Genomic DNA, 71,886 nt, shown 5'->3' on the forward strand with positions numbered 1-71,886 from the left:
TTGGGTCCAATTATCTACAGAAGGAGCATCCACACATACAGATATTATTTTGCTGTTCCTCTAGTTCGCTTCCATAGTAGATAAGTTGGTGGCCATTTAGGTGTCTATAAGTCTTTTTATTTCTGCACTTATTGTAGGAAATTTTAATATATTTCATTTTAGTAAGCTATTGGTAAAATAGTTTTTGACCTTGAAAATTTAAAAGTTTATTTAGCTTATTGTAGTATACTTCCACCAAACAACCAAAATACAGATTATTTTTATTGTATTATGTATATATATATGTAAAGACAGAAAAAAGCTAAAAATATCTAATTCTTTAGTTGCCACTTTTCCAATTGATGTATTATTGTGCATGTAATATTTTCAAAGATCAACACAAGCTTAAAACAAAAACAAAAAGATTTATAGATTTTTATATTTTTGTACAGGTATTTTCAAACTAGCTTCTTCAAACTTAACATGTGACTTATTCTTCTTCTATAGTTTCTAGAACTGAGAAATATTAACACATTTAGTTTTTAGGTGCTCTTTTTTGTTCACATAAAACAGCTTCATTAGTCAGTGTTTTAACTATGTTAAAGCTTTACCTCTTGATGAGAAATTTCTTACGTCAAGGCAACATTATAAACCTTCCCTACAGATCTTTCCGTCCTGTCTCTCTTACTGTTTTATTTTCCAATCTTGTGTTTTGAACTCTGAAAACTGGTAGCTTAAAAATTATACCTTAAAAAAAAACCCTACTTAGCCAGAGAAAAAAAATACCAAAAATTTCCGACCTAGCTGCTGGGAAAGTATCTATTTCTCCAACTATTTCTCCATTACCCCTTGGAGAATTTATTTTGAATTGTATTTTGTCTATACAGTGTGTTTCCTTTTCTGTTACTTTCTCCCTCCCCACCACGCTTTCCCATTTGTAAGTGATAGCACATGAAGCTATAGCTTATAAAGGTTTGTTTGATTCTAAAACACACAGTAACAAGTGAGCAATGTTGCTTTCATGCTTCTTTGACATTATGAAAAAGAAACTCTAAGAAGGATTGTCTTAACACCTTAGCTGAACTGTGATGCACAAGATTACCCTGTGTGCTTGGTGGAAATGTACCTGGTTAGTGCATTCACACTAAACAGATAAGCTTAGATCTAATGGTTTAATAGAATGTAAGTTAATTGTTTAAAGTTTTTCATTTTTAGGTGGGAGAAGGCAAAGCACAGGTTTGTAACTTGGAGGTATTGAAGTTTTGACAGAATGTGTCTGGGAAATTGAAACATGTTCCAAAATATGGCAGTTTTGCAATCAGGTGAAAATCACTTCATGATAGAGATTCAGCTGATGAGGTTTATAAAATTGCCCCTTTCTAGCTGCTCTGTTAGGAATTCTGGTTTTTTATACCTTTTTCCTGTCTGCAAACCAGAATTTGATTTTTTGGTCTTGCATTTCAAAAAAAGACTTTGAATCTGTTTAGTAGATTCCATATCCTTGCATTTCAGTGTTTTATATGTACTACTTAAGTTAAATAGGTAAAAGCTTTTAAATAGTTGAGCTTTTTAATGTTGACACTTTATTTTGTACCTATTTATATATGTATGTATATCTTAGAAAAGCACTTTGTTAAAAAAATTGCATTTTATATGATTCCTGCCATTTGCTGCTAAATCTGGGCTGGTCAGAATGCTGCAGCGATACTTGATCTAAATAAAAACCTGGCAGTAAAATGTAGAGTGAAAGTTAAATCCTCTTGCTGTTTTAACTTTATCATAAAGATGACATAGGCAAGCTGTGCAGCTTTACATTTTAACCAGGGGACTCTGTGGCATTTAAAACCGTCTAGAAATGGTTGTACTTTAATGCCAGTAATAATCTGCTTCCTCTATTGTCATAAAAATATATACGTTTAGTGTATCACACAAACAAATCTTATAAGGGTAACATAAAAACCCCAACAATTGTACGTGTTCTGTTTTTGAAAATTGTGGCATGTATTTTTGGGTGAAGATCATTAGAGAAGAGCTCTCTAAAGGTTTTCTGTGTTCATACATGGTATACAGATAGCTCATAATGAAGTCCAGAATTTTACTTTAAGTGAAGGCATTGTGAATTCACCTCAAATAAACCCATTGTTCCCAAAGCAATTATAAACTTTGACTCTAGTACTACTATGATTTTAAAAAACAAAAAACGTTCTTCCTCTTTTCAGATACACTGGATTCTTTATAGAGTTTGTCTCCATATGAAAGCATGCTGTCCAGTTGTTCTTGTTAAGATCTTGTCTGAGTTTTGAATTGGGTGCCACACTTTTTCAGCCAATATGATTGCTTGTTCTACTGTACCATGTACGATTCTTGTCCTCTCCTATATCCTTCATGACAGATTATGATGTGGCTTTATATTGTGCCTTACTTGTACATTTAAAACAAAACATCTCCATTCCCTTTCACTTCCTAAATCTTTCACTTTGACCTTTTTGGTAAGAGAATCAGAGCTATTATAAAAACATCATGAAGAATTTCAGATGGGTATGGTTTCAAATTCCCTCTCCTTATTGTTATTTTATATTTGTATGAAAGACCAGTTTTGAATGGTCTTTGAATATGAGGGGGAGAGATTAGCAGTAATTTCACTACATCCCTTTTTCCTAACTTTCATGAATTTGTCATACATCTTCTTTCTGATGCTTGACTTCATTTGCTCCTTAGCAATAGTCTGCATTTAAAGAAAAGTATGTTCAGTTCATCAGCTTGAAATTGACTATTTTCATTTTTCCAGACTTTTTTAGGAGAAGAGTACTCATTTTGTTTGTTTTGTAAAACAGATGACAAGTCTCTTTAAAAGAAACAGAAGTACAGTACTTTTGAAATACAATGCTGTTAGTTTGGATTTCTTTTTTTATATATAATATTCATACAATTATCTGATGTTTGCCTTCATTAATAAAGCTGTTAGTTTATTCACCAAAATGTCAAGAATGGATGTGCTTTTCTTTATTCCATACATTTCAAAATATTTTAGCTGCTAAGAGTTAGTTAACTTTCTAAGAAACGAAATCAAGTTGCCTTCAGCAGGAATTAACAAAAACTTACGTTCCCTTTCTTTATATAGTCTTCCTAAAATTTTCTTCAAGTATTTTCTAGTTAATTATGTAACAGAATGTTAGCATCTCTCCAAATCTTGAAACTTGAATTTTGAGAATGCATTGAATTATGCTTTCAGTGTTAAAGTTTCAAATTATCCTTCTAGTGAAGTCTATTGTGGAATACCATTTCCCATGGAACTAAGGCCATTTCCACAACTTTGCACAGAACTGCAGTCTTGTTCTTCCCTCGGATCATGACAAATAAGCCTCACACAGTGCCGTAATACTTGTGGATTCTTTTGTAATCTTTGTAATCTTAATAAGGGCATTATGAGAAGATGACTCCATGTTTTTTTAATATTTCAAACACATTGGGATGTAACCATGAATGTCAACTGTAGGAATGGTTGTTTCGTTTTAAGGAATTAGCATGTTGGGGGAAGATGATGAAAATGTACTACTGACAGTTTTACACTTCCATAGACAAGTGGGATTATGTGTTGAAGCATAATCCTCGTGCTTAGTAAACTGACTGAAATTGTAGAAATTACACCTAGGAACTGAATTATGCCAAATTGCCATTTTCCTTTAGAAAAGAGAGATTTGGGGGTAGTGGTGAGGGAATAGAACCTTAAAACTACTTCCAAATAGTATTTTGGAACTGATGACTTGGTGACTAGTGAGGAACATCAAAGTTGGGTATTTCAATGTGCCAAGTTCGGGTGAACTAAGTTTGCCTCTTTCATAACAATGTAAACACAGTGGTGTAGTTAATTAAGTTATGGGTGGATGTGAGCGGGACTGATTACTGTGTCTTGCCCTTCGCCCTTTGTTTTTTTCAGAACCAAATAACAGAAATGTATATGTGTGTACTGTATCTGCCTTTTCACCACATTTTTATGACACTGTATTCCACTGCCTGCTTTTTTTTTTTTTTAACCTTCTTTCCCTAGGATTTGTCCTATAACTTAGCATTTGTGGTTAACAGTGATACTAGGGCTGACTGCACATAAGACGTCACAAGAGAAGAGCGGAAGGGCAAGAATTCAAAGTGTTTGTTCATACAATGTGGCGACCTCTTTTGCATAGTTACGTAGGATCCTGTTTGTAATGCTATCATAAATATTCTGTAGTTTTGTTCCCCACTCCCCTAACTGGAGCTATGAAACTTTTTATTGGATTCAGTCTTGTCTATTGTCTAGAAAGAATTTTATCTCGTTGACGCATGAGCTGTTTAAAAATTATTCTATTAAATGTTGGTTAATAGTTGTGCAGTTTTTCTTTTCAGAAGAAAAGGCAATTCAAACATTGCCTTTGTTTTCTGTCACCTTCCAACCCCTCAGCACTTCTAGTCAGATACAGATTCATCAGTGTATGCAACATCCTTTGTAATTTAAAATAAAAAAAGATGAAAAGAAAAGGTTTTGAATTGTTTGCCTCATGCTTTCGTCCTTCCTTTTTCTGTTGCTTTTCTGTTGCTTTCCAAGGTGATCATCCACCCTTCAGAATAACCCACTGCAACAAAATTCCAAACTAGAGACAGCAGTGAACTCTTGATCGCGCTGCCCCTCTCTTGGTGTAGTGTGCGAACAGCTAACGTTTTTTTTTTTAACACTTTGGGCTGCTTTTTCAATACTTTAGTTAAATTTAGCTATTACGTAGAATTATTCATTGACAAAAACATTTACATTCTTTATAGTTTAGAGCATAGTTTAGTTTATCCTTATTTCTCCTCCTTGATTCTTTGGCCAAGCGATTTCTCTGAGGGAAGGAAGGTATTTTGAGTCTCTCCTGATGTAAGCCTTTGTATGTGTTTGTGTGTTTCATAATTCTAAGTAGGTCCCCAAGCTAGGCTGGGCGTATACATAGAACTATTAAATCAGGGGACCCGAGTAAACACCACTGTAGCAGTGTGTTCCTTCGGCCAACAAACATTTGTTTAGCACTTTCTCTGCCAAGACTTGTGCTACGTACTGGCCAGAAGGAGACTAAAGAGACCGCCCCTAACGTTTAGTCTGCTGAGAGAGGCCACGTGTGAACAGGGCCACAAAACACCACAAGAGCTGTTAAACACGCAAAGGGTTCTAGGTACGTTACCGCAGAGGTATTTGCAAGGACACTGGTACCACATCAAGTGGGGTATGTTAAGAGAATTGACAGGCTGTGTGCATTACATCCCTGGTCCCTTGAAGAAGCCCTTTTTGCTTCATTTGAGTGACACTGAGGCTGTCAGGAAGCAAAGTGGGCCTAGTCTCTCATGGACTGGTTCTGCAGGACTTGACCTCACAGGAGCCTCTGTCAAAGTCTGGACACTTTCAGGAGCTGGGTGAGCCAGCCCTTCCAGTACAGCTCTTAAGAAACCAACCCTTCTGTTAGGTAGCGCCCAGTGAGATGGGCTGTTCAATTGTCCCTCGTTGCCCACATTGATTTTATAACCAGGAGAGCACCTTAGAAAAACATTAGTTGGGAAATACTTTAATATCCCAGCTGAAAGGTTCAGAATAGGAAGAAGGCATTAGAAAGTCCTAGAAGGCTAGGGTGGCATTCATTAAGCCCCTGCTAGGTGCTTTCCTATCAGGGAACTCAACCTGCTGCTCTCTGTGGCCCAGTGAGGTGGGTGATCATGTCCATTTTACAAAAGAGACTAGACCCAGATGCAGGGACTCACCCCAGACCCAGCTTAGATGATACAGAACTCCAATTTAAATGGCAGTCTGCTTGCAGCACTCAGAGACAATCCATACTCCTCTGTAAGGGACCTGGCCAAGTCACTGGCAATATTTGGATGGATGTGTAGAAGGGAGATAATGGGCCTAGGGTCTGAAAACAAGAAAGAACTAAAGCCAGAACCTAGTAGATGCAGTAAACAAAAGCTAGTCTCAGGATCAGTAGGTAAAGGTGACGGAAGCAAAACAGCATTGGCAGTAGTCAGTGATGGGGGGTGCGGGTCACCAAATTGTATATCTATCCCTCAAAGATGGCCTCTAGCTGAAGGCCTTAGAATTGAGTCTTTTTTGTTGGAATGGAGTATGTTGGAGGGTGGAGAAAAGAGGAACTATGTTTTCTCTAATTGCCTCGTGGAGATGCAATTGGCGACTGTTGGTTGCAGAGGAATTTCCAGCAAGTAGCATGATGGGAAAGGGGCTCAAGGTCACGTGGGCCGATCTACCGCGTGCAGAGTTTGGGTTTCTTCAGTGTCCTGAACAGGGAGCTTCTACTTGAGGATCCAAAACGTTTGACCTGAAAAATGTCAACCTCAGTTTCTTTAAAAGGTTTTAATCTTAAAATGTCTCCAGGAATGAGCTTAACAGAAAATGCACAAGCTCTGAAGAAAACATTAAAATACTATGAAGGATACAGAAGACGACTTGAACAAGTGGAAAGATAGACCAAGTTCTTGAATAGGAAAAGTCAACGGCATAAAACCTGTCAGTCCTCCTAACTTAAATGAACAATTCAGTGCCATCCTGATAAGACATACCAATACGATTTCAAAAAACTAAAGTTCACATGGGGAAAAAAATGGGGTGTTTGATCCTAACAGATACTAAAACACATAAAACTAATATTAAAACAGTGTCATTTTGGTGAAGTGAATGAATAGGCCAACAGAATAGAATGGAAAGTATAGAAATAGATTCAGATGTATTTATATTTAATTTATATATTATAAATTATATTAATTTATATATTATTTATATTTAATTTATATGGTAAGTGTGGCATCTGAAACCAGTGAGAAAAAGATGGATTGTTCAGAAAATAGTGTTGGAACAACTGGGTAACCCTCTGGAGAAAGTAAACTTGGCTCTGTATCTCCCACTGTAAGCCAACATATATATCAAAATGGGTAAAGATCTAAATGTAAAAATAAAATTTCAAATAAAACTTTTTTAAGGCCCCAAACACCATAAAAGCCAAGTCAAAATTCTGTAGACTAAGAGACAAAGCTCATTTCTAAGGGCAGAGCCTCTTAATATCTAAGAACTCTGGGAGCTGATACGAAAAAGACTGACAACCTAATAGAAAAATGAGCAGATAGTAAAATAAATACAAGTAGTTCTCAACTTCATTCATGATAAGAGAAATGAAAATTGAAAGATGGCATTTTTCACTTAATCAGATTGGCAAAAATCCCAGTGTTTGTTAACACACCGTGTGTATGAGGCCATGAGAAAGCAGGCATTTGTACCACATTGCTGGTGGGAGTGTAAATTGATATAACTTCTATGAAGAGCAATTCGGTAGCATGTATCAGAATTTTAAAATGCATATATCCTTTGACCTAGCAATTCCATTTGCTCTGGGCAAGTCATTATCTCTCTGTGCCTGTTTCCTCATCTGTAAAAAATGGATAATTCTACCTCACAGGGTTGTTGTGAGAGTTAAGTTAGAATGATACACATAAAGCACTTAGTACAAAGTACCTGGCACAAGGGAAGTGCTCCACAAATGTCAGTAATATAATAATAGCAGTCATGTGCATTGCATTCTTACCATGTACCACATTACTACATTGTGCTTCGTGCTTTTTATGTGTTACCTCTTTTAATCTTTCAGTCAATGCTGTGGTCACCAGCATTTAGCCTCTGAAGCACAGAGATGTGAAGTGGGTTGTCAAGCAGGATTCAAGCCAGGGCAGATGCCCAAGCCTGCAATATACAGCCTGTTTATTAGGTGCAGTGGGGTGATGAACACCTTAAGGGAGGGTGTTCCCTCCAAGGCTACAGATCCAAAAAGAGCTTGAAGAATCCAGGAAGGAGACAGGGCTGTGTGGGGTACCTGATGCCCTTGAGGTCCAGCTAAGAAACTTGGACTAGTTAATAAGAAAAATACAATGAAAGAGCCTCCATCTGTTGAGGGTCTGTTCTTAATTATTTCCATCAAAACTACTCCAGCGAGGTAAATTTATTAAATCCAATTGTACACAAAAGGCAACCACCAGGAGCCAGTGAAGGGGTGTAAGCTGGAATGTGACTTGATCAGTTGTGCGTTTTAGAAAGATCCCTTGGACCATGGGCTGGACTGACAGGAAGTACCCTAGCAAACTGCCTTGAATTCCATACATTTAAAAAAGTAATGATAACAACATTTGTCATTTTTTTCTTTCACTCCACAATTTATATTCACTGTAGAAAATATGAAAAATACAAGAAAGTTTAAAGAAATATAAAAAACTGTTTTAATTCCACCTTCCAGAGACATCCCAATTGATACTTTTCCTCCAGTTTTTTTCCCCCTCTATGCAAAAAATATGCAGTCATTAGAATGACTGATGGGCGGAAGATGGGGAGAGGCCCCTGTTAAAGCGTTGCTGATGATTCCCTCCTCTCTTTCTCTCCGTCTTACTAGGTCCACACCAAGAGGCCGACTGATTTTTCCCACGAGTCAGGGAAAGTCCACACGACTCGGCGCTACCACCCTCGCTCGCCGCAGGCCGGTCTCTAGGGGGCGCTGCCGCAAGACCCGACGGGGAAGAAGGAAGCCGGTGCGAAAACGCGTTGGAACTTGGGCACCGCGGCAGCCCGTAGCCGGCTTTCCCAACATGGCGGTTCCCCAAGACGTCCACGTCAGGATCTGTAACCAAGAGATTGTCAAATTCGACCTGGAGGTGAAGGCGCTTATCCAGGTACTAATGCCCGGGACCCCCGCCGGGGTCCAGAAGCCCTAAACCCAAGCTCCTTCTGTGAGCTCGGCGGTCTCACTCCCGAGCTTTTCCCCCTTGGTCCCGTCCCTTTCGTCCCCTTGACCATTGGCCTTGATACTCCATCCGGCTGCCGTTGGCTCGCCCTCTTCCGGGACACCCCCTCCACCTCAGCCCCGACCAGCCTTCCCCTATGTGGCCCCTCCCCTACACACCTCTGGCCGTCGCCTCGCCCCCCCGACAGCCTCAAAGCTTACCTGTCATCCTGCTTGGCCCCGCCTTCTGACACCGTCCTCTCCATCCTTTGGTAGCGTCCTGGAAGCCATTAGCCTCGCCCCCTGCTGGCCAGCTCCCAGGGTCCGATGCCCCGTGGCACCAAAGGCCACCTGGCATGGGAGGCACCGTTCGTTACGTGAAACGAACGTCACCTGGACCGTAGTTGAGATTGTTGTAAATGAGGAAATTAGTCTGCCTTGGATCAGAAAGCAGATACTGGCAAAACTGGGACCCGGACAGGGAAAGTCAGTCTGTAGAAAAGACAAGAGTCTACTCTTTCGTTTAACAGATGGGGTAATTGAGGTCCTTTGTCTTAAGCCAATTTTAAGGGTAGAAGGTAGTATTGCAGTAAACCAATTGACATAGGCAAGAGTTAGGAATGTAGAAATGGTTCCTTGAGTTTAGCAAAAAGAAACCAAAAGTTTAAAGCCTTCCTTTTAGGCAGATCGTTTCCATTTCCAACAAATGTTACTAAACATTCGATGTAGACTCAGAGTTTGCAACTAGCTGTCGTAAAAGGTGAAGGAAAGTAAGGCTACCCACGGAAATCAGATGCAAAATAAACCAAATTGATAGCTTATTATATGTTGCAAGGACTGTGATTTAACGAGTAATCCAGAGAACAAGTGAGGCAACTTGATGCAAACATTTAAACTTCTTGAATTTCACATTTCCCATGTGTAAACTACAAAACATCTGGGCCAATTCTAGAAAAATAAATTTAAGATTCAGAACAAATGAAATTGCCTTTTCACATAATCTAAATTGCTTAAGCGCCCTTTTGCGCTTTCCAACATTTGCATTCTCATGATGAGAACTATTGATTATAGCTAGATTTAGCATACTCTTACTGTGTTCCAGCTCCTCTGCTAAGCCCTTTACGTAGGTACCTGGTCTGTGAAGTGGGTATGTTGTGATGAAGAAACTGAGGCACAGAGGACTCTAACTTTCAAGGTTGCACAGCTAATAAACTGCTACAACCAGAATTTGAATCCACATAATCTGGCTCTAGGGCCTGCTTTAAAACCTGGCCCTGGGATGAGGTCTCCATAGACCTCTACGAGCTGGAGAAGGAATATTACTCGTCTAGCTCAAGTCTTTGCGAAGCTAATGGTCTGCCTCTGTGTGAAGCTTACTGGAGGCTGGACCTCAACACAGACTCCACTGACGGCCTCTCAGCCCCTCTGCCAGCGTCCCCAGAGCCCAGTGCTGGCCTCCTGCAGGCTGCAGCCCCTGCCCACTCCCACGCCGGTGGCCCCGGCCCCACGGAGCACGCCTGAGCCTCCCAGGGCTCCCCTCCCCAGGCCTCTAGGGTCTTAGGAATGAAATCCAGTGCTCCCCTCTGGGCCCACCACAGCCTCAACTCCCTTCAGCCTTGGGGAGCCGCCATGGCCTCTTTGGGAACTCTTTCAGCTTAGGGACAGCCCACCTAGGAGCGTTGGGGGAAAGCAGTGCCCCCAACCATGCTGGGGTGGCCCATCCTTCCTCGAGTCGTCACCCCTTATTTGCTACCTTCCTGGCTGGTTGGATGGAAGGAAGTTACCAGGATAGTTTGTCCTGTTGAGGACCTAGCAGCGGGGCAGGGTTGATGCCCAGCATTGGGAGACCTGACCTGAGCATGGTGTTTACAATGGCGGGGAGGATGGAAGTGCTCAGAGTGGACAGTACTAGCCAAGGCCAGGCCCCCATGCAGAGCTCTGCCCACTACCTTACCCTGAGGCTCTCTGCGCTAGCTGACTGCCCCTGCAGGGCTGTGGGGAAAAGGGGGCTGCCCACTCTTGCAGAAGTCAGGCAGGGTCCTTCCTAATTCTGCTGCTGCACACATTTTGATTATTTTTGTAATGAGACTGTTGAATAAAACCAGCTCCGCCCTTTTGCAAAAAAACCAAAAAACCAAAAACAAAAAGCCTGGCCCCGGTAATTTTGAATGTCCAGAAACAAATTCTACATCTACCTTCAAACATGTCTATAAACAGTGTGATTTATAATAGATGGTTTGTAAAATTAGATCGAGAAGTTAATCTTGTCATATGATGCCAGGAATTTAGCATCCTGATTTTCAAGTTGGAAAGATCTAAAGTTATAGTATCTCTTTCGGATGTTTATTCTTGTCAGCTGTATAAGCTGCTTTAAGTCTTTCATAGTGGCTGGGTGACGTTTTGTTAAGCTTCAGGAACTAATAAGTCAAGACAATTTTGTTTCTATCTATGCTTTTATGTTGCTTGCTCAGAATTAACCTAAAGAGGGATGAGAAAATGTAAATTATAATGTTTTTGCTTGTGTTGCAGAGGTAAACAGCAAAGATCAGGATGAATTACAGTCAGTAGGCCAAACTTAGTTGTGCTGTAAGCCAACTCTGTCACTGTACAGCTGGTGTCATTTCATTGCATTGTCTTGAGAAAGACCTCTTCATCTCTTCAATGTCTCCTAGGATATTGGAGATTGTTCAGGGCCATTAAGTGCACTTACCGAACTGAATACTAAAGTGAAAGAGAAGTTTCAACAGTTGCGGCACAGAATACAGGTGAGTGTCTGCAAAGCTGGGATGCTGAAACTGGGTAACGATGAACGGGGCTCGGAACTGGGACTAACCTCTGCTCGAGAGCTGTCCAGCTCCTTCAGTAAATGTTCAGACGGGAGTAGTATACGTTTAGACAGTGGAGGTAACTGTACTAACCTGCTATCCAGGTAAAGATGAGGGACTTCTGAATGCACAGCACTGTCAGCTATGTTACAGGTAGATAGTAGGGACACCATTGTCCTGGGAATTTTTCAACTTGAAAACTCTGAGGTCACTTGCATTACTTTCTTTTCTCTACCACTCTCTCCAACCCATCCACCTCAATCCATTACCAGTGTCCCCTGTTTTTTTTTTTTTTGTGCTGTCACTTTGCCCAGCCTCTTCCTCTCTGTTTCTGTAGTCTCCAATCACATCATATGCATATGTAACAATCCTGAATTCGACTAGGGTATATGTGCTGTCTCCCAAAACAATAGAATGAGAAAAGTAGCAGTCTGAATAGCATAGGTGTTTCCTTGCTGTGCCCTGAGTGAGAGTGAGATGGGTGGCGTGGGTCTGGCCATTCCTATCTGGGTCTTGGGGCACCTGGTCTCGCTGCATATGGTTCTTGGATTTAAAGACTTGTGCTTTTTGTATGACATGGCCCCAAATGCCAGCCAATAACCCTGTTTTTGTTTACCAGAAGAAGACAGTCCGTTCCAAAGATGATAGAAAAACTGGCAGTTTGGACCCTGAGAAACAGGATGTCTGTGTCCTGTGCGTTGCTTCCTAAGGGATTTTCAAGGGCAATTTTGGCAATGTGCAGTTTTTGTCGAAGGAGTTCACTTTAAGATTTCAGCAATGTCACTGAACCTGGCTGATCTCTTTCCACCTCCATCTCTAGTGCTGATTTAATCATTTTAATTTTTTAATTTAGAAAGGCTGTTACTTTCACGTGTTTTTTATTTATGCGTATATATGTGTAAATATTGGCAGGCAGGAAAAAGTACAGTGAAAATCTTAGGTGTGCCTCCTTATTTGTTCTCTGTTCCCCTTCTCCAAATAGGTAACCACTCTCATATGTTACTTATGTATCTTTCCATAGTTTCTCTACTCAGATACTAAAAAAGACAACTGTTTTCTTATTTCTTTCCCATTTCTCATCTAAAAGGTAGCAGACTAAAATACCATTTTTAAACTAAATATGTATTGGAAATCTTTCCATGTCAGTATTGGGAAGCTTCCTCATTCTTTTTTTTTTTTTTTTTTTTTTTTTTTTTTTTTTTTTTTGTGGTATGTGGGCCTCTCACTGTTGTGGCCTCTCCCGCTGCGGAGCACAGGCTCCGGACGCGCCCTCTCAGCAGCCATGGCTCACGGGCCCAGCCGCTCCGCGGCACGTGGGATCCTCCCAGAGCGGGGGCACGAACCCGTGTCCCCTGCATCGGCAGGCGGACTCTCAACCACTGCGCCACCAGGGAAGCCCCTCATTCTTTTTTTATAGCCATAATTTATTTTTGGCCTGTTCTCTGTCAAAGGGCATTTATTTGGACTGTTTTTTTGCTTTTTAAAGCAAATTTATTCCATAAAAGACCTTTTTTCAACTCATATGACTTCAGCTCTCCAACCACACTCTCCACCTTAAGTATAAGTATTTCCTTGTTCTTCCTGTTTAAGTTTCTGTGTGCTCAGCCGGTGTTTATGTCCTTCACTAAGTAAGATACCCTCAATACATTTACACATTTGTTATGTCCCTCCCTCCCAATCATCAGCTCTTCAAGCACCAGTGCACCCCTGGCACCTAGTAAGGCCCTAATAATTTTGCACATGGTCAATGAATATTGACTCCATCCCAGTTTTAATCTGCATCTCCAAACATTTATTAGTGTATAAACAAGCATATAAATAAATAAATTAGTATATAAATGAGCTAATAGTTTATGTTTTTGCATCAGTAGCTTGATTAAAACTGGAACTTGTTTTAATTTGAAAGCCAAAAGTATGACATGACCAGACAGGGAAGGACAAATATCATATGATATCACTTACACGTGGAATCTAAAGAATAATACAAATGAACTTATTTACAAAAACAGAAATAGACTCACAGACATAGAAAACAAACTTATGGTTAACAAAGGGGAAAGGGTGGTGGAGGGATAAATTAGGAGTTTGGGATTAACAGATACACACCACTATATAGAAAATAGATAAACAACAAGGATTTACTGTATAGCACAGGGAACTATATTCAAATCTTATAATAACCTATAATGGAAAAGAATTGGAATGTATATATATATATATATATATATATATATATATATGTATATATGTATATATGTATATATATATATATATAACTGAATCACTTTGCTATATACCTGAAACTAACACAATATTGTAAATCAACTATACTTCAATTAAAAAAATATGACATGGGGCTTCCCTGGTGGCACAGTGGTTGAGAGTCCGCCTGCTGATGCAGGGGACATGGGTTCGTGCCCCGGTCCGGGAAGATCCCACATGCCGCGGAGCGGCTGGGCCCGTGAGCCATGGCCGCTGAGCCTGTGTGTCCGGAGCCTGTGCTCCGCAAGGGGAGAGGCCACAGCAGTGACAGGCCCGCATACCACAAAAAATATATATATATATGACATGAGACTCAAGGTATATTGACATCTTCAGTTATAGTCTGTCTGATAGTTCCATCATCTGAAGTTCTTGGGGGTCTCAGACAGCTGGTTGTTAGGTCTGTTGTCCCTCACTGTGGTGGACGGTTGGGTCCTGGTGTTTGGTTATTTTGGGCTCTGAGTACTCCTCTTCAGAAGCCCTTCCTGGTGGGACTTTTGTGTGGCCTGAGTTGAAGGCAAGTCTCTTCAAAGGTTTTTGCATTTGCTTTTGCCAGGTCTCCTGGGACTATCACAAGTCTGGGAGCACTTTTATGTTCATTTCTCCTCGTGGAGTTTCTGAAACCACTCAGAGAGTATGAATATGAATCCTAGATCAGTGTGAGGGTAGCTCCATGGTTATGTATTCTCAGGGAAGATATTTTGTATCCCTCTAGCCAGACCCCACAGCAAAAAAGGACAAGCTTCCACATTTTCTCTGTGCTGGTTGACAGACATTTTCCTAGTTCACCTTTTCACTGAGGATGTATCCCTTTGTGGTCCTGGCTTTATGGTGTTCTCCGTTCCAACTCCCGGCCTCAAATGGCCAAGGCTTCATTTTCTGTCCCCACATAGACTTTATTTTATTTTATTTTTTTTAAAATATTTATTTATTTGGTTGCACTGGGTCTTCATTGCAGCAGGCAGGCTCCTTAGTTGTGGCAGGTGGGTTCCTTAGTTGCTGCTCGCCGGCTCCTTAGTTGTGGCATGTGAACTCTTAGTTGCGGCACGCGTGTAGGGTCTAGTTCCTTGGCCAGAGATTGAACCTGGGCCCCCTGCATTGGGAGCGTGGAGTCTTAACCACTGCGCCACCAGGGAAGTCCCCCCACATGGACTTTAAAACCCTCTTTGCCGCCAGTCTAAAATGAAATATGTACAGAGATTGAGAGTAAGCATGTAGCAACAGCAGTGGTATTTCCATCATATTTCAGAGTGGAATCAGTAGGCTCCTGCATAGTTGTATTGTTTTCCTTTTCTTTTCAGGCATGCCCTAGATTAGAGAAGCGCATCTCCTGCTCCAGGGCAGCCTCACATCCCTCACAGGAAGACTGCTCTGGCTCTTAGTTCCCTTCTCGTTTTGTGGTCCTGGGGATCCTCCTTACTTTCCTGCAGACTGAGCTATCTATGTAAAAGGATGTTTGTTGTATGTGAACTGGCATTCCTAAGTCTTCCGTTCTAGGAGGGTTTTCTTTTTTCTCATATTTATTTATTTGGCTGCATCAGGTCTTAGTTGTGGCATGTGGGATCTCTCATTGCAGCACGCGGGCCCTTCATTGCAGTCCGCAGGCTCCAGAGTTTGCGGGCTTAGTAGTTGAGGCATGGGGGCTTCTCTCTAGTTGTGGGGCATGGGCTCAGTAGTTGCAGCACATGGGCTCTCTAGTTGTGTCGCGTGGGCTCTAGAGCATGCGGGCTTAGTTGCCCTGTGGCATGTGGGATCTTAGTTCCCCGACCAGGGATCAAACCCGCGTCCCCTGCGTTGGAAGGCAGATTTTTAACCATTGGACCACCAGGGAAGTCCCTAGGAGGGTTTTCAAGTGCTGTTGCATAACTGGTAGAAATCGAAGTGCTCTCCAGTTTTGTATTAGCTTTTAAAGTCATTTTAATTTAGAGCTGTTTTCCCCCCACAGGAGCTTGAGCAGTCGGCTAAAGAGCAAGACAAAGAGTCGGAGAAGCAAGTTCTGCTCCAGGAAGTTGAGAATCACAAAAAGCAGATGCTCAGGTAGGTAGGGCCTGGCCTCCTGCTAGTGGCCTTGGCTGGGTTGCTTGCTCCCTGTGAGGCTTGTGCCAGGGTTTGCCTAATAAACCTAGCTTAATGACTCAACTGTGCCATTTATACACAGACCGGATGTAATTCTCAAAGCTGGGGGGCAAGCAGGAGCTGTTGGGTAAGTGAGACTGTGCATAGTTTACAAAAGCGTATTTAACATTATACTGTATTTTATATTTTTTAAAAAGCCAGAAAATGGTTGCTTTTGTAATACAAGGTCCTTTTTTTTTTTTTTTTTTTTAATATTTATTTATTTGGCTTCACCGGGTCTTAGTTGCAGCACGCGGAATCTTCGTTGGTGCATGCAGGATCTTTAGTTGCGGCATGTGAGCTCTAGTTCCCTGACCAGGGGATTGAGCCCAGGTCCCCTGCATTGGGAGCAGGGAGTCTTAACCACTGGACCACCAGGGAAGTCCCAGTAATACAAGGTCCTTTTTAATCTAAAGAGAATTGATATCTTAAAAAGTCCATTGAAAGTGAACCTACTTAAGACGGACCAAAATGTAGAAAGTTTTGAATGGGACTTTATCTTAAAAAATGAAACAAAAAAATGTAAATAAGCTTATGGTAAATAAAATTGAGGTTTTCATTGCAGCTATATACTAATCCTTGATTATATAACTGAAGGTATGTGCTATTTCTTGGTATTGAAATTGGGGGACTTATCCAACAAAATTGTCTGATAGCATGAAACTGTACCTGACCCTTCACATTTGATGTTTGCACCACAATCAAAAAGGGGGTTGTTATTGCAAAAATATTTGAGGGCCCCATCAACTTTTCCAAGCCCCTGGTAGCCAGATCCTTTTCTTTTGAAGTCCCTATCAATGTCTCCATCCTTGTAGGTTTTCTCTTCATCCTTGTTAATTGGACTAACTCTGTCACATCTGTATTTGTCTGTGGCTTTGCTTCTGATTTGAGTAATTCTCCAGCATCATCCTTGCTGACAGCAGCTCTGTTTATAACTCCCAGCCGTCAGGAGGATAGGGACTGACAAAGACATGGGTGTGGTAGAGGCTCCTGTGCGGAGGGAGGGATGTGTGAGTGGGGACCAGTGAGACTTTGTGTCATGATGGCTTTCCTTTCCCTAGGCCACCATGGGGACTCAGATTATAAACATTGAGTAAAGAGGACCCTTGTGTAAAATTTAGCAAGTTACACCAGCAAAATCACCTCAGCATGGGTTTAAAGTTGAGAGTGGCCATTCAGGATGTAGAATTCCAGGGTAGAGGAGAGAAAGCAGTAAATTAATACTTTGGCGATTTTGTGTTGAAACAGTACTTGTGCTTACCTGGGTTATCGTGCTTGTCACACTATACAGTAAATATTTTTGCTTGTCTTTCTCCCCAGTAAATGTGAGTCCCTGAGGGCAAGCACTCTTGTTCATTTATCTCTGCATTGCAGGGCCCAGCAGAACTCCCTTGTAAACAGTTGAAAATGTAATTGATTCTTTTAAAGTATCAGGTGTGAGACGGCGTAGCAGATGCTGGTCAGGCACCAGAGAGCTCATTTGAACACTTTCAACATAGAGGTGCTATTCAAAACCACCCTATCAGTTCGTGTACTCTCATTTGCCTCTTTAAATATTCCAGGGGTTAGCACAATTGATTTGAGCCAACTGCGTAAGAGTTCTAGTGCATGAGTTTGATTCTCTGAGGAGCCCAGTTAACTTTTTTATAGTCCATCAAACAAAGGCCTCACTCTAATGTAAATTGGTGCAGCCATTATGGAAAACAGCATGGAGGTTCCTCAGAAAACTAAAAATAGACTTAACCATATGATCCAGCAATCCCACTTCTGGGCATATACCCAGAGAAAACTATAATTCGAAAAGATACATGCACCCCTATGTTGATGTAAATAGCAGCACTATTCACAATAGCCAAGACATGGAAACAGCCTAAATGTCCATCGATAGATGAATGGATAAAGAAGATGTGGTACATATATACAATGGAATATTACTCAGCCATATAAATGAATGAAATAATGCCATTTGCAACAAATCTAGAGATTATCGTACTAAGCAAAGTAAGTCAGAAAGAGAAGGACAAATACCATATGATATCACTTATAAGTGGAATCTAAAATATGACACAAATGGACGTATCTATGAAACAGATAGACAGAGAGAACAGACTTGTGGTTGCCAAGGGGGAGTGGGGGAGGGAAGGACTGGGAGTTTGGGATTAGTAGATGCAAACTAGTATGTATAAGATGGATAAACAACAAGGTCCTACTGTATAGCACAGGGGACTATATTCAATATCCTGTGATAAACCATAATGGAAAATAATATGAAAAAAATATATATATGTATAACTGAGTCACTTTGCTATTCAGCAGAAATTAACACATTATATATCAACTATACCAACATTATATATCAACTTCAATAAAATATTTTTTTAAAAAAGACCCCACTCGAACTCCAGGGAACTGTTCACCAAATTTGAGTTGTTTCTCACAAGGAGATCAGGTAAAAAATGTAAATTAATCATGTCAGACTGGACTCTTCTAATACAGTGTGTTTGTGTTGTCCATGATTGGTCTGTGGTATGTAAAGAACAACAAATCTTGAAGAAATACTGAAGAAGACTGTCTTATAATGATTTTTCTACTTTCTATTACACATATTGATTGAGCAGCTAATGGGCCAATAACTGTTGTTCTGGGTACTGGTGATACAAAGATGAGTGAGGCATGGTTCTTGAGGAACAGAACCAAGCCGCACACAAGGCAAGGCAGTAATGTGTAAGAGATAACTTTGAACGGGGCCTCGTGTGCCCCGCTGGGAAGTTTGGATGTTACCCTGAAATCTGGAGCCATTGTGGGCTGTAAACAGAGGCATGCTATGGCCAGGTTGCTCCCTGTGGCTGTCCTGTGGGGAGAGGGACAGTTAATGGGCAGTAGGAAAACAACTCAGAGACGGCCTTCAGGATCCAGACAAGAGGTGTTGGGGCCTGAGCTGGAGCAGCTGCGGGGACAGCCAAGAGGAGGAAGTGGTGGGAGGTGGGGATGGACCCTGGGCCAAATTCGGGTGGCCTTCCCATCACTCCCTGGCTGGAAGGAAGACCTGCTGTGACTTGAACTGACAGCCTGGTGGCATCAACAGAAACTCACACATGACCCTTCTAATTCCAGCAATCAGACCTCATGGAGGAAGGCAAATCTCACTTGCAAAATTGCTATTGACAACCTAGAGAAAGCAGAACTTCTCCAGGGAGGAGACCTCTTCAGGCAAAGGTACCTGTCTTTTTGTCTTTCTGGGCTCTGGTGACAGAATAAAGAGCAATCGGCAAGGTGCAAAACCCACTGTGGGGAACCCCTTCTTGTTTTCAGCATAAAATTAGTATTTAATTTTATAAGTAATATCTTTTTCAAGTATGAAAGAAATATATTCTTATTTGTAGTAAATTAGTAAAATAAAAATATGAATAACAAACTGAAAGTAAGTCATAATTGTACTACTCACAAACGTTTTGATATATTGCCTCCTCTCATTATTTTTTCTTCCATATTTTTTATAAAGTCAATATCATACCATACATAAAATTTAGTCTCCTACTCTCCTCACTTAGTATCATTGCACAAAGACTTACATGTTTTTTTAAAAAGCTCTTTAAACAAAATGTTAATAGTACGTAATATTCCCTTATATTAACTAATCCCCTGTTTGTGTGTGTTTATATTTCTAGTTTGTCAGTATTATAAATAACACACCAGGGCACACGTCAGTACATAAGGCTTTGTCCACATTCTGGATGTTTCCTTTGGAGAGATTCCCAGATGAGATTATTGGTTCAAAGGCGTGAACATTTCTAAGGCTCCTAATACATATCGCCAGATGGCTTTCAGAAGGTAGCACCAGTTTACGTTCCTATCAGCAGTCTTCAAGAGCATGCTCTCTGCACGCCTTTGTCACCACTGACTATGATCTTTTAAAAATATGTACTAATTCGATAGATTAAAAAATGGGATCTCATTTGAATCTGGGGCTTTCCTGAAGCCGGGCTTTTGTTGACATTCCTCCTCCCACTCTGGACTTCTAGGAAAACCGCCAAAGAGAGCCTGGCCCAGACATCCAGTGCCATCACAGAGAGCCTCATGGGGATCAGCAGGATGATGTCCCAGCAGGTCCAGCAGAGCGAGGAAGCCATGCAGACGCTGGGTAAAGCCGGGCCTGCAATGGGAAGCTGCTCCCAGAGATACGGGCTCCAGAGCCCTTGCCCCCGGGCTCCTCCACCTCTGCCCCCATCCGCCCCCAAGCTTACTGATCTGTGTGGCTTCTCACTTCTTTGACAGCTGGTCTTACCCAGAGTGGGATACGCTGCTCTCATTTCCCTTTTCGGTTTTTATAGTTGTACTACAAGATCCACACACCCCCATCAAAATGTGCAGAAGCACTCCCAGGGGCTCTCTCCTGGAGAGTGGGTGCCAGCAAGGCTGGAGGAGGGGCCTGGGAGTCTATTTTTCATCTAGGGCTCTGGGGACCCCCCTGGCCAGGCAGAGGGATGATCAGTTATTGGCTGGCAGCTAGTCTGCTAGGATTTCATCAGCTTACAGTTGTACTCCCCAATGTTATTTTTACTGTGAGCTCCTTTTATTTCTTTATTTTTGGTCTGCACCATGCAACTTGCGGGATCCTAATTCCCCGACCAGGGATCGAACCCGTGCCCCCTGCAGTGGAAGCACGGAGTCCTAATCACCGGACCGCCAGGGAAGTCCTGTGAGCTCCTTTTAAAAGATGCAGTCAGAGGCCACAGAAGAAGCTTCCGGAGACCATCTGGGTCTCCCCAAAAGCTTTTCCATGATGTCTCCCTTATAACACAGAAGAGAATCTGCCCTGCCCAGGATCCTCCGTGTAGGAAAACAGGAAGAGAGTTTACTCTTTGAAAGACTTTTGGAAGATTTTACACAGAGACAAAAGTAGAGAGCCTGGTACATGAGTCCCAGGAACCCATCACCCAGCTCCAGCAGTTGTCAACTCCTGGCCAGTCTTGTTTCAACTCTGTCCTCACTATGCTCCCATCTGGATTACTTTGAAGCAAATCTCAGACGTCATCCATATAAATATTTCAGTATGTTTCTCTAAAAGATAAGAGACTCTTGAAACAAAAAACAACAAAACAAAACCACAATACCATTACCACCCCTAAAAATTATCTGTAATTTTGAACCACTCTTTTTTTTTCCAGTGTACTATCAAAACAGGCAGAAGCAAAAGGAAAGCAAGCAGCTTGTCCCCAAGGTCACTCCCCGTGTTTGAAAATTTTCTGGGCATTTAGGCTCGGAACCAGCTGGTCACCTCCTCTGAGTGTGCACCGGGGTCATGGCCTGAGCCTGGGGAGAGGCCTTGGAGAACGTAAGAGGGAGGAGCCGGCCTGGCCTTGGAATCGAGGGCTTTTCTGCCTCTGGTGCGAGCGACAGGACACCCACACCCAGCATGTATATCAGAAACAGACCATATATTTAAGTGGTGAGAAGGCTGCACAGACCCTGATGGTTTCTGGGGTGTTGAGGGTCGTTCTTGGGGTACATTTTATAGGAGAGATAGCCATTGAAAAAAGAAGAATGCAGTTCTTTTTTTTTTTTTTTTTTCCTGTACGTGGGCCTCTCACTGTTGTGGCCTCTCCCGATGTGGAGCACAGGCTCCAGATGCACAGGCCCAGTGGCCATGGCTCACGGGCCCAGCCGCTCCGCGGCATGTGGGATCCTCCCGGACCGGGGCACGAACCCGCGTCCCCTGAACCGGCAGGCGGACTCTCAACCACTGCGCCACCAGGGAAGCCCTCTTTTTTTTTTTTTTAATTATTTATTTTTGGCTGTGTTGGGTCTTCGTTGATGCACCAGGCTTTCTCTAGTTGCAGCGAGCGGGGGCTACTCTTCGTTGCAGTGTGTGGGCTTCTCGTCACGGTGGCTTCTCTTTGTTGTGGAACACAGGCTCTAGGCGCACGGGCTTCAGTAGTTGTGGCTCTCGGGCTCAGTAGTTGTGGCCCACGGGCTCTAGAGCGCAGGCTCAGTAGCTGTGGCGCGTGGGCTTAGTTGCTGCACGGCATGTGGGATCTTCCTGGACCAGGGCTCGAACCCGTGTCCCCTGCATTGGCAGGAAGATTCCTAACCACTACGCCACCAGGGAAGTCAAAGAATGCAGTTCTTAATCCTTTCTTTATGACTCACAAATTCACAAGTCTTTTAGGGGCTTCCCTGGTGGCGCAGTGGTTGGGAATCTGCCTCCTAATGCAGGGGACAGGGGTTCGAGCCCTGGTCTGGGAGGATCCCACATGCCGCGGAGCAACTAGGCCCGTGAGCCACAACTACTGAGCCTGCACGTCTGGAGCCTGTGCAGCGCAACAAGAGGCCACGATAGTGAGAGGCCCGCTCACGGCGATGAAGAGTGGCTCCCGCTTGCCACAACTAGAGAAAGCCCTTGCACAGAAACCAAGACCCAACACAGCCATAAATTAATTAATTAATTAACAAACCCCTACCCCCAACATCTTCTTAAAAAAAGTCTTTTAGGACCACAGTTATTTTTAAAAAGCCCATTAAGGATATGATGTCTGGTATTTGCTGTAAAATTGTAGGTGGGGGGAATTGAATGGGGGTCGTGAGGGGACAGGACTGCCAGGGAGTTGGTGGTTCATGTGTATGGGTGATGACACATGGCACTTCATGATATTATTCGATCTACTTTTGTGATGGTTAAAATTCTCTGTAAAGGAAGTTTAAAAAAGAAAGGCCTATTAGGTTTTTACTTAACAAATTCTTACTTAGGTTTTCCAAATGGCAGCAGGCGTGGAGAAAGAGGGCTGAGAGGGATTTTTTGTTACATGACTGTTTGTTTTTACCCCTTCTCTGTGTTTTTTTTTTTTTTTTTTGCGGTATGTGGGCCTCTCACTGTTGTGGCCTCTCCCATTGCGGAGCACAGGCTCCGGACGCACAGGCTCAACGGCCATGGCTCACGGGCCCAGCTGCCCCACAGCATGTGGGATCTTCCCAGACTGGGGCACGAACCTGTGTCCCCTGCATTGGCAGGCGGACTCTCAACCACTGCGCCACCAGGGAAGCCCCTCTGTGTTTTTTTTTAATAGATCTTTATTGGAGTATAATTGCTTCACAATACTATGTTAGTTTCTGTTGCACAACAAAGCAAATCAGCCATATGCATACACATGTCCCCATATCCTCTCTCTCTTGAGCCTCTCTCCCATCCTCCTTTTCCCACCCCTGTAGGTGATCACAAAGCACCGAGCTGACCTCCCTGTGCTATGCGGCTGCTTCCCACCAGCCAACTATTTTACATTCGGTAGTGTATGTATGTCGATGCTACTCTCACTTCACCCCAGCTTCCCTCTCCAACCCCGTGTCCTCAAGTCCATTCTCTATGTCTACCTCTTTATTCCTGCCCTTCAACTAGGTTCATCAGTACCAGTTTTTTTCTTTTTGATTCCATATATATGCATTAGCATACGGTATTTGTTTTTCTCTTTCTGACTTCATTCTGTATGACAGACTCTAGCTCCATCCACCTCACTACAAATAACTCAATTTCGTTTCTTTTTATGGCTGAGTAATATTCCATTGTATACATGTGCCACATCTTCTTTATCCAGTCATTTGTCAATGGACATTTAGGTTGGTTCCATGTCCCGGCTCTTGTAAATAGTGCTGCGATGAACACTGTGGTACATTCTCTTTTTGAATTATGGTTTTCTCAGGGTATATGCCCAGTAGTGGGATTGCTGCATCATAAGGTAGTTCTATTTTTAGTTTTTTAAGGAACCTCCATACTGTTCTCCATAGTGGTTGTATCAATTTACATTCCCACCAACAGTGCAAGAGGGTTCCCTTTTCACAACCCCCTTTCCAGCATTTATTGTTTCTAGATTTTTTGATAATGGCCATTCTGACCAACGTGAGGTGATACCCCATTGTAGTTTTGTGCTGCATTTCTCTAATAATTAGTGATGTTGAGCATCTTTTCATGTGCCTCTTGGCCATCTGTATGTTTTCCTTGATGAAATCTCTATTTAGGTCTTCCGCCCATTTTTTAACTGGATTGTTTGTTTTTTTGATATTGAGCCCATGAGCTGTTTGTATATTTTGGCGATAAATCCTTTGTCTGTTGTTTCATTTGCAAATATTTTCTCCCTTTCTGAATGTTGTCTTTTTGTCTTGTTTATGGTTTCCTTTGCTGTGCAAAAGCTTTGAAGTTTAATTAAGTCCCATTTGTTTGTCTTTGTTTTTATTTCTTTTACTCTAAGAGGTGGGTCAAAAAAGATCTTGCTGTGGTTTATGTCAAAGAGTGTTTTTCCTGTGTTTTTCTCTAAGAGCTTTATAGTGTCTGGTCTTACATTTAAGTCTTTAATCCATTTGGAGTTTATTTTTGTGTATGGTGTTAGGTAGTGTTCTAATTTCATTCTTTTACATGTAGCTGTCCAGTTTCCCCAGCACCACTTAATTGAAGAGGCTGTCTTTTCTCCATTGTACGTTCTTGCCTCCTTTGTCATAAATTAGGTGACCATATGTGTGTGGGTTTATCTCTGGGCATTCTATCCTGTACCATTGATCTATATTTCTGTTTTTGTACCAGTACCATACTGTCTTGATTACTGTAGCTTTGTGGTATAGTTTGAAGTCAGGGAGCCTGATTCCTCCAACTCTGTTTTTCTTTCTCAAGATTGCTTTGGCTATTCGAGGTCTTTTGTGTTTCCATACAAATTGTAAAATTTTTTGTTCTAATTCTGTGAAGAATGTCATTGGTAGTTTGATAGGGATTGCATTGAATCTGTAGATTGCTTTGGTCAGTATAGTCATTTTCACAATATTGATTCTTCCAATCCAAGAACATGGTATATTTCTCCATCTGTTTATGTCATCTTTGATTTCTTTCATCAGTGTTTTATAGTTTTCTGAGTACAAGTCTTTCGCCTCCTTAGGCAGGTTTATTCCTAGGTATTCTGTTCTTTTTGTTGCAATGGTAAATGCGAGTGTTTCCTTAATTTCTCTTTCTGTTTTTTCGTTGTTGGTGTATAGGAATGCCAGAGACTTCTGTGCATTAATTTTGTATCCTGCAACCTTACCAAAGTCATTGATTAGCTCTAGTAGTTTTCTGGGGGCATCTTTAGGATTTTCTATGTATAGTATCATGTCATCCTCAAACAGTGACAGTTTTACTTCTTCTTTTCTGATTTGGATTCCTTTTATTTCTTTTTCTTCTCTGATTGCTGTGGCTAGGACTTCCAAAACTATGTTGAATAAGAGTGGTGAGAGTGGACATCCTTGTCTTGTTCCTGATCTTAGAGGAAATGCTTTCAGTTTTTCACCACTGAGTATGATGCTTGCTGTGAATTTGTCATATATGGCCTTTATTATGTTGAGGTAGATTCCCTCTGTGCCCATTTTCTGGAGAGTTTTTATCATAAATGGGTGTTGAATTTTGTCAAAAGCTTTTTCTGTGTCTCTTGAGATGATCATATGGTTTTTATTCCTTAATTTGTTAGTGAGGTGTATCACATTGATTGATTTGCATATATTGAAGAATCCTTGCATCCCTGGGATAAATCCCACTTGATCATGGTGTATGATCCTTTTAATGTGCTGTTGGATTCTGTTTGCTAGTATTTTGTTCAGCAGTTTTTTAATCTATGTTTATCAGTGATATTGGTCTATAATTTTCTTTTTTTGTGATATCTTTTTCTGGTTTTGGTATCAGGGTGATGGTGGCTTCGTAGAATGAATTTGGGAGTGTTTCTCCCTCTGCAATTTTTTGGAAGAGTTTGAGAAGGATCGGTTTTAGCTCTTCTCTAATCTGTGTTTTTCAAAACGCTACTCTGTTTCCTCTGGTAATTTCTTTTATTTGTTAATTAACTTGTAATTTTGTGAAAAGGTAATATAAATTACATGGTTAAGGAAAAAACCTCCAGGCCAGCACTGTCCCATGGAAACATAATGGGAGCCATATACATTCACTTAAAATTTTTCATTAGATACATTAAAAAAAGTAAAAACAAACATGAAATTAATTGTAATCGTATATTTAACCATTTCAATATGCAATTCATAGTTAAAATTATTGAGATATTTGACATTCCTTTTTTTTTTCCACACTAGAGCTCTGAAATCGTGTAGGTATTTTACCCACAGAGACATGGCAATTTGGATTGGACACATTTTACACACTCAGCTGTCACATGTGTCTAGTGGCCGTGATTCCAGGCTGCACAGCCCTGGACAGTACAGGAGGGAAACAGAAGGACTGCTCTCCCTTCTGACCTCCCCCTGCCCCTGACCTCCAGGTCTGCTGCCAGAGGGGCGCACTGTTACCAATTTCTTTCACAGCCTTCTGAGACCCTCCAGCACGCAGAGCACAAGCAGATTAAATGCTACCTGTCGCCTTGTTTCTTACAGAAATGGAAGCATTTCACATGTTGTCCTTCATGCCTCACCCTCTCACCTGACAACACGTTTCATTCTGTGGATGTTCTGACGATGCCCTGTTATGCTTTGTAGAGGAATCTTGCCAGGGAAACCTTCCTCGAGTGTCAGGTCCAGAAACCCACACTCCAGTTAGTTTGACATGTGGGCACAACGAGCCTTAAGGGACACGTGCCTCCTTGTAGGTTTCACACAGGGGCTGGAGCACAGGTGTCACATGTTTAAAGCTACAGCCAGTGTCCCAGGACTGCAGGACTGGCGTGTGTGAGGGCATGTGGCAGGGCCCAGGACATCCCTGCCCCTTCACGATCCCACAAAGAGCAGATCTGACCACCAGGCGTCCCGGCGGGTGCACCTCACCGGCGGCAAGTCCTGCCCCCAGCCCTGCCCCCACAGAGACCTCACAGTGCCTGTCCACGGTCACCCGCGTTAGTTTTGCGGCCGGGGGTTCTTCTCAGCAGCGCCTGCCTCCTCCAGAAAGCGGAGATTGGTGGTGAGGAAAGGAACCGTCCTCTGCCCTTTTCCCTGGTGATGTCCATGTTGGGAGGACTCCTAGTTATGGCCCTGTGACTGTATGTAAACAAACCTCATCCTTCCCTGAGCTGGATGGGACCCAGGGAAGTGCCTCTCCTTGCCCTGTCCTTGTTCTGTGCTCCTCTGCGTTGCCTCTGTTCACATCCTTTGCCCCGGCTCAGAGGAACTTGCTTCCGAGCACAGTGTTAATTACTGGGAACCCAGCTGGCAGAGCAGTCTCTGGATTCGGTGTTGTACAGTTTCTTAGTCAGGCTCCCTCCCTCTTTTGTTTCAGTTAATTCTTCACGGACTATCCTGGACGCAAATGAAGAATTCAAGTCCATGTCGGGGACCATCCAGCTGGGACGGAAGCTCATCACCAAATACAATCGCCGAGAGCTGACTGACAAGCTTCTCATTTTCCTTGCGCTCGCCCTCTTTCTTGCTACGGTTCTCTATATTGTGAAAAAGCGGCTCTTTCCGTTTTTGTAAGATCTGAGAGCTGCCAGCTTTTGCCCTTTGAGTTCCAGTGTCAGGATCCAGCCACGCTCCTGAGCTCTGGCCCCAGCCGCCAGAATGATCCACGCCCCCCCAGTCTGCTCCAGTCACTCAGCAGGTCCGGTGGAGACACAGCCCCGCCTCCCAGAGCTTCTGCAGGTGGCTGGCTTGTAAGGGGCGAACAGAGCAAAGGGAGGGAGGCCTGTCATCGAGACACCTGCAGAGACGCAGGGACTCCAAGAGCTGCCCCACGCTGTGGGTGGCTGCCACTTGCGGCGCTCGGCCGGCCTCCAGGATTTGATGTCCCTCTTGGGTCCTCCCCCCACTGCAGCCTTAATGCCAGACCTGGAGGAGGGAAGAGAAAAGGGGGAGAAAGAGGAGGATGGAAACTCATGTCCATCCCTTGAATAAAGTTGACTAAACTTTTTTTTATTTAAAAAAATTTATGGATTTATTTATTTTTGGCTGTGTTGGGTCTTCGTTGCTGCATGCGGGCTTTCTCTAGTTGTGGCGAGCGGGGGCTACTCTTCATTGCGGTGGCTTCCCTTGTTGTGGAGCACGGGGTCTAGGCATGCGGCTTCAGTAGTTGTGGCTTGCAGGCTCTAGAGCGCAGGCTCAGTAGTTGTGGCGCACGAGCTTAGTTGCTCCACGGCGTGTGGAATCTTCCCGGACCAGGGCTCGAACCCCTGTCCCCTACGTTGGCAGGCAGATTCTTAACCACTGCACCACCAGGGAGGTCCCAAGTTGACTATTTAACAGCATGAAATGCATTCGGTTTTCTAAGGTATCCCTCTGGGAATTCGTGTGCCTGTCTTGATGTCCAGATTTCTAGAACATGAATTTGGATCACTGATTCGTTCACTCAACAAAGAGTGATTAATCAACAGCCACATGCAGGGTGTTACAGACACTGCCATGGTCCCTCCCTCAAGGAGCAAGACGAACAAGGTCCCGCAGACTCTCAGGAAGGAGGGTGCACCAGGCACCCCCTAGAGGAGGCTCACACCAGTGTCTGAAGAGGATGAGGCAGACACCCTCTTTCTACGCACAGTGGCCCTGGCCTGGCCTGGGGGTGTGCACTGTCTCAGGGGCTGGCCCACACCTTTCTCTTTGAGGTCCAGAGCTAAATATAACCAAGAGTGAAGCTGGTGATAAGCTGGGGCCTGTCTGGGCCTGAGTTCTGTTGAGGCCTGGGGGATAGCAGGGCCCAGGCTAGGCCAGGCTGGGAGATGTTAGTGTCTCCTTGTGCTAAAGGCCTGGCTGACCTCACACACAAAATCCCAGCCTCCCCCACTATTTATAGCCCCAGAAGCCCTGGGAGGGTAATGTGGGGGCAGAAGGGAAAGTGGAGAGAACATGTGGATTTGAACCTTGCTTCAAAGACTTGGTTTTGAGTCTTGGCTCTACCACTAAGGAACCACATGACCCTGGGCAAGTCACCTTATGTCACTAAGCCTCAACTTCCCCCCCTGTAAAGTGGGGGTGAGAGTCCATATAGATGCTTGTAGAGTCCATTTGAGAATCACACAAAAATGTAAAGTAGCAAGTGCAGCTTCTGTCTGACTGAGCCATGGGCTTCCCAAATCCAGCCACCTTCAGGCCTCTGGGCCCCAAGGTTTCCTGAAGCAAACAGCCGGGTTCTCCAGGGGAAGCTGGCCTGGGCATCAGAAGTTCTGTTTGGATCTGTTTGAGCAGAGGATGTCAACAGTTAAGGCCTCAGTTATGAAGTGTCACATCGTCCTGGGACCAAGTTAGAAGAGACTGGCTGCACACCTCAGACTGACTAGTTTAATGAGTAGGTTCTGAGTTAAAGTATACACAGTTTATATATATATATATATATATATATATATATATATATATATATATATATATATATATATCATCCTTAAACAACTTCTGGCCCCAAAAGGCGCTCAGTGCAAGTTGTGCATGTGTGTGTCTTATTTATAGTCAAATTAAAGCTGAGACTAAAGCACAGATGGGAAATTCCCACTCAGATTCCAGCTGTAAGTGCAGCAGATGGATGTGATCATGTTAGGATTTTCTTGCTTAACATTTTTCTTTACTACTTCCCACTAATTGTCAACATCCTCCTCACAATATGGAAATGTGTGGGCTCGGTACTCCCTAGAAAGTCTCCTTTTGACACTTTATTCCTCTTTTCCTTGCCTCCGTCTGAAAATAGGGTTGAATGTGACCCATTTTGAAATGTCATCGATAGCATATCTCGCAACCCCACCAGGTTCGTAAGTCGTCCCCAGTGGGGCTGGTGGTGCAGAAAGCCACACCTCCATGTTCAACCAGGAGGGGGCAGTACTCACATTTGCTCTGTGGTCTTGCTACATCCGTCCGCATGAAATGCTCTCATGGATTTTTTCTTTTTTCAAAGATACCAGATATTTTTTAAATGTGCAAATGTACAAAGTTTACCTGTATAGTTTTTGGAAGACATTTCATGAATCATCTTAATTTTCACTGTTAAGCAGTAAGGCAAGCTTATATTCTCCATTTTGCTTAGCTGACAGTCAAGGAATTAAAAGTATTAGAACAGTCTTCAAGGGGTCATTCATTCAAGTATTTACTGAACACCTTTGTGCCAGGCACTTTGTTAGGGATACTCAGTGAACAAAACAAAGATTCCCTGCCATCTTGGAACTTGTAGTACGTGGCGGGAGGGTGGGCAGATGATAATTAACGGACTAGAAAACAAACTTGTGGTTGCCAAAGTGGAGTGGGAAGAGAGGAGGGACAAATTAGGGGTATGGGATTAACCGATACTACTATGTGTAAAACAGATAAACAACAGGATATATTGTATAGCACAGAAAATTATAGCCATTAGCTTGTAATAACTTAAAATGGAGTATAATCTGCAAAAATACTGAATCACTATGCTGTATACCTGAAACTACTATTATTAATCAATAATACTTGAATATACTTCAATTAAAAAATTAACATACTACGTAAGTCATTCATTATGTTAGAAAATACGTGTTTTGGGAAATGTGGCCCCAGCTAATGAAGATTTGGAATAGGGGGAGGGCAGGTTTGCAGTGTTAAGTTGGGAGGTCACAGTTGGCCACATTGACAGGCAAGATTTGAGCAGAGCGGACGGCGGAGGGTATAGGGTTCCACACAGGGACCAGCTAGAGCAAAGGGCTACGGTGGGAGCATCTGTGATACTGTGATTCGTAATAAGAAATATATATTTGGCCTTCGTTGTGTTCCTGGCACAGAGGTCCTAAAACCATTGGAATTTCCTACGATAAAGGAGTGATAGATTTGTCCTTTGTTATGTTCAGGAGGAGAATTTTGGAAAGCACAAAGGATGGGGGTTGGTTGCCAGGGGAACCAACCACATGATTAGTGGATTGGAATTTACAGTCCTACCTCCCAACCTCCACGGAGGGCAAAGGGGATGGAGATTCAGTCTATCGAACATGAGTTCAGTCGTCGATGGCCAGTGATCTAATCCATCCTGCCTAAGTAATGAAGCCTCCACAAAACCCCAAAAGGATGGGGTTCGGAGAGCTTCCACGTTGGTGAGCACCTGGAGACGACTGGGGAGAGTAGTGCACTTTGGGAGAGCATGGAAGTTCCACCCCTTTCCCCATACTTTGCCCTATGCATCTCTTCCATCTGGATGTTCCTGAGTTATATCCTTTTATAATAAACTGGTGCTCTAGTAAACTAACGTTTCTCTGAGTTCTGTGAGCCACTCTAGCAAATTAATTGAACGCAAGGAGGAGGGGTTTGTGGTAACCTTCTATCTATAGCCTGTTGGTCAGAAGCACAGGTGACAACCTGGACTTGTGATTGGAGTCTGAAGTGGGGGATGGGAGGATGGTCTTGTGGGACTGAGCCCTTACCTGTGGGATCTGATACTCTCCAGGTAGGTGGTGTCAGAATTCACTTGAATTGGAGGACACCCAGCTGGTGTTGGAGAATTGCTTGGCGTGGGGGGAAAAAAACCTCAGAATCGGAGCATGACTGGCACATGTGCAGAGTTGCAAGGAAGCCAGCATGGCTAGAACAGAGTGTGAGCGGGAGAGGAATAACAGGTGGTCAGAGAGGGCTTCCCTGGTGGCGCAGTGGTTAAGATCCACCTGCCAACGCAGGGGACACGGGTTGGAGCCCTGGTCTGGGAAGATCCCACATTCTGTGGAGCAACTAAGCCTGTGCGCCACAACTACTGAGCCTGTGCGCTAGAGCCAGCGAACCACAACTCCTGAGCCCGCGTGCTGCAACTACTGAAGCCCGCGTGCCTACAGCCCACGCTCTGCAACAAGAGAAGCCACCGCAATGAGAAGCTGGCGCACCGCACCGAAGAGTAACCCCCGCTCGCCACAACTAGAGAAATCCCGCGTGCAGCAGTGAAGACTCAATGCAGCCAGAAATAAAATAATAAATACATAGATTAAAAACAACAACAGGGGGCTTCCCTGGTGGCGCAGCGGTTGAGAATCTGCCTGCCACTGCAGGGGACATGGGTTCGAGCCCTGGTCTGGGAAGATCCCACATGCCACGGAGCAACTAGGCCAGTGAGCCCCAATTACTGAGCCTGTGCACCTGGAACCTGTGCTCCGCAGCAAGAGAGGCCGTGCCAGTGAGAGGCCCGCGCACCGCGATGAAGAGTGGCCCCCACTCGCTGCAACTGGAGAAAGCCCACGCACAGAAATGAAGACCGAACACACCCAAAAATAAATAAATAAACTTATAAACAACAACAACAACAACAACAAAAGCAGGTGGTCAGAGAGACAGTGGAGGACAAAATCATGAATGGCTTTTGTAGGTCACGGGAAGGATTGGCCTCTGAGGGACACAGGGAGCCATCGGGGGGCTTAGAGCAGAGGAGTGACTTCATATGACTTATGTGTTGATACCAAGGTGAAGGGGACACGGGCAGAGCAGGGAGACCAGTTAGGAGGCCAATGGCAGCCGCCCAGGTGGCAGGTGATGGTGGCTTGCATCTGGCTGATAGCAGTAGAGGTCGTGAGAGGTGGTCATATTCTGGGTGTATCTTGAAGAGAGAACCAGTCCAACCAGACAGGGTTTCCTGAAGGAATGGATATGATTCTTGAAGGAAGGAGAGCAAAGAACTATGAGATTTTGGGCCTAAGTAACTGAAGGAGGAAGGCGATCAGGAGTTTGGTTTTGGACATGTTGAGTCAAGATGACACCCAATTAAGATGACAGGCAGGGCTTCCCTGGTGGCGCAGTGGTTGAGAGTCCGCCTGCCGATGCAGGGGACACGGGTTCATGCCCCGGTCCGGGAAGATCCCACATGCCGCGGAGCAGCTGGGCCCGTGAGCCATGGTCGCTGAGCCTGCGCGTCCGGAGCCTGTGCTCCGCAACGGGAGAAGCCACAGCAGTGAGAGGCCCGTGTACCGCAAAAAAAAAAAAAAAAAAAAAAAAAGATGACAGGCAGGCAGGTGTCTCCGTAAGTCTGGAGTTTGGGAGAGCAGTCAGGGCTAGAGGTGTACATTTGGAAGTCTCTGGCATGCAGATAGAATTTAAAGCCATGAGGTTGGATCAGATCACCCAGAGACCTGAGTATAAACAGAGAAGAAATAAGGATGAAGAGAAAAGAGGAACCAGCAAATGGGACTGAGAGGGATGGCCAGAGACAGCAGAGGGGCCCTGACTAGTCAGCCTTCTCGGTGAGTCTAACTGTTCTTTTAATCCCCCAAACAGGAGATTTTCTGATATTCAAGAATTTATATTTTCATCATCGTCTCCACTGTTGTTGTCAGTGTCATCCAAAGCATCTAATATTTGTCGAACTTCCCCTGTGTGCTAGACCCCCAAGGACTGCACAGAAATGGAGACCCCTGCCCTTCAGTATAATACAGCAGCGGTCCCCAACCTTTCTGGCACCAGGGACCGGTTTTGTGGAAGACAGTATTTCCTTGGGGTGGCGGGGAATGGTTCAGGCTGTAATGCGAGCGATGGGGAGCGGCTGTAAATACAGATGAAGCTTCGCTTGCTGGCCCGCTGCTCACCTCCTGCTGTGCAGCCCGGTTCCTAACAGGACCAGTACTGGGGGTTAGGGACCCTTGCAATACAGAATGACAGTGGTGTCTGTGCCCCTGGGTGCAGGGAGTGGAGGAGGAGGGGATCTATGCAGGGAGAGGGCGTCCCTCTGGACAGGACACAGAAGAGGTTTTTCCCCCCTTGAGCCACTGCTCCGTCTTTTCTCCTCTTTACTGCCCGACTTCTGTGACACATCTCCTTCTCCTCACCTCCCACTCCCTGGGTCCCTTCAATCTGGCTTCTACTAGTATCATTCTCCCAAAGCAAGCTTTGCTAAGGTCATCAGTTACCTCCAGGCTGCTGATCTGAAGGACTTAGCCCCACCCTACCTCCTCAGCGTTGACCAGCTGCTCCTTGCTTCTTCCCAGACACCTCCCACCTCTGTGACACCACCCTCTCTCGGTTTTCCTCCTGCTTCTCTGGCAACTCCTGCCCCCTCTTCTTTCTTCATCTTCTTTTTTTCTGGCCGCACCATGGGGCATGTGGGATCTTAGTTTCCGACCAGGGATCGAACCACAGCCCCTGCAGTGGAAGCGCGGAGTCTTAACTGCTGGACCGCCATGGAATTCCCTTTCGTCATCTTCTATTCAGCCTTAAATGCTGGGTTAGATCTTCTTCCCTCTCCAGCTCTACATATTCTCAAAGGCAAGGTGATCCATCCATGTCCCCAGAGCTGTCACCATCATCTAAAGGACCATCATCGAGTTTCAAAGTTAGAATATGAAAAAGAATATGTATATATATATGTATAACTGAATTACTTTTTGTACAGCAGAAATTAACACAACACTGTAAATCAGCACAACTTCAATAAAATAAATTAAAAAAAAATTTAAAAATAGCATTACGCAGGAACTATATTTAATATCCTGTAATAAACCATAATGGAAAAGAGTATATATGTATAACAGCAGAAATTAACACATCGTGAATCAACTATACTTCAATAAAATAAATTTTTTAAAAATTTAATAAAAAGATAAAATTCAAAAATAGAAAAAAAATACCAAAGTTTTATCTCCACTCAGGTGACCTCTGGACCCACCCCCCCCCCCCCCCCGTCATCTCCATTCAGATGTCCCCAAGGTCCCTCCACCTCAGCTCATCCCTGACCTCTCCCACACACAGCCTGAGCTTCTGCAGGCTTCCCTGTGTTCCCTGACATCCTCTCATTTCCCCTTCCTGGGTTCCTTTTCCCTCCACCAAGCCCCTCCCCTTGACTCCTCTTCCCTGCAGCCCAGGAGATAGGACTTCATTCAACAGGTACAAGTCCTGCCTCCACCACTGTGTGGGTGAGTTTAAGGGGCTCAAAAGGCCCTGCTGGAGGGGATCTAACAGGGTGACTCAATTTGAAGATGCTTCTAAGGAAAAAAGATTTTTTTTAAAAAAGAGAGTAAAATGTAAAATCAGCTCTGTTTTCTTCCTTGGTGAATGGCGGTCTCCCCTGGGGCCCGGCCTGAGGGTTTGCCCAATCTGTATTTCTTCCCTAAGCAAGGGCAGAATAAAAATAGCCGGGGGCTAATCTAAGAGATACCAGGCGGGAGTCTCAGCCATGCTGTCGGGAATGAGGGCCGCAGGCTGGGGTGAGGAGAGTTGGGTGTTAACAATCCCCTCTCCTCAGTCCCTAACCGCGAGGCCCCAGGGCCTGGGGTATTGGTCAACCGGCCGTAGTGCACGGTGGTCAAAATTGCGGCCTTTGGGTGAATTGCACTCTCCCTGGCCCTATGTCCTGGGCAGGGATCGCCCCTCTTTTTTTCCTCCTCTGGAACACAGGGACAGCCAACACCACTGACCTCTTAGGGACACTGGGAGGATTAAAGGACAAAACTCAGGCCAAGAGCTCACACCATAACCCCAATGGCCACTGCATCCATTCCCCTTTGGGACCTTATTTTGGGGGAAATGGTGCTTAGGCCAAGAAAAGGATGAAAGGAATCAGGAGTAAGGATGGAGTGGAGTTTCGCACATGGCAAAGGTCTGAGAGTGGAACAGAGCAGACCGGGGCAAATCGGTCATCTCTCCCAATCCATCCAAAAAACAAAAGGCGATGGGTAGAAGAATTAGCTCAGTGTAAAACGTTCTCTTTTTTATTATTCTTACATCTTCGCTCTTCCCCTCCTCCCCTGACAGTTCTGTTTGCTGGCAGAGTGCTCCTGGATGAAATGAATGCATAAAGTAGCAAAGGAATATGGGCTGGAAAAATGAGGAAATGGCCCATCCGTTTTAATATGACAGCTTAACTGGTATGAAAAACAAGCATGCTTCTGACGGAAATGTCACAGTTTCTCCGAAGGGTGTTCATGGTTTGCACAAGATGGCTCTTCCACGCATTCTCTGCCTCCACCTGAGCACGTTTGTGAATCAGGGGATGAGAGGATGAAGGGGGTGTGAGTTGCTAGACTCTGCAAGCTCCTGGCTGCCTTCCTGAATGACCTCATCCATCTTACTGAGTGTGAACACTGGCTACACACTGTGCTGGGCGCCGAGCACAGAGGGGTAAGATTCCACATGCCTTGTGGAGACTGCATTCTGTTGAAGACAGACCCGGAGCCAGACAGTTAGACTAGAGGGTGGTAGGTGTCCTAGAAAGGGCCCCGGAAACCCTGGGAGCCCGAAGTGACTTCTTTAGACTGCTTAGAAAAAGCAAATGGTAGTCTAAATAAAATTAATGGTAAGTAATTATAATGAGAGCCTAAAGCAATATTTGGTGAGATGTTTATGTTCAGCAGGTGATGGTGATGTTAATAAATTTACTGAGTGCTTACTTATCATTTCATTTAATCCAGGAATTCGCTGAGGTAGGTAGTGTTATCGCAGCTGAGGCAATTAAGACCCAGAAAGGACCAGAAAGATGCTCCAGGTCACACAGCTAGGAACTGGGGGATCTAGGGTTCCCATCAGGCAGTTGGGCTCCAGAGACTCTGGAATTCTCTCAGCAGCAGGAATAAGGGAGGCCAAATAAGCTCTAGGGGCAGAGGCACTAGCTGCTCCCCCTTGATGCAGACTCCACCCAGCAACCAAAATCATCTAAAGGGGAGGATGGAGAGGGAGGGGTTGAGGGGTGTGAAGATGCCTATTGACCTGGGGTTGGCAAGGGGAGTTCAGGAACGGGGCAGTCACCTAAGCTTTTGCTTACGTGGGAATTCACTGGCTCATATAACACGGAAAGTGGCTTTAATCACGCTGGATCCAGGTGCTCTAATAACGATGTTAAGAACTGGTCTCCCTTCATCTCCCCTCCCCGTTTCTCTCCATGTTGGCTTAATTCTCAGGCGGATTTGCCCGACATGGCAGGTCTCCCCCTTCCTCCACAGGCAGCTTCAGACTACCATCCACTTATCTTGGAACCCCAGAAGAGAGAGCCTTTTCCCTAAGAGTTCCTGAAAATCCCTGGGTGGTCCTGCCTGCACTAGTTCTTGCAGCCAGGGGGGGCAGGATGGCCTGATTGGTCAGGCCCAGGTCACATGCCCAGCACGGGGTTGGAGTCAGCCCTGCTTCCACCAACCATAGAGTGGAAGGCGGGAGGGGGCGGTTCCCGCTGGGAAATCAGGGGACTGTGATCAGAAGGGGTAGCCAGTGCGGGGTGGATCCCAAACCTCAGGGGTAGTGATGGGGTGCATGTGAGTTTCCAGCCACCCTAAGGTCAGCCCTTCACAGACGTCAGCTTGGGGGCTTCACCCCAATTTATGAAGGCTGGGGGATGATCCCTTTGTAGGAGGGAGCATACTTTCGTCAGGAATGGTTTTCCATATTACGAAAGCAATACAGTATATGCCAATTGCAGGACAGCTAGTAAATATATTTAATCAGAACAAATTTCTCCCCCCACATATATGAAGAAGTCATAATCCCATCTAGAGAGAATTGCCATTAACACTTGGGAGTGGATTATGTATCTTTTTTTCTTTCTTTTCCACCTTCTTCAAAAAATACGGGATCACATTGTACGAACTTTTTTTTTTTACTTTAAAAATAGTTTTACTGGGATAAAATTAATATATAACAAACTGCACGTAATTGAACTGTACAATTTGATGAGTTCTGACATATGTATACAACCATAATCAAGATGATAAACATATCCATTACCCCCAAAAGTGACCCTTTGTGATCTATTTACCCCCACTGCTCCTCCACTGCTCCCGAAATTTCTCCAGGCAGCCACTGATCTGCTTTCTATCACTATTGAATATTTTGCATTTTTCATCATTTTATATAAATGGATCATGCAATATATACAATTTTGGGGGTGTGGGTCCTTTCACTCAGTGTAATTATTTTGAGATTCATTTGTGTTGTTGAATGTATCGATAGTCCATTCCTTTTTGTTGCTGAGTAATATTTCACTATATGAATATATCAGTTTGTTTATCAGAACCGAATAATAGTCATTAGAGTTATTTCCAGTTTTTACTATAACAAGTAAAGTTGATATAAACATTTGTGTAGAAGTCTCTATGAACTTATGCTTTCATTTGCATTAAGTAAAATACCCAGGACTGTATTGGTTGGATCATACAAGTGTATGTTTACATTTTTTTTAAATTGCCAAACTGTTTTCCAAAGAGTTTGCCGCATTTTACATTCCTACCAGCAGTGTGAGTGAGTTCCAGTTATTTTACGTCATCACCAACACTTGGTATGGTCAACATTTTTACCTTTTAGATCTGAGCCATTCTGGCCAGTGTATGACAGTATTTATTGTGGTTTTCATTTGTATTTCCCTAATGACTGATGATGTCATGTGCTTCTATGCCACCTGTATATCTCCTTTGGCAAAGTGTTTCTTCAAAGATTTTGACACCCCCGCCCCCCCCGTTGTTTTTGGCCACGCTGCATGGCATGCGGAATCTTAGTTACCTGACCAGGGATCGATCGCTTGCCCTCTGCAGTGGAAGTGCGGAGTCTTAACCATTGGAACGCCAGGGAAATCCCTATTTTGCCCATGTTTAATTGGATTGTTTGTTTTCTTATTGTTGAATTGTAAGAGATGGTATGATCTTTTTTTTTAACATCTTTATTGGAGTATAATTGCTTTACAATGGTGTGTTAGTTTCTGCTTTATAACAAGGTGAATCAGCTGTATGTATACATACATCCCCATATCTCCTCCCTCTTGCGTCTGCCTCCCACCCTCCCTATCCCACCCCTCTAGGTCGTCACAAAGCACCGAGCTGATCTCCCTATGCTATGCGGCTGCTTCCCACTAGCTATCTATTTTACATTTCTTAGTGTATATATGTCCATGCCACTCTCTCACTTCATCCCAGCTTACCCTTCCCCCTCCCCATGTCCTCAAGTCCATTCTCTATGTCTGCGTCTTTATTCCTGTCCTGCCGCTAGGTTCTTCAGAACCTTGTTTTTTTTTTTTTTTAGATTCCATATATATGTCTTAGCATACGGTATTTGTTTTTCTCTTTCTGACTTACTTCACTTTGTATGACAGTCTCTAGGTCCATCCACCTCGCTACAAATAACTCAATTTCGTTTCTTTTTATGGCTGAGTAATATTCCATGGTATATATGTGCCACATCTTCTTTATCCATTCATCTGTTGATGGACACTTAGGTTGCTTCCATGTCCTGGCTATTGTAAATAGAGCTGCAATGAACATTGTGGTACATGACTTTTTTGAATTATGGTTTTCTCGGGGTATATGCCCAGTAATGGTATTGCTGGGTCATATGGTAGTCCTATTTTTAGTTTTTTGAGGAACCTCCATACTGTCTTCTATGGTGGCTGTATCAATTTACATTCGCACCAACGGTGCAAGAGGGTTCCCTTTTCTCCACACCCTCTCCAGCATTTATTCTTTGTAGATTTTTTGATGATGGCCATTCTGACTGGTCTGAGGTGATACCTCATTGTAGTTTTGATTTGCCTATCTCTAATGATTAGTGATGTTGAGTATCCTTTCATGTGTTTGTTGGCAATCTGTATATCTTCTTTGGAGAAATGTCTATTTAGGTCTTCTGCCCATTTTTGGATTGGGTTGTTTTTTGATATTGAGCTGCATGAGTTGTTTGTATATTTTGGAGATTAATCCTTTGTCAGTTGCTTCATTTGCAAGTATTTTCTCCCATTCTGAGGGTTGTCTTTTTGCCTTGTTTATGGTTTCCTTTGCTGTGCAAAAGCTTTGAAGTTTCATTAGGTCCCATTTTTTTATTTTTGTTTTTATTTCCATTTCTCTAGGAGGTGGGTCAAAACGGATCTTGCTGTGATTTATGTCATGGAGTGTTCTGCCTGTGTTTTCCTCTAAGAGTTTCATAGTAACTGGCCTTACATTTAGGTCTTTAATCCATTTTGAGTTTATTTTTGTGTATGGTGTTAGGGAGTGTTCTAATTTCATTCTTTTACATGTAGCTGTCCAGTTCTCCCAGCACCATTTATTGAAGAGGCTGTCTTTTTCTCCATTGTATATTCTTGCCTCCTTTATCAAAGGTAAGGTGAGCATATGTGTGTGGGTTTCTCTCTGGGCTTTCTATCCTGTTCCATTGATCTAAATTTCTGTTTTTGTGCCAGTACCATACTGTCTTGATGACTGTAGCTTTGTAGTATAGTCTGAAGTCAGGGAGCCTGATTCCTCCAGCTCCGTTTTTCTTTCTCAAGATAGCTTTGGCTATTCGGGGTCTTTTGTGAAATCTGGATTCTGAGTCGTGGACTTCAGAGAGCAACGGGCTGTGCCATCCTTGATCTGAATGGGAAAGACCGTCCCGCATCTCCAGTCCATCCAGAAATCCCGACCGATTTCCCCAAACATCATTGCAAATATACACTCTTAGGCACCGATCCTCACAACTCATCAGGCATTTTGGGATCATCAGACATTTCGGCATAATATCTGGCATTTAAACAACTGTTTCACACATAAAGTGAGTATGTTTGTGTTCAACACAAAATAATGCCATACAATATCCAGTACACATGACCCTTCCTGATTTGTTTTGGTATTCGTTTATTACTCATTGTCACAACTTCTCTCCTAGGTTTCTTAGGCATACAGTTTCTTCAGAAACTATTCTGCTTTTTAAGAAGTCGTTTCCACTCAGTTGGACGGGGTGTTGGATAGGCTAATGAGCGTGAACTGTGACCCTGAAACATTAAGGCGACTTCCAGGCTCTCCATTCTCTTCCTGGGTCCCTGCAGAGCTTTGATGTCGTTGCTGGTACTGCATGCAGGTTCATCAGAGCCAGTTTTGACTCAGCTTGTGAGCTTGGGGTACACATTTTTACACGCCACCACGGCAGATCTTCAGTGAGTGACAGCTGCCATCCTCCTTCTCCTCTAGGCGAGGCTAAGCTGACACAGCCTCTGAGAAGGGCACTCTCGGCCCCAGGCCCCTGCTCCTGCCACTTCCCTTCTCTGCGCTTCTCTAGAAAGGCTTTGTCTTTCAGCCTCCTCATGGCAGGATACGGGCCCACTTGCTGCTCGGGGATTTAAGAGGACAGAGGGAACTCTGTCTTACATATTTAGTAGGAAAGATACCAGGATACATGGGACACCAAAGCTGGAAACTTCCAAGTCATGTTCAAAAAAGTCCCTGTACCATCACCTCTGAGGGGATGGCCATTCTATTTCCAAAGGAGACTTTCCTTTGGTTGACCCTTTCCTGCCTTTGCCCACCACCCTGATCTGACCTGGGCTGGCTGATTGCAATAACTTTCTGTATGGTTCCCTCCCCCAGGCTCTGAGGGACTGGCTTATTTAAGGTGAAGAAACTGAGCACATTCCAAGAATGTGAAGGAAAAGGGAGAGAAAGGATGGACCAATAGGTTGGGTGAGGTCATGGAGGAGGTGAGGGGAGAGGGGTCACCTTGGGAAGGGGGTTCAGATTCAGCCCTAAGAATAGGTATGTGTGGGGACATCTACTGTCTCTGGTTTCCCTTTCATAAGGGGACAAGGTCTTCTGCTGAGAACAGAGGGTCCAAGGTGGGGTTTAGTGATGCTGAGAAGACAGGTAAGACAGGGACTCATGGGGTCGTGGGTAGGATGGCTGCTAGGGTTGGAGGACTACAGAGGTTCTTGGGAGCTGTGTTTCAGGAAAGCACTGTGCAATCCCTTTTTTAAATGTTTGCATATTTCTTGACATTCCTCCCATCATAATGTGGAGTCTGAGTCCTCTCCCCTTGAATATGGGCTAACTTTCGTGACTTTTGCTTCTAATAAGACTGCAGTGGAAGTGTCACTGTGTGACATGGGAGGCTAGCTCATAAGGCAATGTAGAATCCATCTGGCTCTTTCTTTCAGGACACTCGCCATTGGAACCCACCACTATGCTGTGAGGAAGCCCAGGCCACACATGAAACCCACTTGCTAGTGTTCTAGACCAGCTGAGGTCCCAGCAACAGCCAGTCTCCAATGCCAGACATGTGAGTGAGGAAGCCTTCAGAATGACTCCAGCACCATCCACCATCTGAATGCAAATGCATGTGAGTCGCTGAGGAAGAAATGCCTGGCTGAGCCCCAACAATCCCCAGAACCACGAGAGAATTTAACAATGAATGAATGTTGTTGGATTTTGCCACTACGTTTGGAGTGATTTGTTACACAGCAGTAGGTAACTGGTGCATGCTGCCAGACTGGTCTCAGAGCAGAAGTTCCTTTTGTTGATTTTGTTCTTATTGAATGATCACTGATTTTTTCTGGTGATAAAAGCGATACAGGCTCATTTGAGGAAATTTGGAAAACACTGACGAATTCTACAGAAGAAAAAAGAAAAATCACCGGCAAACTTCCTACCCGGAGATAATCGCTGGCACATAAAAGGCACTCAATAAATATTTATTGAGTAAGTGAATGGACCTGATGGTTTGACCCACCTCCATTCCTTTTTGGGCATTTAGGTGGTTTGCAGGTTTCTAGACCGGTAGGGTCTTGACTTCTAAAGTTTGCTGTGCTGAGGAAGGTGGAAGCAGGGCACGCCATTCTAAAGTTTGCTCCCTTCACACGTGTCTTTCCCAGGTAGGAAAGCATTTCATGGAAACTCCAGCTCCCTCCCAGCTGGGGCACTGACTCATCCCCGGTTGGAAAAGAGATTGCAGACATCTTCCTTCTGGAAAATGGATTTACACCGGAAGGTGAGCTTTCAGGGATAATATTTACATCCATCTTTCAGTCCTGCTGCTCGTTACTCCATATCATGCTAACTTCAAACACTTCTATCCAGCAAGTTATAGGTGTTGCCATCAACTATTCTCAGGAACAAAGGTGGTTGTGTAATCCCAGGGCCTAGGAGGAATGTGGCAGCAGCTGAAACCAAATTGCTAATCATTTTCTAAACCAAAATCCTGGAAAGCAAATAGCAGAGGTACTTTTGAGCAGATAACATTAGTGATCCAGAATTTTCTCAATCCTCTGACCTAAATACATCCAGTCCCTTCTGACTTGCAAGCCTCCACTCACAAGGTTAATGTTTTTCCTCGTGTACTTTAACCTTCTCAAAATTGCTTTCTTCCCTAGTTCTTTTTTGCAGTGACATAAAATAGGTGTGAGCCGAGTCAAGGGCGGGGGGGCTCGTGGGCTACCCAGAGTTATAATACTTGCCCTCTTTCTTTAAGGATAGGGAAAGTGGGTCTAGCTGAGCACAGAGGAGGTTATTTGGTTGTGCTAGGAGATGGTCTGGGAGAAATTCCCATACTCCTTTCCCTTGGGCAGGGAAGGGAGGTCCCCCTTCCTCTGGCCTCAGGGTTGAGAGGCAAATGCCCCGTGGTAGCATCTGCTGTGTCTGCCTTCATCTGGGGATTTTCCTTTGTGGAAACACTCTTGCCCACTCTCTGGATCCAACCAGTCCTGAAACCGGATGTATCTCTGGTCTTCCTATTTAGGTCAGCCAAAAATTAACTTCTACTCTGGGTTTCTGTTGCTTGCAACTCCAAGTGTCCTTAATGGTACAGCCCCTGTGTATTGGAGGTGGCTGAGATTAAGAGGGTGAGACTGGCAGGCCAACCCCCTCCCCAGCAAGGCTTTCAGAGAAGAGCCCTCTGCATCAGTGTGGCCCCAAAGCAAAAGACCTCCCCCTGCAAAGACCCCAGGCCCCAGCGCAACCCGCTGGCCCTTGCAGCTTACTTTTCCTCTTACCACCACTTGTTCAGTTGACTGTGAACTGGCCTTACCCAGAGCTGGGATTAACATTGCCCAAAAGCCTGGGATTTGTCTCTTCTTGACATTAAGCCTGATCCTCGGCCTCATCACTGGACCCCACCTGACCACAGAAGGTGGATGAGGGATGCCTGCTTAAATGGGACCAGTAACTGAGGATAAAAAAAGCTGGGTGTCAAAACCTTTACCAACTCCATTGTTGCTCACTTTGGTTGCAACTTAATCCCCACCTGGAAGCCTCCCCCATCCTCCCTGGCCCCCAGTGCCTGGGCCAGAAATTCAACCTGTTTCCTGTCTCTTTCATCTTCATCTCTTCTCCCTGGTCAGACACTAAGGCCTCCACTTCTACATTCAGCCTCTGCCTGGCTCAGGCTTCCTCCTCATTAAATCAGTGCCACACATCAGCCCCTCTCTTTCAGAAGCTCATGCCATGCCTTCCTCAAAACCCTCAAAGCCCATGGCAGGGGTCATAACACAAACATCTTCAGGCCCAAGGGACCTGGGCCCAGTGATGTCACATTTTTAGGTTTTCCTAGAAAAGCCAGATACTTGAATTTTTTGTAAGTCTCTTGATTTATAGATGTTAGCTGCTAATTAAGAAAAAACAAACAAGCAAGCCAAAACCCAAAAGACAGACAAACAAAAACACCCTGCAGGGATCCCGGAAGTTGATGCTGCGCTCTGGGTTGCATGCTGCTCTCTACGGGTGTCGCCTTAAAGATCTGGATGGGCTGGGCTTGAGAAAGGATCAACATGCCTTTGGCTAGAGATTTACTGCATCCATCCTTGGAAGAGGAGAAGAAAAAGCAAAATGGAGCGCTGGTTCAAAGTCCAAGTTCTTACCTTATGGATGAAAAATGTCCAGGTTGCTCAAGATTACCACGGTTTTCAGCCATGCTCAGATGGTGATGATTTGTGTAGGTTGTTCAACAGTGTTGTGCCAGCCGACAGGAGAAAAGGCCAGACTCACAGTAGGGTGTTCACGTAGAAGAAAGCACCACCAATGATCCACACGACTGCCTGGATTTGTGTTCTGTCACAGAAAGACTTATCAGTTCAATAATTCTAATTAGTCTACCAAGATAATATAATTACGTTTAATTTTTAAGGTATAGACAACAACACTCTCCTATTTTGGTGTCAGTTTTTCAAAAAAGTTTTGATTATGGGCAAAACAAAAACAAACAAAAAACCCCTGCATGGGCCAAACAGAATACATCTCTGCACCAGACTGACACGCAGTCCATCATTTTGCGACTTCTGTGCTCCCAGAATAGAGTCCAAAATGTCCTGGGGTATCTTCCCTGGGGAGGAGACACCTGAGCTGAGCAGTGAGAGTAGATAGAAGTCACCCAGATGAGCATGGGGTGCTCCATGCAGAGGGATGAGCTGTTAACATTCCAGGAAGTGCTTCTTAATTTTTGTATGCTGAATTCCATCAGTTCCAAGATGCACATGGTTTTACTGTGAGCATCGCTGAACTCAGGATGTCTTACAGTCAACCACGTGTTGTAGTTTAAATGGCAGCACATTTTCTTTCTTTGTGGTACATAAAACAGTGGTGGTCTTACAATCTAGGGCATCTTAGATTTGATGAGATATGGTGAGTTGTTTTCTTTTTTAAATGAAACAAGGTCCTCCTATACATTCTGCTCTGGGGCAGGCAGCTTCTGCGAATACGGATGGAATACAGCCAAAGGGATGGGTTACAAAAGATCATGGCTTCCGTCTTGCTAGTTCTTTTTCTCTGGCTGTCACTCTTCATGGGCCACAGGAGCCCCTGGTCTGTGAGTCAACTTTAGGGAGCCCAGATGTGTGCGCAGCCCTGATGGTGGCCCACAGTGGCCTCTGTGGTGCCCCAGAGGCCACCATGAGCCTCAGTGGCCTAGATGAGCTAGATGCTGGTCTGGGCTAGATGCTGGCTGCAGCCAAGACGGTGCTATCACCTGGACGCCAGACCATAGCCAGTCGCAGAGTGCCCACTGCATCAGATGAGAAAGGGCCACGGGGCTGGAGGGCCTTATGTTCTGAGTGCACAGAAGCAGCGGCTACAGCCACAGTGGGGCCTCCAGGCTTGGGAGGGAAGGAGGGAGGCGGGTGCCTGGGCAGGCTCAGCCCAGGCTGCTGGCTTGAGGCCGTGTCTTTACACAGACACTTCTGCCAGTGTGGCTGATGTGTCCCCTTTAGGGGCAACTGTGCCATTAAACCCATGGGTGGTCCATTAGGACAGTTCAGGGCTGGCAGAATGAAAAACAAAACCAAATCAACCACTGGTTTCCATGTCATCCTAAGTGGAATGGCAGTACAATGCCTGTCTCTTCTCGATTTTTCAAATTGGTTATGAGAATAAATGATTATCTCTTGGATAAAAAGAACACATTAATATTCTTTCATACTCAAATTCTATATAGAAGAAGCCCCATTTACAAAACCCGTGTGAGAACAAGATGATTTCCCTTTAGAAAAATGACTAACTGCCCGGTCCTTTAAAACACAAAATCTAAAGTCTTTGCATATATAACGCCTTAGCAGACGTGTGCTAGATAATAGAGGAGCTTAAAACTAAACATTCGCTTGGCTGTTTATCTCAGAGAAATGAAAACTTACGTCCACAAAGAAACCTGTAGGCGAATGTTCAAAGCAGTTTTAATAGCCCCAAACTGGAAACAACTCAAATGTCCTTCAATGGGTTAAACAAAATCTAGGACATCCTTACAATAGAATACTACTCAGCAACACAAGCGATCAAACTATTGATACATGCAACCACCTGCATGGATCTCAGGAGAGCGGTGCATAGTGAAGAAAGCCAGTCTCAAAAGGTTGCATGCTCTCTCAGTCCACTTATATGACGTTCTCAGAATGATGAAATTAGTGAGATGGAGAACAGATTAGAGGTTGTCAGGGGACAGGGGTGTGGGGACCTGTGATTATGAAGGGAACCCGGGAGTCCATGAGGAAGTCCCTATGTGGGGATGGATCTGGTCTGTGCCTTGATTTCGATGGTAGTGGCACCAGTCTGTCCCTGGGATAAAATTACATAGAAACACACACAAAAATGAACACATGTAAAAAACTGGTGAGAATGGAATAATGTGGGTGGTCTAGTTCACAGTAGTATACCCAGGTTGGTCTCCTTTAGATGTTGGACTACTGCTCTATAAGATGTCACCACTGGGGGACGCTGGGTGAAGGGTCCACGAATCCTCTGTACTATTTTTGTGACTTCTTGTGAGTCTATAATGATTTCGAAATAAAAAGTTTTAAAAACGTCTAAATATTAGGAGTTACTACAGACGAATATAAATCAAGAAAGAAGACCTCACACTGGTTGCTGGTGTTCATTTTACTCACTCCTGACTCACACTAAGTGCTGTTCAGAGGCAGGAGTCCAAGTGCAGAATGTCAGTTAGTTTATATACTTGTGATTTTTTTTTTTTTTTTTGCGGTTCGCGGGCCTCTCACCGTTGTGGCCTCTCCCGTTGCGGAGCACGGGCTCCGGACGCGCAGGCTCAGAGGCCATGGCTCACGGGCCCAGCCGCTCCACGGCACGTGGGATCTTCCCGGACAGGGGCACGAACCCGCGTCCCCTGCATCGGCAGGCGGACTCTCAACCACTGCGCCACCAGGGAAGCCCTATACTTGTGAATTTGACTCGTCTGATCCCCCTAGAATTCATTCTTGTTTAGGACACCAAGGACCTTCAAACAACACACCATGGAATGCAGGCAATTCAGGGTGGCGGGTAGCTTGAACAGCCCCTCTGAAAACGTCTAAACGGTATCAGAATCCGGTCTTGCATCTTTATTTTTCAGAGTCCCGCTAAGAAATTCACTGGAGACCAAAAGTACTTTCATAGCTGGGCAAGGCAGTGGGGGGCACAGAACAATTAAGAAACAGCAACATTTCCTGAGCCCCTGCCATGTGCCCTTTTCCCAAGTAAGGTCACATTCACAGGTCCTATGGATTTGATGTGGACTTATCCTTGAGGGGCCACCGTCCATCCCACCACACCCAGGGAGACTCGGCTAGCAAGTGGCAGGGCTGGGACATGAACTTAGGCTGGTCTGATGATCTGGAAGCTGGGGCGGGAGGGGTGTCCTGGCCGCCTGGTAACCTCCAGTGCTGAGCCCAGCAGGGCCACGTCCACGGTGAGCTCTCAGCGACTATGTGTTCAATGATGGAAAGAACAAATGAATGAGTGAATGAATGAAGGGGGGAGGAAGGGAAGAACTCCTGCTTCCAAAGAACGAGGGTCCTTTTCCTTCTAGCATCACTGTCCACCAGGAAAAGGTCATGCTGCAACTTGTCAACTGAAATGAGAAGTGTCTTTGTCCCTAGACTCTCAGTCCCCTTTGATCCCACGGTCATCATTTTGTTGGGGACCAGAGGTCACTGAGAGCGGAAGTGCATTCCTCCTGTCTCTCTTCTCGCCTCCCGCCAGTGGCCATGGGTGCTTCTAACAGAGTAGCCCTTCCAGGTGTGGCCCCGGTGGCCTCTCTCCCCTTCTCTGGGTGTGGTGGCCACTCGGGGGGCCATTCAGCTCTCCACTGCCGCTTTCAAAGGTGGCCCTTTCAAGGGCACAGACAGGGCTCAGTAGTCCTGTGAATAGTTATGTATTTGGGCGGGAACTCTAGAGAATCGCAAGCAGCTCCAATTTCCGTGCTTAGGGCCACTCAATCTCCCCGGCTTTGAAGCCCCAGCTGGGAATCTGTGTCGCTTCCAGCGGGGCAGAATTCAGGGAAGGAAGACAGATGGCTGAGTCGCTAGTGGAGGGTGAGGGACGTCACCCTCAGGCTGAGGATCCAGAGCTCAGGTGGGTTTCTGTGTCCCCTTGGGGAGCTCGGAGCCTCTGGAAGAATAATCCCAGGAGCCGTGGCCTCGATGGCACCTCTGAGGGTCACGGATCCACAGGCCCATGCCGGCCAGTGGGTGGCACCCTTGTGTGAGAGCATTTGGCCAGTTCAGGGAGAGCTCAGAGGGCCAGAGGAGGATGCTAGAATGCAGGCTGGGACAGGCTATGAAGGACCTTGCTTTTCAGGCCAAGGGGCTTGGACCTCATCCTGTGCTTGAGGGGAGGGCCAGGAGCTGTCAGTCAAGTGAGGTGTCCCTTGATCTGAGGGAAGTCTGGCTTCCTATCTAGTGGATGTCATTGACTGGTGGTTTTGAAACATGGCGGCAGATTGTCTGACACTTGTCCTCTGCGGGAGGGGTCTGTGTCTATGTCTACAGGCTCCATGTCCTTCCTCTTGAATCTCTGAGGGCTTGGGACTGCTTTGACCGATGGAGTACAGCAGAGGTGATTCTGTATGACTTCTGAGGTTAGGTGATAAAAGAGAGAGAGTGAGCGGCCATGTAAAAAGTTCAACTACCCTGAGGCCACCATGCTGTGAGGAAGCCCAATCCACATGGAGAAACTAGTGTAGATGCTTGGATTGTCAGTTGCAGATGAGGCCAGCCTTTGAGTCATCCCAGCCCAGGCACCAGATGATTCCAGCCCAGCCATTCCAGTCTCCCAGCTGGGGGCTCCAGACATCATGGAGCGGAGACAAATCATCCACACTGTGCCTTGTCTGAATTCTTGAACCACAGAAGAGTTAAGTGGTGGTTGTTTGATGCCACTGAGTGTGGGATAGTTTGTTCCACAGCAATAGATAACTGGAACATTATCGATAATCTGAGGAAGCCAGGGATCTTAACCTCAGATGCTTTTACTAGGGCAAGGCATGCAGTTAAAATGTGAGAATAGGGCCTAGTGATGGGACTGAGGCAAACTCACTGTGTCTTGCAAACAGAACGCCAACGCGATGGCCTTGGGTGAGCCCTGTGTGACATCTGGGTTAAACTAGTGACATCTTCGTAAATGTGAATGGAGAGTTTTGGGAATGCCCCAAACTCCAACCAATGTCATCTGGGGGCAATCTCAGGGAGGCCTAACTATTGGATGGGACTGTAGTTCTTGAAGCAGAAGCCTCATCTACTGTGTTGTGTCCATTGAGAGAAATAACCTGGTGATCACCACAGCCCAGAGGATAGGAAAGGGCTGTCCCAGAAGTAATCTCACAGTCTCCCCAGCTCTGCCCATCAGGGAGAATGGGTCCTCACCTTCCCTGCCTCTGGCTCCAGTCTCACCCACAAACCCCTTTCCATGACGGTGCCCTGGTCCTGCCACCTCTGCCCCAGGTCCTTCATCAGCTTACCTCCCACCTCGGGCTCCAGGCCTCCTGATGTGTCCCTAGTATCTAGCACAGTGTCTGCACATAATAATTGCTCAATAAGGACTTGGTGCATGAGCAGGTGGCTTAAAACAACAGAGAATTATTGTCTCGAAGTTCTGGAGGCTGGAAGTCTGAAATCAAGGTGTCGGCAGGACCATCTCCCTCTAACGGCTCTACGGGAGAATCCTTCCTTGCCTCTTCTGGCCTCTGGTAGTTACTGGCCATCTTTGACATTCCTTGGCTGGTAGATGCATCCCTCTAGTCTTGCCTACTTTGCTACATGGCTGTCCTCTCCCTGTATGTCTTCACATCATTTTCCCTTGTGTACGCCCGTCTCTGTGTCCAATTTCCCCTTCTCATAAGGGGAAGATGATAAGGACACCAGTCATATTGGACTGGAGCCCACCCTAATGACCCCATCTTAACTAAATACATCAGAAATGACCCTATTTTCAAACAAGGTCAAATTCCGAGGTACTGGGGGTTAGGACTTTGACATATCTTTAATGGGGACACAATTCAACCCATAACAGCTTAGGCAACCTCTGAAATAAGGATCTGCTCCTGGGATGCTGATAAACCAGAATGACCATCATTAAAAACTCTACAAATGGACTTCCCTGGTGGCGCAGTGGTTAGGAATCCACCTGCCAGTGCAGGGGACACGGGTTTGAGCCCTGGTCCAGGAGGATCCCACATGTCGTGGAGCAACTGAGCCCGTGAGCCACAACTACTGAAGCCTGTGCTCCTAGAGCCTGTGCTCCTCAATAAAAAAAAAAAAAAAAAAAACCACCTCAGTGAGAAGCCCGAGCACTGCAATGAAGAGTAGCCCCTGCTGGCCGCAACTAGAGAAAGCCCATGCGCAGCAATGAAGACCCAACGCAGCCAAAAATAAATAAATAAATAAATAACAAAAAATATCTACAAATAACAAATGCTGGAGAAGGTGTGGAGAAAAGAGAACACTCTTACACTGTTGGTGGGAATATAAGTTGGTGCAGCCACTATGGAAAACAGTATACAGGTTCCTCAGAAAACTAAAAATAGAGTTACCATATGGCCCAACAATCCCACCTCCTGGGCTTATATCCGGACAAAACTCTAATTCAAAAAGATACATACACCCCTATGTTCATAGCAGCACTATTCACAATAGCCAAGTCATGGAAACAACCTAAATGTCCATCAGCAGATGAACGGATAAAGATGTGGTACATATATACAATGGAATATTACTCAGCCATAAAGAAGAATGAAATAATGCCATTAGCAGCAACATGGATGCAACTAGAGATGATCATAGTAAGCGAAGTAAGTTAGAAAGAGAAAGACAAATACCATATGATATCACTTATGTGTGGAATCTAAAATATGGCACAAATGAACCTATCTACAAAATAGAAACAGACTCACAGCCATAGAGATCAGACTTGTGGTTGCCAAAGAGGAGGCGGGTAGGGGAGGAAGGACTGGGAGTTTGGGGTTAGCAGATGCAAACTATTATATACAGGATGGATAAACAACAAGGTCCTACTGCATAGCACAGGGAACTATATTCAATATCCTGTGATAAACCATCATGGAAAAGAATATGAAAAAGAATGTGTGTATGTGTTAACGAGTCACTTTGCTGTACAGCAGAAATTAACACAACATTGTAAATCAACTATACTTCAATAAAGAATGAATTTTAAAAAGAGCTTCTGAGCCAGCAGGAAGGGGGTGGAGAACCAAGACTAGGGGGATTCACCAAGTTACTAATGGAGCACCCACACTACTCCCCCGGGAGGGCCTCTGGGAGACCCCAAAGCATCAGCTACATTGTGAGCTTACCACTCCATCCAAAGGCAATCCCCCGTTTAATATTTTTCTGCTGTCTCTTCATAGAGGAGCACTCACTACCCTGTCATTATTTTATTCACTGTAAGCTCCAGGAGGGGCAGTGTCCTTATATACTTCTTATTAGTGCTTATATCCCCAGCCCCCAACACAATGTCTCAATAAACACTGATTGAGTACATGGATGAATGAATGAATGAATGAATGAATGAACGATGACTTGTTGGAGGGGTTAAAGGTTTCCCAAAGCTCCTTTTAACCACTCTGGAGGGGCAGAGACCAAAGTAGAGGGGACCAGGGAGGTGACCACAGCCACAGGCTGTCACATAGAAAGCATCCGATATTGATTTGAGGAGGTTTCAACCTGAAAGCAAATTGCCGCCTGAGCCTTCCAGGAGATAAGGTGTCCGTGTCCAATGATAACAGTGCCCCTGGGAGCCAGGGAGGCGCTGGGCAGGGATTAGCACACACCCGGTCCCACAGACAGGCCAATGGGGGGTAAATATAGAACAATACGAAAGCAGTGCCCCCAGCCCCTTCCTTTCTAACTGTGTGATGGTCAGATATGACCAAGCGAGGGTTGTTAACTCGCCCCTTTCCAGGCCTATCGTGCCTACTCTGAATGGGGCCAAGGTGACCAGGGACAGCAGAGTGGATATGTGTCCTTGACAATCCCTCTTGCAAGAAACAGTCAGACCAGCTGGTTCCTGGCCAGTGAGCAGACACAGGAGACACTGTGTCTTTCCGTTCAAACCACATTATAATAATCCACTTCAAGGATTCCCAAATCCTTTAACAACCACCATTCAGTGAGTGCTTCCGTGTCCCAGTGTCCACTCACAGCATCTCCATGAGGTAGGACAGCATTATCCCAACAATGCATAAGAACCCAAGGTGCAGCAGGGGTGAAGTGTCTTGGCCAAGGTCATGCAACTGGTAAGCAGTGCTCAGGGCTGTCTGTGGCCAAAGCCTGTGTTCTAACCACACTATTCCTCATCTCCAATTCTACTGGCCTGGGATTGTCTGTGGGGAATCTCAGCTTTAGAATCTCAGACTGAAACTGCCTTAGGCCCAGCCTCCTGCTTGAGACAGAGACTCATGGACAGTGGGGAAAGAAAGTAACATTTTTTGAGAACCTGCATTATTAGTCCCATATTACAGTCAAGAAAATCAAGGCTCAGCAAGGTGGAGCAATCTGCCCAAAGGTTTCATGATGGCAAAGCTGGGATAATAACGTAGGTCAGTGGGTGCTGAAACCAATGCTTTTTCTACCATCCCATGGCCCCTTCCAGAAAAAGACCTCCCTGCCCTTCCCCCACCCCCCGTGCTTCCCCAGACAAATCCTTGTATGTCCCACAGGACTTCTTGTTTCAGGACTGGTCAGTTACATGCTCTGCTTGCCTGTGGCCATAGGATGTGGCTGGTCCTCCCACCCAGGTCTGGGCTCTGTGGCGATAAGAGGGTGGGCACTGCTGGGCTGGGCTGGCTGGGCAGTTTTTAGGGATGGGAATAACCCCCAGGCTGGCCAAGCCCAGCTGGAGAGAGACCAGGTGACCACAGTCCTCAGGAACATTTCCTATAGGCTCAAGGTAAGGCTGCTCTGCAGATAACCAATAAAGATTGACAAAACCCTGGGGTGAGACCACCACCACCAAAATCACCACCACCACCACCACCATCACCAACACTACCTGACCATGACCATCACCACCATCACCATGACCACCACCACCACCACCACCATCACCATCACCACCAACACCATCACACCATCACCACCATCACCATGACCATCACCACCACCACCATCACCACCACCACCATTACCACCGCCATTACCACCATCACCATAACCACCATCGCTACCACCACCATTACCACCATCACCATGACCATCACCACTATCACCACCACCACCACCATCATCACCACCATCACCACCACCATCACCATGACCATCACCACCACCATCACCACCACCACCATCACCACCACTACCACCGCCACCATCCTCATCATCACCAGCACCATCACCACTCCACCGCAGTTATCAAAACCACCATTCCTATAGGAATGAGCAAAGAGCAAAATTACCTGGATATGGAAAGAAGTGAATAGATCAAAAGAAAGGGCCTACCTGGAGGAATTAAAGCAAATATCTCCTGGGCTGGCAGTCCAGTGGTTAGAACTCAGCACTTCAGCACTTTCACTGCTGTGGCCTGGGTTCAATCCCTGGTTGGAGAACTAAGATCCTGCAAGCTGTGCAACGCGACCAAAAAGAAAAAATTAATAAATTAAAGCGACTATCTCCCTTCAAGCATAATTACTAGAAAAAACAGAAAGAAATGGGTGTGGGGAGCAGGGGAAACAAACTCTCATTTATCTTCTTCGTAAGATTTGAGAGGATACAGCCTCTGGAAAGCAAAGCTAAGCAGTCATGAAAAGGAATCTGAGAATCAGGAAAATATTCCTGGGGGTGAAAATTATGATGATCAGAAATCTAAAATGTCATGGAGGAAGTGACAGGAGTATGGATCCTACAAAATATCGAATTGAGGAATTAAAGAGAAGTGCTCCCAAAACACAGAGAAAAAGATTGAAGGAAGGACATGAGTGGGAGAGAGCACAGGAAACATGGTGAAGACCCCCAGAGACCCATCATCCACCAGTTTATGTGCATTGGAAGGAGAAGCAAGCATAAAAGAAAAGTTGGAACAGAAGCAGGAATCAATGAGATAACAGAATGCTACTTCTCACCTGAAAAATACTTCACTTATCAAAGGTCAAAAACTATGAAAAAAAGAAAATTAGGGCAAATCAATCAGCGTCTGAATATACCCTGGTGAAGTTTTTAAATTTAAAGGATCCTGCCCATTAGCCATTGAAAAAATTTGGTTCTCAGGAGGGAAAACTGGGGTCGGTGTCAGACTGCTTCCTTAGAAAATAGTGAGCAATGTTTACAGAACACTGAAAGGAAAATATTATAGCCCAAGAATCCCACATTCCATCAAGCAATTTTTCAAATTCGAGGGCAACATAGAGTCACTTTCAGACATGCAGGAACTCAGAAAGTATCCTCTTTGTCTGAGTTGTATATTGATATTCTGTTTGATGTTTCACAAGCTGGCAGAGCTTTCATAATTAAAAACCAATTTAAGTATATCATCTACATACCCTTCCTGAAACAAAATTACACGAGATATTCCATTTTTAATTCTGTCACTTAATGAGTATATAAAATAGAGGACACAAAAACTAGGAAAATATGGTGTAAAGCAAATGGCAGTCGGCAGTAAAATTGAAATTAAATCTAAATACTTGTTGATAATGTAATCTTGATGTTAAGTGCAAATGTCAAATGTAATTCTTGAATAATGAGAAGAAAAGACTAAATAAGAGTACACTCAATTTCTTACCCTCCATAGATTAGAATCAACAAATCTGTTTCATTCTGGGCGTTAATAGAGAAAAATAAGTTCGTGTGTCATGTTTGTGAATTTGATATAATGTACCTACTTAGCAAAGTGTGGATATAATGTGTAACTTCCAGATCACCAGAGAGACTGATCAGAATATTAAAAGACAGGAAAACAATTTAAATAAGTTAGATTCTCTAAAGAAAAACAGAGATTCAGATTAGGTTAAAAAACATTTGGGTCATTCTATTTATTTTAGATCAGCCCCTTATAAAGAATAAACAGTATGACAGATCTAAAATCAAATGACGTGGAAAGTTGAAAATAGAGATGGCTGACAGGTGTATCAGACTTCTCATACGCCTCACCTGTCTTCAGGTCACCCCAGTCACACCTCTGTGAGCTCCACCCAAATTCCTGTGGGCACAACCCGACAGTGCAGCCTCATGCCCACACTGTGTGCCTCTCACCTCGGGTCCTGGGATTTCCCTGTTGCTGCTGAGGTGTGAGATGCTCGAGGACCACTTGGTCCCTATGCAGGCAAAGCTGGAAAAGCAGGGAGCTGATACTCTATGGACCATCCCTCCATCAATGAGAGACCAGAGCTGGCAAATCATTCTCTTCCCTTCCCCATGTGGTGTCCGGAGATGCAGTTGTGCTTACAACCTCTGGAAGACAATCCCACGAGGTCAACTGATCAACTGTGCTGGTTACCAGATGGTGACCAGCTTGGAAACCACCTTCCCATGACCTCACCCTCCTTCCTGACCTCACCTCCTTTGCCCCACTCCAGCTGGTCTCCTATTGCATTGCAAAGTAGTAAGCTTTGACCTCGCTCTGCTTTCTGAGGAACCAGGCTAAAACCTGAGGGAAATGCAAGGAAAAACAACATCAATATCAGACAAAGTAGATTCAGGCAATGAGGAGTAAATGGTACAAATTCATTCATGTTGGAAAATTCTACCCATCACAATGAGGAGCAGTTGAGTATAGTTGTTAAGTGGTAGGCTCTGGAGCCAGAACTGCTTGGGTTCAAATTCCAGCTTTGCTACTTCTCTCCTGTGTGACCATGGTCAGTTACTTAACCTTTCTGTGCACTTCATTTGTAAATTGGGACATTAATTAAACAATATATTAGAATATTGTGTGGCACATAGGAAGCGGAGATATATGAGTATGTAACATTTATGAATCTTTGTATGCCAAAGAACAAGCCATTAAATATACAACACAAGAACTCTCAAAAATACAAGAATTTGGCAAAAATCACCATTTTTGTGAAAGACTTTAACAAAACTTTCTTAGGGGTTGTTTAACAAAGTAGATAAAAAATATAGAGGATTTGAGTCATACAGTTAACATGCTAAAAATTAATATTACATGCTTCCAATTCAAGGAGAAGAAAAAAAAAACTTAAAGCACGTAAGAAGCAGAAATTAATAACAAAAAATTCATAAGCTAATCAAAGTCCAAAGGAGGTTATTGGCAGCAAACAAGACAGAGGGAATGGATGAAAAATGTACAGGCACTCCGTTTTTTATTGCATGTGCTTTATTGTGTTTTGCAGATATTGTGTTATTTCACAAATTGAACATTTGTGGCAGCCCTGCATTGTCAGAGGATGGTTAGCATTTTCTAGCAATAAAGTATTTTTGAATTGAGGCATGTAGTTTTTTTTAGACATAATGCTATTGCACACTTAATAGAATACAGTATAGAGTAAATATAACTTTTAAAAAACATCTTTATTGGAGTATAATTGCTTTACAATGGTGTGATAGTTTCTGCTTTATAACAAAGTGAATCAGCTATACATATACATATATCCCCATATCTCCTCCCTCTTGCGTCTCCCTCCCACCCTCCCTATCCCCCCCCTCTAGGTGGTCACAAAGCACCGAGCTGACCTCCCTGTGCTATGCAGCTGCTTCCTACTAGCTATCTATTTTACATTTGGTAGTGTATATATGTCCATGCCACTCTCTCACTTCGTCCCAGCTTACCCTTCCCCCTCCCCATGTCCTCAAGTCCATTCTCTATGTCTGCATCTTTATTCCTCTCCTGCCCCTAGGTTCTTCAGAACGTTTTTTTTTTTTTTATGCATGGGGAAACCAAAACACTCCAATGACTCACTTCATTGCCATATTCACTTTATTGCAATAGTCTAGAACTAAACCCACAATATCTCTGAGGTCTCTGTACTGTATGTATCAGTTAGCTGTTGCTGCATAACAACTATCCCTCCCCAACCCCAAGAATGGCTGCGAAAAATAAACATGTATTATGCTCTTGAGTTTACTGATCAACTGGGCAGTTTTTCTGGTCTGGGTAGGGCCCACTCAGGCATATGCAGCCAGCTACATGTCATCTAGATGAGCTCTGCCAATCTTGGCTAGCCTTGCTCACGTGTTTGGGGCCCCACTGGCTGTGGGATGGTTTGAGATGGCCTCAGCTGGATAAATGGGCTCTCTTCACAGAGTCTCTCATCCTCCAGCTGGCTACCTCTGGCTCTCTCTAATGACAGTGTCAGGATTCCAACAGGGCAAGCAGATCTCCTGAGGACAAGGTCAAAACTGGCACACTGCCACTTCCACGAGATTCTAAACAGGCTGCAAAGCGAGCCCAGATTCTAGGGATAAAGAAATAGACTCTACTGCTTGATGGGAGGAGCAGCAAAGTCACATTGTAAGGGACATGGGTGTGGGGAGAGGTGGATAATTGGGGCTATTTTACAATCACTCTACTACAGACATCAAGGATGTAAACACAGAACTTTGTAACCCTTAATGTGTTCACTGCTGGGGCTGAGGAGGAGGACAATGTCAAGGGTGATCCTGTAGTTCATTTGTTGGGAGGACAATTCTTTCTTTTTGTTTTATTGTGGTAAGATATACATAACATAAACTTTACCATTTTAACCATTTTTATTTTTTTATTATTATTATTTTTTTTGCGGTACGTGGGCCTCTCACTGTTGTGGCCCCTCCCACTGCGGAGCACAGGCTCCGGATGCGCAGGCTCAGTGGCCATGGCTCACGGGCCCAGCTGCTCCACAGCATGTGGGATCATCCCGGACCAGGGCTCGAACCCATGTCCCCTGCTGTGGCAGGCGGATTCTTAACCACTGTGCCACCAGGGAAGTCCTTGATGGTGCCCTTTGATGCACAAATGTTTTTAATTTGGATGAAGTCCAATTTACCTATTTTTTTTCTCTTGTTGCAACAATTCTCTCTTAACCTGTTGTTTAGGCGTCTTCTGTTAACGCTGCCCATTCTCTCTAGTGGTGGTTTCTGGAACTTGTTAATTCAGAGTGGGGGCCATTCTCCAAGGGGATCTTGGTGTTGAAAACACCTGACTTCCCAGTGCCCTCTGTAGAGGGTGATGCTCCCAAACAGCTCAGAACAAAATCCAGAGTGTTTCTGGTAAAAAGATTCGGAACATAAAAAGGAGTAAGTGTCTGGGCATGGGAGCTAATTGTTGGGAGGCCTCACCTGTGGCAGCCTCTGCGGCCCACCCTACACTTGACTCCAGACCACAGGCCCCAGAGGCTGCGGATGAAAGAGCAGAGAGGATGAATTCCGGCATCTTCATGTCAGCCCCCAGCTTGGACAGCTGTGAGGGGCAGGCCCCTTGTTCCACCAGGGGAAGATGGCCCAGCCATGTGGTTGGCGGGAGTCAGGGGAATGATTAGCTTCTTCGAAAGGCAGTGCTTAAACCAGGTTCTCTGGCTTTGAATATGATTCCTGCAGGACCAAACAGTGCATTTCCTTGAGGGAAAACGCTGTCAGTTTTGAAGGCCATCATTCTCCAGTGAGGCTGGGTGGCTCTCTCTCTGTCTGTAAACACTTTTAAGGAGGGGCTTGGTTTCAGTTCTAACAAGATGAAACTCCTTGAGCTTTACACTTAAAAAGATTTTTTTAAATTGAAGTATAGTTGATTTACAATGTTGTGTTAGTTTCTGCTGTGCAGCAAAGTGATTCAGTTATATATGTATGTATATGTATATACCTATACATATATATATACATATACATATCCTTTTTTATGTTCTTTTCCATTATGGTTTATTGCAGGATTACACCTTTTTAAAAAATTAAACTATAGTTGACTTACAATATTATGTTAGTTTCAGGTATACTACATAGTGATTTGACATTTGTGAGCTTTACACTTAATGGAGACAAGGTGGCACAGGGGATTTGGACCATAGATGCCTCCAAGTAGTTTGGCGTTGTCATCTTTTTTTTTTTTTTTTTTTTTTTTCGGTACGCGGGCCTCCCACTGTTGTGGCCTCTCCCGTTGCGGAGCACAGGCTCCGGACGCGCAGGCTCAGCGGCCATGGCTCACGGGCCCAGCCGCTCCGCGGCATATGGGATCCTCCCGGACCGGGGCACGAACCCGTATCCCCTGCATCGGCAGGCGGACTCTCAACCACTGCGCCACCAGGAAGGCCCTGCGTTGTCATCTTTTGCTTTTCATCTGTGTGTTTTCTTTTAATCAATGCAGCTGTGTTCTGTCCAGCATTCCTACTCTTTTAATAAGGGCACATGCATTCTCAGCCCTGGGATGCACCTCTAGATAACAGTCATTCGTTTGCCACGTATTTATTGGGCACCTACTGTGTGTCAGGTAGTGATGAATCAAACAAAAGTAGTAGAGTCCAGTGAATTAAAGAATGGGCTGTGGACCAGCCTGTCTGGGTGCTGAGTTCAGTCCTGGCTCTGCCCCTTGCTCCTGGTGTCCTGTGCACTAAGACTCTGGGACTTATCTATGAAACAAAGATAAGGATGGTGTCCAGCTACAGAATTATTGTGAGGATTCAGTGTGATGTTGCAAGTGCATCCTGACACTTTGTAATTGCTCAGTAAGTACTGGCTGTGATTGCAGAGTCCCTGCCCTCATGGTGTTTACAGTCTAGAAGGGAAGGCAGTACACAATGTACCTGCAAACGTGTAGCAACAGACTGTAATAAGACCGCTAAAATAGAGGACACGGGACCACCCAGTTTAGACTGGGACTCAGAAAATTCTTCTCTGGGAAAGCTGCATTCAGGCCGAGTCCTGTGGGAAGAGGAGGAGATACAGGCTACAAGTGAAGCGAGGGGCAGAAGGAAGAGATCTGTAGGAAAAGCCAACGTGGCAGGAGCTGGTGACCAGGAGTGAGCGACAGGACCGGAGCAGTGGGCAAGGCCAGTTGCCCAGGCAAGGAGTTCGGAATCCCCTACAAGCAAGGGGGACGGACCCCTGGAGGGCCCTGTGCAGGGAAGGGACAGCATCCGGTTTCTGGTCTTTGATAGATCACTCTGGCTGCCGAGTGGAGAACACACTGTAGGGAAGTACATTTGTTTTCTATTACCATAAACTTAGGGGCTTAAAACAGTACAAATTTATTATCCCACAGGAACGGAGTCGGATGTCCTAAAATCGAGGTGTTGGCAGAGCTGCATTCCTTCTGGGAACTCCAGGGAGAATCTGTTCCTTACTTCTTCTAGTTTCTAGAGGTTGCCTGCATTCGTTGGCTCCTGGCTGCATCACTGCAACCTCTGCTACTATCGTCACATCTCCTCTGACTCTCGCCGTCTGGCCTCTTATAAGGACCCTCGTGATTACGTGATTACATGGGGCCCACCCAGAGAATCCAGGATACCCTCCCCATCTCAAGACCTTTAACTAAATCACATCTGCAAGGGTTTTTGCTTTTTGTTGTCGTTTTTTTGTTGTTTTTTGTTTTTGTTTTTGCACATTCACAGGTTCTGGGGATTAGGACGTGGACATTGTTGGGGGCCATTATTCTGTTTAACACAGGGAACAAGAGTGAAAAGGAGGAGACCAGCTGGAGGTCACTGTGGTCACCCAGGTGAGACATATTGTAGCCTGGACCAAGCTGGGAGCAGTGGAAGTGTAGCGAAGTCTGGGGAATTAGACGAGATTTACTGGTTGCCCTGACAGAGGAAGAATGACAGATGGATCAGTATTCTGGCTCCTAAAGCTTTTCATCTGGAAGTGACACGTTAATATTGCTTCTGCTCAGAAGTCACATGGCCACGCTAACTTTAAGGTAGTGGGGAAATGCAGTCACGTTCTGTGTCCCACAGGAGGACAAATAGAGTGAGTGAACTGCCCTCATGGCTGCCCACCTGCCGCCATCTATGGGCCGTGGAAGGAAGCATCCCCAGCTGGCTTCTCATTACCCTTGAACTACACTCCCACCTCCTGCCATGGACTTCTATTAGTTAACTGCATCCACAATAATGCTGTGAAACAACCCTGCCCACCAGTGCAATGGCGTGAAAACATCAGCTTTTCTTGTTCACACATCTTTGGGTTGGCTGGAGTTTGGCAGAGGTTGGGGGCTCGGCCCATAGGTCACGTCCAGGTGTCTCTCTTCCTCCTTGGACCAGTGAGCTGGCAGAGCAGTTTCTTCCCATGGCGATGGCAGAAACACAAGAGAGCAAAGCACATGTCAGCCTCTGCCTGTGTCATATCTGCTAACATCTATTCATCAAAGCAATTCCCATGGGCAAGTCCAAAGTCAAGAGTCAGAGAAGTTTGGGTATGGGTGGAAATACTATACAGGGGAGTGGAGACTTATAACCGATAAATCCATCGGTCCCATGCCTATGAAGCTGACCTCTCTGACCCCACGTCATATTCCTCCACCCACCCACTTAACCACCCAAGTGCTCACTAAGCTCTGACCACACTTGTTGTTCCTTGAACATGCCAAGGTCATTCCTACCTCAGGGCCTTTGCACAAGCTGCTCCCTCTGCCTTGAACTCCCTTCACCAGATCTTCCCATGGCTGCTGCATCTAAACCTTCAAAACTTAAACATTGCCTTCAATGTGTGGCTTTGCCAGACCACAGAGTCTAAAACACCTCTCCCCCCTCCCCCTCAGCTACCCCTCCAGCCCTCTCAGTCATATCACCCAGCTGAATTTCCTTCTCAGTACTGATAACAATCTCAAATGGTCTTATATATGTATTTATCTGTTTATTGTCTGTCCCCCACCAGAACTGAGACTCATGATGGCAGGGATCTTACTCTCTGGCGGGTTCCCCAGTGCCTTGCACATTATTTAATACGTATGTATTGAATGAATTTCACGGCTGCCAGTCAGGAGCAGAGGAGGGGGGTTGGAGAAGGTGACGAGTAACTGCAAACAGGCATGTTTTAAAATTCTGTTTCCAGAAGTGCATTTCTTTACCTTGAAAATCAAAATAAATAAATCTGTTCATTCAGGCAGTGCACATTTATTATATGCCTGCTATGATCAGCCTCTGTGCAGGGTGAGCACACAAACCCTGTCTTTCCCACATGGAGCCCACCGTTTACCAGTGGAGAGAGAATTACAACAGGACTTACAAATGCCGTGACTGTTACAGAAAAGAAGTACAGGAGACGATGAATCTGTGGGTGTACTGCTTCCCACCTGCAGGCTTTATTCATTCACTTATTCAATCATTCATTTGTCAGATGAGAGCACCTACTATGTAGCATGTTCTTTGTTAAGCACTGTGGGCATAGAGATGAATCGGATACAACAGTGATTACCAAGTTATAAAGTTAATTCTCTAATAGTGGGGGATGCTCTCAGAAAGGGGGTGCCATATGACATGGGTCTTGATGGATGAGTAGGAGTTCACCAGATAGAAAGGAGGAACTTCAAATACAAGACTATAAGAGAAAGTTCTGTCCTAAGACAAAACAGGGGATGATCATTTTCTAAAGAAAACTCATGCCAGAAAAAAAGGCTGTTTAAAATAGAGTACAAAATGTGAAAACAAATTATAGAAAAAAAAAGGAAAAATTAGTTTGGGACTTTGTCTTGAAGAAAATGAAATGAAAAATTAGGAAAATAAATTCATCTTAGAGTCAATAAATATTGTATCTACAGTTGTTTTAATTCTTTTTTTAATTGAAATATAGTTGATTTACAATGTTGTGTTAGTTTCAGGCATACAGCAAAGTGATTGTTATACATATACATATATCCATTCTTTTTCAGATTCATTTCCACTATAGTTTATTACAAGGTCTTAAATATAGTTCCCTGTGCTATACAGTAGGTCCTTGTTTTTTATCTATTTTATATATAGTAGTGTATATATGTTAATCCCAAATGCTTAATTTATTTCTCCCATCCTGCCCCGCAGCTATCTCTTTTGGTGACCATAAGTTTGTTTTCTGTGTCTGTGAGTCTATTTCTGTTTTGTAAATAAGTTTATTTGTGTCATTTTTTTAGATTCCACATATAAGTGATATCATATGGTATTTGTCTTTCTCTGTCTGACTTACCTCACTTCGTATGATAATCTCTAGGCCCATCCATGTTGCTGCAAATGACATTATTTCATTCTTTTTTACGGCTGAATAATATTTCATTATATATATATATATATATATATATATATATATATATATTTTTTTTTTTTTTTAGGTTGCTTCCAAGTCTTGGCTATTGTAAATAGTGCTGCTACAAACATTGGGGTGCATGTATCTTTTCGACTTAGAGTTGTCTTTTCTGGATATATGCCCAGGAGTGAGATTGTAGGATCACATGGCAACTTTATTTTTAGTTTTTTGAGGAAACTCTATACTGTTCTCCATAGTGGCTGCATCAATTTCCATTCCCACCAATGGTGTACGAGGGTTCCCTTTTCTCCACAGGGGATGCAATTTTAAATAGGAGCCTCATGATAAGGTGACATTTGAGTAAAGACTTGAAACAGATGAAGCATCAGCCAGGCAGATATCTGGGGGAGGTCATTCCAAGAAAAGGGAGCAGCCAGTGCAAAGGCCCTGAGGCAGGAATGTGCCAGCCTTGTGTGACAAACCTCCCCTAAGAAGCTGAGGACAAAGGAAACTTCTTTGGGGCAGTGGCAGAGTTAATGTGAGCCAGAGCAGCAAGTGAGATTTCTGCAGGCTGGAGTCTGGGTGGGGTAGGGTTAGTTGGGGTGTGCTGGAAAGAAGAGGGTTTGGTTTTAGAATTCAGCTTGGCTGCTTCTTAAGTGTGGAACAGGGTAAATGACAAAAACCTTTTAAGCCTCCTGTGGACAGAGGGCCACATGGAGAGCTTGGCACCCTGTAAACCCCTATGGAGGTTGGTTTGCGCCTACTCACCTTCCTGTGGGGCTCCACGGGGGAGCTTAGGATCTGGGCAGAACAGATAGACTGTCTCTGAAGAGTCCCCCCAAATTCATCTTCTCTCCTATGCAGTGCTGGCAGGTACTGGGCTGCATAAGCCACAGGGGTGGTTTTGTGGTCTGGGCCAAAACAAGTGTGTCCCAGAGTACCTCTCCTAACCTCCCCGCTTCCTCTTTCCCTCCCTCTGCCCCCCTCCGCCCTCCCAGGGTCCCCAGGCTGCTGGGTTTGTGCTGTAGCCACTGGATCCCAGCAACCACACAGAGACCCTGAGATGAACAAGCAGGGCCTGGAGAGGGGAAATCTGACTCCAGTTTCTCCCAGGCCACCAGGAGAGGAGCCTGAAGGATCTGGGGCCTCTGGGAAAGATGTAGTTCTCCAACTTGCCAGATGATGAGGATCACCTGTTTACAAATGTGGTTTTGCAGGCGACGTCCCCAGGGAGGCCAATCCAAGGGAGCTGGGGCAGGCATGGGGTTGGGTTTGTCCCAGCCTCCAGCAGTTTATGTCTTCAGGTAAGTTTGGGAACTGCTGAGAGTGGTTCAAAGAGCCCGGGCTTGGGCTTCCCTGGTGGCACAGTGGTTAAGAACCTGCCTGCCAATGCAGGGGACACGGGTTCGAGCCCTGGTCCGGGAAGATCCCACATGCCACGGAGCAACTAAGCCCGTGCGCCACAACTTCTGAGCCTGTGCTCTAGAGCCCACAAGCCACAACTACTGAGCCCATGTGCCACAACTACTGAAACCCGCGCACCTAGAGTCCGTGCTCCACAGCAAGAGAAGCCACCTCAACGAGAAGCCCGCGCACCGCAACGAAGAGTAGCCTCCGCTCGCCACAACTAGAGAAAAGCCCACGCTCAGCCCAAGATCCAATGCAACCAAAAATAAATAATAAATAAATAAATATTAAAAAAAAAGAAGAGCCAGGGCTTCTAGCGGAGCCATCTAGATTCCCATCTAGGATTCCCCAGGCCACACTACCAGAGTGACCTTTGGTAGTCAATGTCCTTAACTCCTTTGGGTTTCAATTTCCTCCTTGGGAAGTGACAGAATGAGATTTGCAGGTTCAGCACTTAGCCTTGTGCCTGGCACAAGGGAAGCAAGAACAGATATTAGGCAATCGTGCCCACTGTTACCTTCGGCAGCTGTGGGTTGGAGCAGGGTGGGTGGTGGCTCTGGGTGACCGGCCTACCAGGCCTGCTCACTTCCTACCCGCCTCTGCAGTAAGCTCTCCTGAGAAGCAGCAGAGTGGTGCAAGGGGGACAGATGGGCCCCCTGGAATCCCAGCTGCCTTGCTCCCTCACTGTGAGATCTGGGGTGGGCCACTTCTACGTGCCTCAGTCTCCTCTTCTGCCCTCAGTGAGAAATAATCATGCTTACCTCATATGCTTGATATGCCTGGCACCTAGAAATCTTTGAAGAATTGTTAGCTAATATTATTACTGTACCCTGTAATCAATTGACAGACATTTTTTAAAACATCTTTATTGGAGTATAATTGCTTTACAATGGTGTGTTAGTTTCCGCCGTATAACAAAGTGAATCAGTTGTATCCCCATATCCACTCCCTCTTGCGTATCCCTCCCTCCCACCCTCCCTATCCCACCCCTCTAGGTGGTCACAAAGCACCGAGCTGATCTCCCTGTGCTATGCGGCTGCTTCCCACTAGCTCTCTATTTTACATTTGGTAGTGTATATATGTCCATGCCACTCTCTCACTTTGTCCCAGCTTACCCTTCCTCCTCCCCGTGTCCTCAAGTCCATTCTCTAGTAGGTCTGTGTCTTTATTCCCATCTTGCCCCTAGGTTGTTCATGACCTTTTTTTTTTTCTTAGATTCCATATATGTGTTAGCATACAGTATTTGTTTTTCTCTTTCTTACTTCAGTCTGTATGACAGACTCTAGGTCCATCCACCTCACCACAAATAACTCAATTTCGTTTCTTTTTATGGCTGAGTAATATTCCGTTGTATATATGTGCCACATTTTCTTTATCCATTCATCTGTTGATGGACACAGGTAGTTTCCCTGTCCTGGCTATTGTAAATAGTGCTGCAATGAACATTATGGTACATGTCTCTTTTTGAATTATGGTTTTCTCAGGGTATATGCCCAGTAGTGGGATTGCTGACAGGCATTTCTGTGCCTCCTCTTTGAACTGGGGATGAGATGTTACCTTGCTCTTGGGCTCCGGAATCAGACTGCCTGGGTTTGAAACCAAGCTCTGGCACTAATGAGCTGTGTGACCTTGGACAAGCTACTCCTCCTCTTTGGGCCTAAGATTCATTCTTCATCTATTTCCTCAGCAGAACTCAGAGGTGTAAAATAGGACTAGATGGGTTTATTGTGTTTTTTGGGTCTTCGTTGCTGCTTGTGGGCTTGCTCTATAGTTGCGACGAGTGGGGGCTACTCTTTGTTGTGGTGTGCTCTCGTTGCGGTGGCTTCTCTTGTTGCAGAGCAGGGGCTGTAGGCGCGCGGGCTTCAGTAGTTGTGGCTCAGAGGCTTACTTGCTCTGCGGCATGTGGGATCTTCCTGGACCAGGGATCCAACCTGTGTCCCCTGCATTGACAGGCAGATTCTTAACCACTGCGCCATCAGGGAAGTCCCGGGTTTATTGTAAAGAGCTAGGACAGTGTTCATACCGCAGTAAGCTCCATGAGTTATAAATGAAATCTAAGCCACTGGCCGCTTTTTCCAGGAGCCCAGTCTAGCAGGGAGGTCAGCAAGACCCGGAGCTGCCGGGCCGTTGGCTCCCACAGTGGAGCGTGCGCGGCCTGAGCCGGGAATACCTCCCAGAGGAAGCAAGGGGCAGGCCCACGAAGGGCGTGCCTGCCAAGGAGCAGCCAGGGTTCCCGGCTGCTGTCAAGTCGTAAAGTTCCAGGGAACCCTGCATGTTCTGCGCATTCGTTTAAATACAGGTATTGAAATACGCCACATGACATCGATTTAATGGGGAATCTATACAAAATAAAATGGGAGCTATTCTGATTTGGCCAAACCTGTGTCTGTTCGCTGGGAATAACGCTAGGAAGCTAGAGGACTTCTGGGCAAGAGCTCGGTGGAAAGGGGAGAGGCGCGGTGGCCCAGCCTCTGGGCCCTCCTCTGCTGGGGGCCCTCCTCTGCTGGGGACCCTCAGCCGGGGCTCTCGTCCGCCGGCTGGTGCAGGGCGGCGCTGGGCTTGAGGGAACCACTCCACCTCAGCCTGCGGAGCCAGCTTCTTTCTTTTTAATGTCACGGTTTATCACCTCATTAATTTTTAACCGCGGCGGGTGGCTGATTTTTTTTTTTAATTATTAAGTATAACTATTTCCCTAGGTGAGCCCCTGGCACTCCGGGCATGCAGAGTCCGCCTGTACCGCACTAATCTCCGTGGCCTTTGCCACCTCGGAGGTCCCCAGCATTTCTCACTTTTCTGTCCTGGTTGAATATTTTCACTCTGCACGCTTCGTTTATAGAATACTTGAAAAACAAAACAAATACTGCCGGTTTGATTTGTGAAGGGATCGCTATGGGAAGGCGGGCGTCATTAGTTTAAGATAGTAATGACCCTTAGACCCTCGTCCCCCTGGCCCCCGGACCCAACACCCTCGGCTGGCGAGAGCCTTGTGCCGCTTCCCAGGGCTCTGCGCACTGGATACCGAGCCTGAGATCCTCACCCCACTGGTGAGAGCGTAGGCTCGCTCGGGGCCGGGAGCAGCGTCCCGCTGCATCTTGAAGAGCGACGTGAACGGGCTCTCGGTTCTTAAACACGCCCACCCCACCCCCGCCCTTCAGTATCTGCCCGGTGGGTTTCCCAGTTCCACGCTTAGGGAATGTATGACCTTGACCATTACCGTAACCTTTGGTCCTCAGCTTCCTGGCTTGCAAATTAAGATGGATTAGATTAGAGAACCCCGGTAAGCATTTAGCCCGGAGTCCTGGCTTTCGGTGAGCCCAAAGCCAGCCAGCCACTGTTATCCGTTTGTGAGAGACCTTGGGGTCACTCAGCTGGTCCCTGAAGGATGACAAAGAGGGAGACGGAGGCATCATAGAAAAACCATAGCAGTATAACGTTGTGAAAAAAAATTTTTTCTAATGTTACTGTAGACGAGTGTAAGATGAGAAAGGCCCACGGACATGCAGGACCCCGGGGTGGGGGGCGGCTGGACACTAATTAAGGGTGAGAATGTGGGTGAGCTCCAGGTCGAAGGATTCCCTGGTTGTGTGAGTTAGGCCGCCTGCTGGGGCTGCCTGGTAGGAAAGGGCTGTCTGAATTAAGAGCTGGTCTGGTGGTCTGGCACAGTCTCCGGGTGCCCTTCCATGAGATGGGACCGCGGTGTGCATCTCGGAGAGGGGCAGAGAGCGCTGAAAGCTCGAAGTAGGGTCGTAGGCTCAGGAGGCGGTGTGCAAGTGCTGAGCTGAACACTTCCCCTCCCCGCAGTCCTCGGCTTGGACTTTACAGCAGAGAGATTCAAGTCCGAGGGCCCTGAGCCAAGTTCTGAGGCAGCCTTTCCCACTTCCTTGCAGAGCACAGCCCATAACCCTGCAATGGTCGATTGCATACACCCCAGCATCCCTGAATCACAAGCTGCGTCCAGCTCAGCTCTTAGCACTTAGAATCTCCTGGCATCTTCCCCTATCCCCAAAGGCAGTGGGGTGAGCCTGAGGGATAGAGGACGGTACAGGCACTGGCAGAGCTGCCTGGTCCCTGGCTTGACAGAAGGATGGCCCCAGGCCCGGCCTGGGGACTCTTCCCCAGCCTAAGAGGCGCACTGAATTAGGATATGCCAGGAGCAATGTTTTGTCTTCCACCAAGAGCTCTGGGACCAGGCAGCCAGGCCTGTACTTTCCAGGCAAAATTCAGAAAAACCCACATTCCACAGGAACACAAAGTCCCTGACTCCCTCCCTTTTAAAGAATTGAATTAGCTCCTCTTGACTTTGGAGGCTGGCGGTAGATGAGCCGGAGGTAGAGGAGCTTGGAAGTCAGGTCCGAGCCCCTGAGGACTGGCGGGATCTGAGTATTTTTGTTATTTTTATTTTACTGATGAAAAAACAGGGGAAGGCAGCAAGAAACTCCCACAGTGAGCAGGTTTTTAGCTGGATTTCCCTGAGCCTCAATTTTCTCATCTGTAAAATCTGTACAACAGCTTTCGTTGGTGAGGACTAGTGCAAAATTCGTTAAATGCTGAGAGGCGGTCAAATGGGGGAGAAGGGTTCCCTGACTAGTGAATTCATGGGGCCTAGCCACAGAAGGAGGTGAGCACGGTCCGCCAGACGCCTCTTTGTGGTCCAGGCTCTGCACTCTACCCAGCCAAGCAGCTGGTGAGACCGGGCCACTAGACCCCAGTGGCACTTCCATTTGGAGTGTCTGAGTATCACTGGGCTGGGGAGTTCTGAGGAGCTTGACAAGGGTTTTGGTTCTGGGCTTCTCCATCTATAAAATGGGCTGCAGCATTCTTCTAAGTAGGATGAGTTCTGGTGCCTTCCAATCTCATAGGGCCTAGGTGCCTTTGCCCTCCATTTAATGCCCAGTACCTGGAACAGTGCCTGGTACATAGTAGGGTTAAGGAGGTGAGGTTGGGACCTCTGGGTCAGTGTCCTCAGTCTCTGAAGTGAGACCCAGAAGCAAACCTCATTTCTACCAGTACTGGCTATTTACTCACAGGCAAGTCATTAAACCTCTCCAGACCTCAGTCTGCTAAACTTTAAAATAGGACCTCCCTTTGTCGGATTATTGAAGGTTACATGAGCAATCCCAGAAAGCACCTAACATGGGACGCAGCACAGGTTAGTCTTTATCTATCATTGTTATCAACTTGCTCAGTGAATACCCATCCCTACAACTCAAGGCCGGCTGCCTCTGCCCTCCAACATTCAGTTTCTGAAGCGCCGCAAGCTGAATGAAGCACACAGGAGGATCAGCGCACTCTCTTTAATGGGAAGGAGATTCTCATTTCTTACAGAAACAGGTAAAAACATAAATACAGGGGGTGGGGGCAGCGGCAAGGCAGCAAGGGCCCGGGCGCCCGGCCCAGGTTCGAGGAAACGCGGCCGGATGTTAGGCCTGCCGCGCCCGGGCTCCCAGTCCCAATTGGCCGTTCGGCAGACTGGGGATGCCCGTGGGCTCTCGGAGGGCACTCCCGGGGCGACGGCTAAGGCACCAGGCTGCGGGATCACTCACCGCAAGCTCCGTAAACCCGACCACAAACTCTCCCTCGCGTGGGGACAAAGGCGCACGGGGCAGGTATAGCTCCGAGGCCTCCGTGGGAGTGAATGTGACATCCGAGGGACGCAGGATCGTGTCGGGAGCCCTCCCTCTCCTCGAGAGTCAGTGCCCCCCTTTAGAGGTGGGACCGGTCGGGGGCGTCCCAGACCGGTCCCTTTCCTACCAGGCTCGGATACCGTGCAGCGTGGACACTCCTGAGTTGCCCTGCGGAATCCCGGGGCTCTGCACGGCGTTCAAGTCCCCGACGCCGAAGTTCACGAAGTTGTTGTTGGCGGCCGCCGTAGCCGACTGCGCCGGTGGCGGCCCGGCGGGGTAAGCAGCGGTGCAGCTGTAGCCAGGGCTGCAGGCCGCGCCACCGTAACCCGGGTAGGCGGGGTAGGCGTTATAGCCGTAGGCGTTGAGGCCCACGCCATAGGCTGGCGCGTAGGGCGCCGAGTCCCCGAGGCAAGGCTTGCCATCGCGCACCAACACTGGCACCGCGATCCTGCGCGCTGGCGGCGGCGGTGGCGGGGGCAGCCCCACCAGCTCCAGAGTCTGGTCTTGCCGTTGCCGCTTGCACTTGTAGCGCCGGTTCTGGAACCAGATCTTGACCTGCGTAGACGTCAGCTTCAGCACGCTGGCCAGCTGGTCGCGCTCCGGAGCCGACAGGTACCTCTGCTGCTTGAAGCGCCGCTCCAGCTCGTAGACCTGCGCCTGCGAGAAGAGCACGCGCGGCTTCCTCCGCCGTCGCGCCCGGGGTCGCTCGGCGCTGTCCGCCTCAGGCTTCTCCAGCTCCACCGCCTTCTGCAGCGCGCACAGCTCTGAGGGGGAACAGAGAGGCAGAGAGACGCTGGGTCACAGCGACCCGACCCCCGAGCTCCCGCCGGGTGATGAGCCCCAGTGGGTGCCACCCCGTCCTGCCTGGAGCCCCCAGCTTGACTGCGGCTCACTCTGCCGGCTGCACTGGGCGCCGCGACTGCTCGGTTTCCGCTCGACAGTCAACATTTGTTGATTGCCTACTATGTGCCAGGCACGGCTCTAGGCACAGGAGAACAAAACAAGACAGGTCCCTGCCCTCGGGTTGGTTCACATTCTGGTCAAAGATATGGACAGTGACTTAACGACTTCAGGTTGCAAAGAAAATAAAGCCAAGTGATGCGCTGGGGTGAATTAGATTAGGACTACTTTGATTTGAGAAGTTAAGTGAAGGAGATCTAGGCCTCACCCCAGGGTCAGTCACACTATCTCAAAATTACGGGAACCGAAGAAACAGAAAGCCAAGAGTTGTTGGTTTGGTGATCTATCAAAGGCTCCCGTGCAACTGCTGTGGAGATTGTGCAGCGCCCAAAAAGCAGCGGGTAGGCAGGTGGCCTTGGATTCCAATTGAATTCGAATCGGTAGCGACCAATTCAAGCTGCCGTGCCCTCCGGCAGCTGTTCCTGGGGCCTTCCCTCTGCAACTAGACAAACTTTTGTAGGATCACAGAAAGCCCCTCTGGGGTCTCGGCGGTCCTTCAGCCAGTGTCCTCGGCCTTCCCGGGTTTATGTGGACCCCGCGTTGGGCCACCG

General features: G+C 45.7%; 2 protein-coding genes and 1 pseudogene across 4 annotated transcripts in view; 2 read left to right on the forward strand and 1 right to left on the reverse strand.

The window, feature by feature from the left end:
* Positions 1-8,619: 8,619 nt before the first annotated feature.
* Positions 8,620-27,810, forward strand: BNIP1 (BCL2 interacting protein 1; the record flags this gene model as incomplete). Of its 2 annotated transcripts, XM_079701845.1 has the most annotated exons (6): positions 8,620-8,703; positions 11,426-11,518; positions 15,786-15,877; positions 19,070-19,171; positions 19,978-20,096; positions 27,174-27,810. In XM_079701845.1, the coding sequence occupies 6 exons, from the start codon at positions 8,620-8,622 to the stop codon at positions 27,368-27,370; spliced, it is 687 nt and encodes a 228-aa protein (XP_079557971.1). In that variant the 3' UTR covers positions 27,371-27,810. The 2 variants fall into 2 exon arrangements, with proteins under 2 accessions (XP_079557971.1, XP_079557972.1); XM_079701846.1 differs by lacking the exon at positions 19,070-19,171.
* A 16,442-nt stretch (positions 27,811-44,252) lies between these two features.
* On the forward strand, positions 44,253-44,524 carry LOC307051599 (small ribosomal subunit protein eS27-like; annotated as a pseudogene). Its single transcript has one exon. The product of its transcript is annotated as a small ribosomal subunit protein eS27-like (transcript).
* A 25,974-nt stretch (positions 44,525-70,498) lies between these two features.
* NKX2-5 (NK2 homeobox 5) overlaps positions 70,499-71,886 on the reverse strand; it is a gene marked incomplete at both ends in the record, with an annotated part of 2,556 nt that continues 1,168 nt past the window's right edge. The window contains one exon of the mRNA XM_079703022.1: positions 70,499-71,139. Coding sequence (XP_079559148.1) covers positions 70,499-71,139 — 641 coding nt within the window. The remainder of the gene's footprint in view (positions 71,140-71,886) is intronic.

Source organism: Hyperoodon ampullatus, assembly GCF_949752795.1.
Source record: "Hyperoodon ampullatus genome assembly, chromosome: 4".
Classification (NCBI taxonomy): domain Eukaryota; kingdom Metazoa; phylum Chordata; class Mammalia; order Artiodactyla; family Ziphiidae; genus Hyperoodon; species Hyperoodon ampullatus.